The sequence below is a fragment of the Benincasa hispida genome, chromosome 1 (assembly GCF_009727055.1).
Source record: "Benincasa hispida cultivar B227 chromosome 1, ASM972705v1, whole genome shotgun sequence".
Classification (NCBI taxonomy): domain Eukaryota; kingdom Viridiplantae; phylum Streptophyta; class Magnoliopsida; order Cucurbitales; family Cucurbitaceae; genus Benincasa; species Benincasa hispida.
In genome coordinates, this window is record NC_052349.1 from 28,173,998 (window position 1) to 28,246,086 (window position 72,089).

Below are 72,089 nucleotides of genomic sequence, written 5' to 3' on the forward strand. Positions count from 1 at the left end.
GATCATAAAACTGACCACCTCTCGTTCCTTTAGGGTAAACCCCAAACAGACATAATTTTGAATGATGTTTCAATTTCTTATGACTTTGCACCAACACTAGTGTCGGGCAACACCAATTCCGAAATGACGTAAGCTAGCTTTACACCATGTCCAAAACTCATAAGGTGTTTCTGAAACACTCTTAGAGGGAATGTTATTCAAAATGTAAGCTGCAGTCTCTATTGCATACCCCCCAAAACGAGTGAGACAACTAAGGATAACTCATCATGGACCGAACCATGTATAATAAGGTTTTCTTTCTTCATTTAGATACATCGTTCTGCTGAGGAGTTCTCGGTGTAGAGAATTGTGACTGAATCCCGTTTTCTATCATATAAGCCTGGAATTTCAAGTCTAAATACTTCTCACCTCGATCTGATCGAAGTGACTTAATAGATTTATCTAATTGGTTTTTAACCTCGGTCTTAAATTCCTTGAAATTTTCAAGAGCTTCTAATTTATAATGAATTAGGTAAATATATCCGTACCTTAAATAATCATCAATAAATCTAATGAAATAATCATAACCTCCCTGTGGTTTAACATTCATTGGTCTACAGTGGTCCGAATGTACGAGCTCTAAGTTTTCTTTGGCTCGAAAACCTTTTCCAGAAAAAGAACTTTATGTCATTTTTCCTTCAAGACATGACTCACACGGTGGTAAAGATTTACCTTCTAACTTATTTAGAAGTCCACTTTTAACTAATCTCTCAAACCCATTGAGACTAATGTGACCAAGTCACAAGTGCCAAAGATAGGTACTTTGAGAAATGTGTTGCCTTTTTCTTTGAGTTTCAGTTGTTTTAAACATTTATGTGTTATATACAACTTCAACTTTAGACCTTTTTAACTTGTATAAGTTACTTTCTAAGTTTGCAGAAGATTTATACACCTCGTTTTGTAATGAACGCTTCATTATGACTAAAATTTATATTGTATAAACGTTCCAACAAACAAGAAGTATATATCAAATTTCTTTTACAAGAAGGTACATAAATAACATTTTCTAAATACAGATGTCGATTTCCAAAAGTTAACTTAACTGATCCTACTACTTTCGCTGAGATGCGCTCCTTTGATCCAACCCAAAAAGTAATCTCATCTATTTCAAGCTGCCTTCAGGAACTAGTTTCCTGAGTGGGACAACAAACATGATTAATGGCCCCTGAATCTAATATCCTGGTAGAATTTTCATTCTCCACTATACATGTTTCAATAACTAGTAAATCTAATTTACCTTATTTTTCTTTTCCAGTTTTCTTCTCGGCAAGATATTTAGGGAAATTTCTTTTCTAATACCCATTTTCGTTGCAATGGAAACATTTTTTTTTAGCAACTACCTTCTTCTTCTCTTTTTGTGCAGCTAGAGCCTTCATTTTCCCAGTTTCCTACTTCTTCTTTTGAATACCTTCATTCTTGAAAAAAGAAGGCCCAGATTTACTCCCAGAAGACGATTCTTTCTGGGGTTTCCTTTTTAAGGTGGAAGCAACATTTGCTTCTACCTTTGAACCTTTATTTTTCATTAAAGATTCGTAAATCTGGAGTTGTTAAGAAGAGTTGTCAGGTTATACTCTATCTTATTCATCATAGCATTTTCAGAAGAGACTGCATGATGAATCCAACTTGACTCTTCTCATTCATGATGGCTCGGTTCACTTCTACGATAATGAAGTGAAAGAATAGACAAAAAAAAAAAAAAAAAAAGATGGGCTAGCCTTGCAATCATCTGTGAATGAGGATCAAACTCTAAACAAAGAGAAAAATGGTGAAGAGAATCTTGCTGACACACTTTCTCTATTAACAAACAATTTAGCAAAGTTTAAAAGCGTTTGAACAAACGTCCTAGATAGTACAACCCTCATTATGTTAGAGACAATGGTGGTAACATCAATAATAATATGCATAAGAATGCTAAACCTTTTGATGGTAAACAGGACAGTGAATGTGGATATAATAGTAATCAAAGTGGCAAGGATCGAAATTTTAAATGCAGAGAATGTGAAGGATTTTGTCACTTCCAAGTTGAATTCCAAACTATTTGAGAAGACAGAATAAAGAACACTCAGCAACATTGTCAGATAATGAATCAAACACAAGTAATGAGTCAGAAGATAAGATTCGTGCCTTGATTAGTTGTGCAATTGTTGATGAATTTGTAGTAGCCAATAGTGAAAATTTGGAAGTGAATGAAACGTGTTTGGACTGAGTTAGATTGTTCCTTAGCTTAGGAATCTAACTATTGAAGAAGTTAATGAAAGATGGGAAGAAGATTTACTTTCTTTGGAACAGTAAAAATATCGTATTCAAAATATAATTGAAGATAATCATCAACTTTAGAGCACCATACCTGAATTAAAGAAGAAGTTAAAATTATCTTGACAATAACTGGATTCAAAAATTATCTTGACAATAACTGGATTCAATGTCTAAGCTTGTTTGCATGTTAAATCTGGTACAAATGACTAAACAAGGTTCTCACCTCAGGGAAACAAGCAGCGGATAGAAAGGGGGTATGTTTCAATAGTCGTGGGAAATCTGATGTAAAACAAAATCCTCTTCTAAAATTGTCTTTGTTCCTGCTCAAAATGCTCACATTTTGAATTAAAATCGGATGACACGAAACTCATGCCTTACTTTAAAATAAGTTGGCCTAGGAAGAAATGAGTGTGTTATTACTATGGGAAGGTAGGTCACATTCGTCCCTTTTGTTTTTACCTTCTTGGAAAAAGGAGTATAAAATATTAAGACATTCCTCCTCGAGATCGAGAACTATAAGTCATGAAAGTAGAAGAGTATTTTCAAAGAAACTTGAATGGCGTATCAAAGGAGAAAAATCTCAGGAGAGTACGTCCTAAATATGGCCTTTATCTCTCTATACACCTCAACCAAAGAAGATTAGTACTTTGACAATGGATGTTCTAGGCACATGACAAGTGAAAAATCTTTCTTATTTGATCTAAAGATATGTGGTTCTGGGCATGTAACCTTTAGTGATGGAGCTAAAGGAAAGGTGTTGGGTAAAGGAGACTTGTTGAGATTTGGACTTTCTGCCCTTCGTGATGCCATGCTTGTTGAAGGCCTAACGACTAATTTAATTAGTATCAATCAACTATGTGACCAAGGATATCAGATGAATTTCTCTAAAGACGTGTAGTAAAAGATGATAAAAACATATTAGTTATGATGGGTTCCTGTTCAACAGACAAATTCTATCACTGGATTTCTAATGTCTCCAGTGATGTTTGTCACTCTTCCAAAGTGAGTGAGGCTAAAGTGTGGCACAAACGGCTTGGTCACATAAGTCTACGATCAATAAGAAAAGCCATCACTATAGAAGCTATTCTTAGGATACCTTTTTTGCATCCAGAAGCTGATTCATTCTATAGAGAATGTGAAACTAGCAAACAAGTCAAGGCCTCTAGAGTTATTACACATGGACTTGATGGGTCCCATACAAGTTGAAAGTTTGGGAGGAAAGTGGTATGTTTTTGTTTGTATGGATGATTTTTCTCGCTTCAAGTGGGTGAGATTTATCAAAGAAAAATCCAACACCTTCAAGGTATTTCAGACATTGTGTCTTCAACTTCAATGCGAATAAGAGAAAAACATCATTTGTATTAGAAATGATCACGAAAGGAATTTGAAAATTTCCAATTTGCTGATTTTTGTGCTTCTGAGGGGTTTTTACATGAGTTTCTTTACTTCTATAACTCCTCAGCAGAATGAAGTTGTTGAAAGGAAAAACCACACACTCCAAGAAATGGGTCATGCCATGCTTCATGCTGAGAGGATGCCTTTCCACTTCTAGGCAAAAGGCTTGAATACAGCCTGTTATATTCTCAATCGAGTTTCACTTCCTCCAGGTATTGTCAGCATGAACTATGAACTTTTGAAAGGAAGAAAACTCAATGTGAGGTATTTCCATGTTTTTGGTAATACATGTTATATCCTAATTGATTGTGAAAATAGAAGGAAACAAGACTCTAAATCAGATGAGGAAATCTTCCTCGGGTACTCATCGAGCAGTAGATCCTACAGGGTTTTCAACAAGCGAACTCAAACCATGATGGAATCAACAAACATTGTGGTAAATGACTTAACACCAACTTTAGAAAGTAATGATTATGAAGAAGAACATATATTTCCAGAGACTGAAAATATTGTTAAAGATGAAACTCGGAATCATCTGGTCCTAATAAGGATGAGATTGACTTTGCTGATGCTCCTAACATTGTTAGTGACATTCAGAAACCTACAACTACATAGGTTGACGAGCTTGACAATAGTGATAAACCTGCTCCTTCCATTAGGATATAGAAGGCTCATCCTTTTAGTAGTATAATTGGGAACCTGAATTTAGGGATTACTACTTGAAAGAAGAACAAAGTTGACTACTTGAAAACGATTGGAAATGTATACTTTACATCACCAGTGGAACCCAAAAATGTAAATGAAGCTTTGAAAGATGAGTTCTAAATCAATGCAATGTAAGAAGAAGTAGAATGCTTGAAACGAAGTGTGGAATCTTACTCCATGCCCAGAGAATGTCAATGTAATTGGCATAAAGTGGATGTTAAAAAATAAATCTGATGAAAATAGAGTTGTGACTAGAAATAAAGCCAAGTTGGTTACCCAAGACTATACTTAAATCGCAGAAGTTGATTTCAATGAGACTTTTGCTCTAGTTGCATGGTTGAAAGCTATTCGTCTCCTTCTGGGAATCTCATGTTTGCTGAAGTTCAAATTGTTCCAAATGATTGTCAAGAGTGCGTTCTTGAATGGGTATTTAAATGAATAAGTATTTGATGAATAATCCAAAGGGTTTGTTGATCCAACATGTCCTCGACATGTGTACAGACTTCAGAAAGCACTCTATGGTCTAAAGAAAGCACTATGGGCCTAGTATGATAGATTGACTGTCTTCTTAACTAAGAATGGGTATACTTGTGGAGGAATAGACAATATTGTATTTATAAAAAAGGGTCGCTCAGAATTTCATTGTTGCTCAAATCTATGTGGATGACATCATTTTTTGGGGCATGCCTCTAAGTATGGTAGGTACCTTTGTTGATCAAATGATGGCTGAGTTCGAAATGATTATGTGGGAGAGTTGACATACTTTTTTGGTTTACAGATTAAGCAAATGGAAAAGGGGATTTTTCTATCTTAAGAGAAGTATGCTAGAAATATGGTGAGAAATTTTGGGCTTGATAAGGTTGAACCTGAACGTACTCCAGCTGCCACTCATGACAAAGTCACTAAAGACTCTAAAGCTGAACCTGTTGATGAGAGCCTTTATAGAAGTATAATAGGGAGCTTGCTATGTCTAACAGCTAATCGTACTGACATTGCTTTTGTTGTGGGTGTCTGTGCTCGGTATCAATACAACCAAGAACCAGTCATATGGCCAATTGAAGAGAATCCTAAAATATGTGCATGGTACAATTGACTATGGTCTTTTGTACACTTTCGATATAAATCATGTTCTAGTGGGGTATTGCGATGCTGATTGGACAGACTGTACCGAAGATAGAAAAAGTATATCAGGTGGATGCTTCTTCTTTGGGAATAATTTTATCTCATGGTTCAGTAAGAAGCAGAATTTCGTATCCTTATCTACTCCCAAAGGCAGAATATATTGCAGTGGGTAGTAGTTGTGCTCAATTACTCTGAATGAAACAAATGCTGGCTGAATATAATGTGTTCCAAGATGTTATGACTTTGTATGGCGATAACATGAGCGCTATAAACATTTCAAAAAATCTTGTGTTACATAGTCGAACAAAGCACATCAATATTAGACATCATTTTATCCACGAACTGGTTGAAAAAAAGAGTGATCTCTCTTGAACATATTAGAATAAATAAAAAGATTGTAGAATTTTCACTAAAACCCTAGATACCGTTACATTTGAATCCTTGAGGGCAACTCTTCGGTTGTGTAAGCTATCGTTATAGTCATTAATGTATGATATGATGTATTAAGAGATGTGAACCGACGGTTGGATTTCATAGCCTTCGATTGATGTCCCATTTATTGCGAGTATTAAAACGTTCGCACATCTCTATTTAAACCATTTAAAGTCTTCACAGGGTCTCAGACTTGTCTCTCTCGATTGCACTCTTCATTGTGATTTTGGGTCTTCTGCTTTGAACCCTGAGTGTAGTGCTCTGGTGTTGCGCTTTCAGTTTCTCTGTGTCTTCATCATGGTGGATACAAGGAGTCATGCTCGTAATATTCGCGCGTCTGTGGTAAACCCTTGCAACTCGACAAAGCGTCCTTGCAATGTTAAGTCTGATGGTTCGACTTCAGGGGTTAATGCTTTTGCGGTCCAAATGAAAGGTTCTATTTCCTCTGCCTCCAAATGGGGTCGTAGTTCTCCTCATTCTCCTAGTGGACTTGCATGCTGATCAAGGTATTGCTTCAGCTATTCATACTGAGAATCTCGTGCATGTATCTGATCCTATAGAAACTATTGAAATTGGCCCTCTTGCTATTGTGCCGTATGTTGGTTGTCGTGATTCTCTTCCTTTTTGAGGGTGTTAATGGTCCTTTAAATGTGAATTTGTTGTCGTCTGATTTACCTGAGCATTGTCTTGTCTCCTTCTCTTTGCATGTGTCATCTAGGCTTTATAATGTCTCCAAGAATCATGGTATGCCTTCTTCGGCTACTATTGACCTGTGTGTGAATATTTTTCTTGGTACTTATACTTCTGATAAGTTGAACAAAGTCCATCAAGTCATCTACAGATTGCAAATTATCGGGCATTAGCTTCAAAAGTGCATCCTCTATTGGGGCATATCGAATTTGTTTCACTAGACGACATTTTCCAGCCCTCCATAATCTAACCATCTTTTGAAAAAAAACCTCTTTTTGCCAATCTTCATCTACATTATACCTTGACTAAAGTTATGAATAGTTAGAAGTAAATCATAATGATATACGCGTTCAATTTGAATTATATAAATGAAATAAAGTAACTTTATACCTGGATAGATTTCCATAAGACTATTTTCAACCTCGTAGGTAATTTCTTCCAATTCTTTAAATTCACTAGTACAATCTCTCTCACTAGTGGACCAAGAAATGAAGCTAATCCTATCGATTCATCCCCAATGGGTTGTCCATATTCATTGAAAAAGAAGGTTCACTCTAGATTGTTTATCAACGACTATTGTCTTCATCTTTGTAGGGCCCCATGTTCTTTTTGGCAGAGCTGTTGTTTCAGATGTAAGTTCATTGACCATATGATCTTCATTTTCAAGTCTGTTTACATTAGAAGTTGTTGTTTGCCTACGAATTGCTAATCTTGTTTGAGCAGTCGGTGAGTCTAATGTAGGAATTGAAATAGGATTACATTTAGTTGTCTTCTCATTAGGATTGGTTGAGAAATATTCAGGGTGGTCATTCGGAAGAGGCAAACTATCATTATCATGGTTAGACGCATTTGATTTTTCCTCTAGACCCCTACCTCTTCTAGTTGGTGGTCATGCAACATTTCATCACTATAAATCTTTCTTTGTAGAGACCTTTTTTTACCTTTGACTTTTAGTTCCAAGGTATCTTGTATGTGTTGTATAGTCTGAGGTGGTAGCATGTTTCCCTTCATCTCAACCTAAAGCATCATTAATGAATAATCAATAGGGGTCATATTCTAAAAAAAATAATTGTTGGTCCAATGGACTAATTTTTCTTCCTTTGTAGGCCCAAATTGAACATTGGAGACAACCCAACTCTGTGTAAAACACCAACCTATGATTGCTAAGTTAGTGAAATTAGGAAAGATTTTACTTCAGCCTAATGATGACTTTCCTCTACCACGTACCAGCTGGGTCAGAGCACTCTATTCAGCTTGTCAATCACACTATGTGCAAAATCAGAGAGAAGTCTAAAGGCGATACGAGAGAGAAAACCAGTTCTTCCATGCTTATCTTGTTCTTGAGGGTTTTAGAAGGGAAGATGAAGTTCTTGAGCTTCAAATCTTAATGGTTCACCTGCATGTGTGCAAAATCATGTAGAAGATGCAAAGATGAACAAGAAGATAGTTGAGGAAGAAAGAACACAAAAAGTTTAAGTGGTTCGGCCAAGAGCCTATGTCCATTGTGCAAAAGGGAGGGTATATTTTTATTGCTTCTTCTTTTGAATTTTTCTTTACAGAATGAATTCACTCACTCTCTCCTTTTCTTTCTTCCCTTTTTATACATGTTCTTATTTATAAAAGGAAGAAGCTCATAGTGAGCTGGTGGTTACAACAAACAAAACAGAAAGAAGAAAAAAAGACAAGTTGTATACTAATCTCTTGTCTCAGTTCTTTCTGTTATAATCTCCACCTTTATAATCATCCAGTGAACCTTCCCTATTGCTTGTAAAGCTGTCTTTGAGCTAACCCTTTTAAGGTAACTCGAACCAAAGGAGGTTTAAACAACGACCAAGTTTGCTTTGAGGAACAGTCTTGGTCAACATGTCATCCACGTTGTCTGAGGTATGTATTTTGACTACTTCTATTTCCTCTTTCTAAATTTCTTGTCTGATAAAGTGATATTTAATATCTATGTGCATAGTTCTACTGTGAAATTTTTTATTCTTAGATAGATATATAGTGCTTTGATTATCATAGTATATTCTCACTTTAGGTTGTGTAATGCCGAAATTGTTTAGTAATCCTTTCAACCATAACCCTTCTTTAACTGCTCTCAGACAAGGCTATAAATGTAAGAACCACACCTTACTTTTCTCTTTTTAACTATGTTTACTGTTAAGTTAAGCACAATGTTGGGTTAAGTATCTAAGTTAGATTGGATTTGTACATCTCGACGTAAAATATGAGTTTGAAGATGGAGAAAATGGTTAAATAAGGAAGCTTATCACTCGTTCACATCATCCTGGCTTGATAAGGAAAATTTTAGCTAAGTGTTGATCGTACTGAAGGATGCTTGAACATCGAGTAAGCACAAGGCGACCATCGAGTATAAGTGAGCGAGGAAGGAGGCGAGCATCGAGTATAAATGACGAAAAGGGTCGAGCATCGAGTAGATGCTGCGGAGTGTCGAGTATATGTGAGCGAGGAAGGAGGCGAGTGTCGAGGGTGAGCGAGGAAGGCTTGCATGTCGAGCGAATTCCCAGTGTCGAGTTTTCCATTGAATAGCGAGTCCTCCCATCGAGTATTTAACAGAGAGTCATGGAAATATCTGTCGAGTAAAGACCACTCCGCATCGAGTTTCTTCAGCGAGAAACGAGTTGCTCGAAACACTCAGATTTAAACACTCAGTTTTAGACTCCTCTTTTAGTTATCTGGACATGTGGCTTAATCTCGACCCTTGATCTCCACAAATGGGTGAGGTGGTGGCTTAAGGAGATTTTAGGTGAAGGGCTAGATAGTAGTATAAAAAGGAAGAGAACTTCAAGGGTTCGTTTTGGACGTTTTGCTCGAGCAAACCAGGAGAACTTGGTACCATGAGAAAGCTCTTCGAGTCTAGTTGCTGAAATTGGGCCTTTTAAGGGAGATCTACTTGGAAAGAAGGCCAGAGAAGGAAGGAGAAGTCGGAGGTTCATTTTTGGGCATTTTGGCACTTGACGAAGAAACATAAATCTAGATCGAACCACTTAGATTTTCGAGCCGAAACTTTAAGGTAGTCTCGTAGACTCCTTTCCAAATAAGTTTGTAGAAGAAACCTTGGCGAGAAAAGGTTTATGGTTTGAGTTATATATTTTGGGAAATAACCCTAGAATCTTTACTCAAGTAGGAAGTTTTGGTTAGGGCTATCGGGAAAGACTCGAGGGTCTAGGTTAAACCACAATGGATTTCATGTAGAAACTTTGAGGTAACATTGGTAATGAAATTCTGAACATGTTTGTAGAAGGAACTTTCATGAAATGGCTTCTAGTTTTCAAGTTATTTATGCTAGAATTTGAATCTGGAAAATGTTGGACGATTGGGCTATCCATTGCCAAGTATGAGCTTAGCTAAAAGAGTAGTCTCAAAAGGGAGGCCAAGTAGCAACTAAACTCTTATTCTTGTATGTGTAGGAACTCCGTCCATTGGAGAGGCCTACAAAGCATAGGAAGAACCAAGCCCAAGAATTTGTGAGTGACTAAATGTTTTCAAATATGTCCATAAAAGGGACATGCAATTCAAATGAATTTCATGCTAACGTTCATGGTTTTCCAAGCAACTAAAGTTATATTTGTATTTTAAATGAGTTTTGTTAATCCTAAAGCAACTACATGTTATTAATTGTAAAGCATGCATGTGACTGATAATGATGCTTGAATTTCCCATGGATGTTATGTTTCTAATATACCGGGTACCAAAGGTATAGAAGGTATTCGAGGAAGTACCTAAAGTATTGACGGTACTTAGTATACTCCACGTGCATGTAGGTAGTTCTTTATGAGAGACCGAAGTATAGGTCTCTTGGCGACAATCTTCATTCAGGGACCGAAGTATGGGTCTCACGGCCTTGAATGGATGTTGGGAGCTTGAGCTATGAATGCTCGTTCTCAACTAAGGTTTCCTAGCATTATTGATTATAACACTATGATTAATGTAGGATACGATGCAAGTTTCTTGAGGTTATTTTCCAGCATGTTAATTATTTTACCTTAAAGCATATGAAAGGTTTGAGAAGAAATGTATTTCTATATGTCACTCACTAGGCAACCAGCTACCATCATATCCTCTTCTGGTTTTCAGAGGGTAAACTTGGAGGGGGTGTGACAAGTTGGTATTAGAGCATGAGGTTTTTGGAATGAGGGAGAGTTCATGCATATGTCCAAGTCTCAATGGTTAAAGTCCCTAATATATGTACTATCAATTATTCTAGTCGTGCGCCTTCGCGAAGCGGATTCGGTTCCATCCTATACTGAGAAGAGGTAGTAGGCGGAGTGGGAACATTGACCCTACCGACCGTGAACTTGAGGTTGAGAGGAACTCAGGAGTGAGCAAGAGAAAGACCCGAGAACCTGTAAATCAGGAGGCGACGTTTGAGGGAGAGTCGAGCACTCCCCCGATCAAAGTAGATCCTCAGCTAGAGGACAGGGTGTTCGAAAAAATCGCCTAAAGGTTGGCAGCTAGTGTAAGTGTGGTACAAGCTAACTAGGAAAAGAAGTACGACATTGAAAGGCTCCGAGCCCTTGGGGCTACGACCTTCGAGGGAATGGCTGATCCCGTAGAAGCGGAGGTATGGTTGGACCAAATAGAGAAGTGCTTCAATGTGATGAACTATCTGGAAGACCGCAAAGTCGGGTTGGGTATATTCGTATTTCGAGAAGGGGCAGAAAAGTGTTGAAAGGTAGTATTTGCTAGGCGGAATAGTATTACCCTAGCTCTTTTCGAGAGGCAAAAAGAGATGAGTTCCTCAGGTTGGTGCAAGGAACTTTGACCGTGGCTAAGTATGAGCATAAATTTACCGAACTATCTCAGTATGCTCTTCTCATTATAACAGAAGAGAAGGATCGATACAGGAGGTTTGAGAAAAGAGATTAGGTCTGCAGTGAATTCTATCGCCAACTTGCTGGATTTTAACCATCTAGTGGAGACCGACATCCGAGTGGAGCGGAGTTTGACGGAGGATGAGTAAGCGCAGAAGGACCAAGCATTCTCTGTGGGGGCTATGGATGGGAGCTTTCAACCCCCAACTTTAGGCCAGTCAGGTATGAGTAGGTCCAGAAGCGTGGATTGGCAGTAGTCTAAGAGAAGGAGACCTCAATCCACGGCTAGCGTGACTAGTCGACCTAGTGGAGCACGTTCCGGCGAACAGTACAGACTAGAAACCCTTGTGCTAGAGTTGTGGCAAAAAACATTTTGGGGCATGCTACAGTGGAAGTGGAGTTAGCTTTCAGTGCGAGCAAATGGGTCATTTTAAGAGAGAGTGCCTCCAGGTAACCCGAGGGGTCCAGTCAGTACAATAGGTGACCTCCCAAACAGTGAACCAGTCGAGGGGTGTTGAAAACAGGAGAGAGGGAACAAGTGGTGCAAAGCTGAAGAGTGTGGCAGAACGATCTCAGTAGCAAGGGCGTGTGTACGCAGTTACAAACCAAGAAGCCGCGGAAGCCCCAGATGTAGTGACTAGTAATGTGACCTTATGTAATCTGTCTGCTTATGTTTTAATTGATCCTGGTGCCACACATTCCTTGGTAACTAGCATGTTTGCACCGCATTTAGATAGGTAGCCTGAGGATATGTCAGAGGACTTATTTATCTCTACTCCTATGGGAAATTTAGTAGTAGTAAGTGAATGGTATAAAAGTTGTGACGTGTTGATTGAAGGTGATGATTTATATGTCAACCTCATTCCCTTAGACTTGGTAGAGTTTGACGCAATTTTGAGAATGGACTTCCTGGGTAAGTACCATGCTATTGTTGATTGTTATAAAAGGGAAGTGACCTTCAGGAGACCCGGGAAGCAGTAAGTAGATCTTGTGGGATATAAGGGGCTAACTTTAGGTAGCCTTGTCTCAGTAGTAAAGGCCAGGAAGTTGATGGGAAAAGGATGTGAAGCCTATCTAGCTCATGTGGTGGTCTCCCCAGATGAAAAATTGAAATCGGAAGACGTACCAATAGTTTGGGAGTTCATGGATGTTTTGTAAGAGTATATCAACATGCAGCAGAAGCAACAAGGATCAATAAGCATTCTAATTCATTAATTTTGGCAGAAACTAAAGCATGCTCATCTAATATAAGTGGGTTTGTAGTCATACCTTTGTAGAACTCTTCAGGATCTTGATCTTCAGTAGTTGTCTTCTCCAAAACTCATTGTGAACCACCTCAAGATCTTTACAACCTCTTGGAGCTTTAGAACGAGTTGTAGGACTCAAGAACAACTTGAACCGATGGAAAACAAGGGAGAAGTTCACTACACCAGTTTATTTAAAGAACCATTTCTTCAACACGAATTTTTCTCTAAAATCTCTTTGAATGCATGCCTCAATTCCGCTCCAATCTTCTTTATTTATTGCAGGTGAACATGCAAAGAAGATGGTTGCATGAGATGTAACTCATGCTTGGAGTAATTGAAGACAAAGTGAATGGTTTTTGTGTGAGCATGTTGAAGATGGTAATGGAAAAACCTCTTTTTCTATTTTGTGCTATTTTTGTAATTTTTCAATTTTTCCCAAAAATCAAATGATTTCAATAAATCAAATTTGATTTCAAAAGTGAAAATATTATTAATTTTATAAAATTAAATTTCTAATAAATTAATAAATACTTATTTAAATAATTTAAATAATTCTAATTAATTTAATATCAAATATTAAATTAATTTTTACACAAATCCACCTTCATATATTTAGATGATATTTAAATATAAATTCTCATATTCCGTTTAATTTTAATTTGAATGTTTCAAATTAACTTATCAAGCTACTTTAAAGTTTATCCATTTACGAGCTAGTAAGGGGACCTCGCGGACCTACAGATCATGGGCTCCAACGATACGAGATTAATCGACTAAAATCATTAGAACGAATTAACCCCCATTTGTTAACTAATGGGTCACTCCACTATATTAGGTTCACTTGATATAACCATAATCAGTAAGTCGATCCTTCATAGGTTGTTCGTAATCACAGCTGGGTCAAGATAACCGATTTACCTTTGTGAATACATCTTGTTCCTTAAGGTCTTACTGACCCTCTAATGAACAATTTTGATTCATAATACCTATGAATCAAGTCCTTTCTCTATCATGAGAAGATGAGGCCCCGATTGTTCAAGACTTGGAATCAATACTTAAGAGAACAACCTATTAGGTAACCCTAAATCGGGTAGGAGTGAATTCCATCTTGCAGGGCTATGTCCCTAGCTATTCATCTGGTCTTATCTCCAAAATGGGAGGCTTATTGAGCAGTGCTATTGGAATACTCTCATCGTTTGTAGATCAAAGGATAATTCCAAACAAACAGAAGTTCATAGCTAGCTCAGGATTAAGATCGAGTTAACCTAGGTTACTTAATAAATGAAATAGTCAGTTTTAACAATAAACGGTCGTTATAAAGAAAAGTGACTATTTTCGTGGTCCAATCTATATGCCAACTCATTGCATAGGATGCCCCCACTCACATGTCTCAACATGAACAATTTGTGGATCACATCGTTTGTAGCACTTTACAACTCCTTGTAACAACTATAGAGTGGGCCGCATCCAATAGTGTTACCAGGATGAGATACCCAATTTCACCCATATACTTATTAGACCATTTAGGCTATATACTGTTATCTTGATCCTGTTTCTGTCACCAAATAAAGTTAAAGTATTCAAACTATAGCCATGGATTTTCATAATAGAATGCAAAATCAACAACTTATTATTATTGATAAATAGAATGTTTAACACGAACTGTGAGTTCTAGGATATTCCCAACGATTTCCCACTTGGACTAAAACTCCAGTGAGAACAAATATATACAATATAATGTTGAGAAACATAAAGGGAAAATACAATAAACTAGGGCATCTCTAATACCATAGATATTCTCCCACTTGCCCTTGATTACACTACTCGGAGTCCTAGTCCAACTAGGTGGCCCTCGAACACTTTAGCTGAGAGGGCCTTTGTAAATGGATCAGTAAGGTTGTCTTCAGAGGTAATCTTTGTGACGATCACATCTTTTTGGTGAGGAGATGGTACTTTCTTTCAATATATTTTCCACGTTTGTGACTCCTTGGTACTTTCGAGTTAGCAACAACACCGCTATTATCGCAATACAGTGTGATAGGCAGGTGCATATCTGGAATTACTTCCAAATCAGCCAACAATTTGCGAAGCCATACTACTTCTTTAGCAGCTTCACATGCAGCCACGTATTCCGCTTCCATTGTGGAGTCAATTATACAACTTTACTTAATGCTTCTCCAAACTATAGCTCCTCCATTGAAAGTGAAAACTGATTCTGAAGTAGATTTCCTAGAATCAACGTTAGTCTGGAAATCAGAATCAGTGTATCCTGTAAGGATCAAATCCTTAGATCTATACACAAGCATATAGTCCCTTGTTCTCCTTAGATACTTGAGGATGTTATTAACAGCAGTCTAATGACTGTGTCCCGGATTGGATTGGAACCTGCTGACGATTCCAACTGCAAAGCATATGTCAGGGCATGTACATAACATTGCATACATCAAACTCCCAACTGCAGATGCGTATGGAATTCTTATCATTTCCTCAAAATCTTGAGGTGTCTTAGGACGCTGTTCCTTCGACAAATGAATTCCCTTTTGAAAACAATCCTTCTCCTCCTTGTTGATCTTTCTTACTCATTTGTAGTTCAAGCTCTCTAACTCTAACAGCTGAAAAAATAGCTTTTATGGTAATCATTTCTCTACCATACTTCATTGCTATTTTAACATCCTTAAATGAATATGGTAGTGAATTTAATAGGATAAAAGCCTCATTCTCTTCTCCAATATTGTCTCCCATAAACCTCAATTCAGATGACAGCCTCTTGAATTCATTCAAATTTTCTATGAGGGATTTTGCAACATGCATTCTGCATGTAAAGAATATTTCCCTCAAGAAAGCTTTATTAGGAAGATCTTTATTGAGATAGATTTCATTTAATTTGTTTCAAAGATCAAAAGCAGTTTGTTAATAAACAATTTGCCTTAAAACACTATCAGTAACATTTAAAACAATAGTTCCATAGGCATTTACCTCCATTGTTTCTTTTCCTACATCTGTGAGTGTTTCTGGAAGCCTTGTTAGGTCTGTGATGGCCAAGAGTGCCTTTTGTTGTCCCAATACTTCTTTGATCTTAGCTTTCCATAATTCAAAATCTATCTTTTCATCAAAATTTTCATTTTCAAACCTAGTTGTAGCTATCCTTTAATTTCAAGATTGACTTTGTCTGAATCTTTCTCTGCAAGAATTCAAATCTTGGACTAGAATTAGGATGTTTCTTGGCTCTGATACCACTTGTTGGTCTAATGGACTAATTTTTCTTCCTTTGCATGCCCAAGTTTAATGTTGGAGACAACCCAACTCTGTGTAAAACACCAGCCCACAATTGCTAAGTTAGTGGAATCAGGAAAGATTTTACTTCAACTTGATAATGACTCTCCTCTGCCACGTACCAGCTGGGTCAGAGCATTCTATTTAGATTTTCAATTACACTGAGTGCAGAATCAGAGAGAAGTCTAAAGGCTATATATTGAAATGCCTTGAATCTATTTGCTGGCGCTTCGAACAACCAAGTACGGGGGTTTGATATTCAACATATTTATTTATTTGTAGTTATTTATAATTTTAACCCTAGGGTTTAAAGTAGTGTGCTATATAAACTCTCTAACCCTAGAGGCACCATTTTGATGTAATTTCTGAAAACATTTTCTCAAATAATATTGTTCTCCCTCTGCCTGTGGACGTAGCTAACACACTGTTAGTGAACCACGTATATCTGTGTGTCGATCTTCTCTATCTCTACGTTTCTTTTTGTGTTCTTTAATTGTCGATTTCGTAACAAACTGGTATAAGAGCGTTGTTAAAGGTTTTTTTCGAAATTCCATATTTGTTCGAAAATTGAAGATGTCTGGCATGAACGTAAAGATCGACAAATTTACCGGGAGGAACAATTTTGGTTTATGGCAAATCAAGATGCGATCCCTGCTAAAGCAGTAGGGGCTGTAGGCGCCGCTAATGGGTAAGTCAAAGAAGGCTGCCATGGATGATGAAGAGTGGCAGACTCTTGAGGAGAAGGCTCATTCAACGATCATGCTATGTTTGGCTGATGACGTCATCATCGAGGTCGCAGATGAAGAAACTGCCACTGGCCTTTGGTTGAAGTTGGAAAGTCTTTATATGACGAAATCTTTAACCAAGAAGTTATTTCTAAAAAAAACGTTTGTATCATCTATGTATGTAGGAAGGTATGTCTCTACGAGACCATCTTGATCAATTAAATAAAATTTTATTAGATCTGCGTAATGTAGAGGTTAAGGTTGATGATGAGGTTGCTGCCCTAATTTTGTTGACATCTTTTCCCCCGTCGTATGAGACTTTCATTGACTCATATATTGAAGGGAAGGAAACTCTGACCTTGGAAGATACAAAGTCCACGTTGCTTATGAGAGAGGACCGTCAGAATGCAGGAAGTTCAGTTACAGAAAGTCGGGCATCTAGGTTAACTGCTACAGGAAGCAAGTGACATAGGAATTCTGGTAAGCAGAAGTCGAACCAAAATAAAAAGTCTTCGAAGTCAAAGGGTTCTAGGTCAGATGATATTTGTAACTACTATAAAGAAAAGGGGCATTGAAAAACCGAATGTCCTAAGATAAAAAGAAATTAGGAAAAGAAGGAAAAAAGTGACAAAAGGGAAGCATCCACCTCTGTTGCACAAGTTGAGATTGATTCTAAAGAAGTCGAGATCGATTCTGAAGGAGATCTAGCTTTAGTTGTGAATGAACATTCACATTTTGATGATGTGTGGGTTCTTGATTGTGGGGAATCTTATCATATGTGCCTAAATAGAGAGTGGTTCTCAACTATTAGCAAATAGATGGAGGGAATGTTAGCATGGCTAATGGTGCTGTGTGCAAGATAGTTGGAATCGGCTCAGTCAAGATACAAACACATAATGATGCCTTCTACACTTTAAAAGAGGTTAGGCATGTTCTACTAATGAAGAAGAGTTTGATATCCTTTAGTGTACTCGATAGCAAGGGTTACAGTTTTGAAGGTAAAGGTGGAGCAATGTATGTCTATAAGGGTTCTGAGCTAGTTCTGAAAGGCATAAAGCGTGGAACACTGTATTTTCTATTAGGTTCCACGATAACAGGTTATGTTGTTGTTGCATCGCCGGTCGTTCACAAGGATGATATGAGTAAGTTATGGCATATGAGACTTGGTCATATGAGTGAAAAAGGGATGCAAATTCTATAAAAAAGAGATCTTCTTTGTGGGCACAAGGTGTAGGATTTTGAATTTTGTGAACATTGTGTATTTGGGAAGCTTCATTGCAGCAAGTTTCCAAGAGGTGTTCATCGTACAAAAGAGACACTTGATTATATTCATTCAGACTGTAGGGACCTTCCAAAGTTGAATCTATTGGAGGCAGTAGGTATTTTTTGTCGATAATTGATGATTACTCAAGAATGACTTGGGTTTTTTTTTTATGAAACATAAAAGTGAAGCCTTCAAGAATTTCAAGCAATGGAAGATATTGATTGAAAATCAAACTGGGAAGAAGATCAAAAGGCTGTGAATTGATAATGGTCTGGAATTCTGTGGATCTGAATTAATTAGTTCTGTAAAGCTGAGGGGATTGTTCGCCATCATACTGTTAGGAATACTCCACAGCAAAATGGGGTTGCAGAACATATGAATTAGACGTTGTTGGAGAGAGCAAGATGCATGCTCTTTAATGCAGGGTTGGCTAGAAAGTTTTGGGCAGAAGTAGTAAGTACATCATGTTATCTGATCAATCGTAGACCTCACACAACTATTGATTGTAAAACACCTTACAAGGTATGGTCTGGTAAGCCTGCAGATTATTCTTTATTAAAAGTTTTTGGTTATACTGTCTACTATCATATTAATGAGGGTAAATTAGAAACCAGAGCTAAAAAAGGTATATCTGTGGGTTTTGGGAAAGAGTTAAGGGATATAAAGTCTGGTCACTTTTGAGAATAGAGTCATACTTAGTAGGACTGTGATATTTGATGAAAATTCCATGCTTAACTCAACTGTAAAGCCTTTTTTGACGTCTACTTATGTGGGAGAAAGTAGTAGTGTTGATAAACATGTGGAGATGCAATTCAATTCAGCTGTGAATGAATTACAACATCAAGGTGGAGAAGATCAACACGTTACTACAGAAACTGATGTGCAACCAGAAATTAATGTGCCTTAAACGTCAGAAGTTGCTTTGCCTGAAAATTGTAGATCACAAGTAGATCAACCAAGCATAGCTCGTGATAGAGCTAGAAGAGTTGGTGTTGGACCTCCTGTGAGGTATGGTTTTGAAGATATGGTTACTTTTAAGTTGCAGGTTGCTGAAGAGGTGGATCCTCATGAGCCATCCACCTATAGAGAAGCTGTGTCATGTGGTGAGTCTGCCTTGCTGCTATGGGAGATGAGATGGAATCTCTTGACAAAAATCAGACTTGGGAATTAGTTAAACGACCTAAGGAGAGAAAAATTGTCACTTGTAAATGGGTCTTCAAGAAAAAAGAGGGAATATCACCTTTAGAGGGCATTAAATATAAAGCTCCAGTTGTTGCTAGAGGGTTCACACAAAGGAAAGGAGTTGATTATAATGAGATCTTCTCACCAGTAGTCAGACATACTTCTATCAGGGTGTTACTAGCTATAGTAGCACATCAGAATTTGGAACTTGAACAACTAGATGTGAAGACAGCTTTCTTACATGGAGAGTTGGAGGAAGAGATTTATATGACCCAACCAGATGGGTTCCAATGTCCAGGTAAAGAAGATTATGTTTGCAAGTTGAAGAAATCTTTGTATGGGTTAAAGCAGTCTCTAAGGCAGTGGTACAAACGATTTGACAACTATATGATTGGACTTGGCTATAACAGGAGTCCGTATGATTGTTGTGTATATCATAACAAAGCTGATGATAGTTTGATGATTTATCTACTTTTATATGTAGATGATATACTCATAGCTGCAAAGTCCAAGTCTGATATTCTAAAATTGAAGAATCTTTTCAGTGCTGAGTTTGATATGAAGGATTTGGGTGCTACTAAGAAAATTCTAGGTATGGAGATTTATAGGGACAGAGATAAGAATAAGCTCTTCTTATCCCAAAAAGGATATATTTAGAAAATATTGTCTAGGTTTGGTATGTCATCAACTAAGCCTATAGATACTTCTAGTGCTGTAAATGCTCGTTTGTCATCTGTGTTTTCACCACAGTCTGAAGCTGAGAAGGAGTACATGTCTTGAGTTCCTTATGCTAGTGCAGTGGGAAGTTTGATGTATGCTATGGTCTGTACTAGGCCTGATCTTGCCCATGCTGTTAGTGTTGTCAGTAGGTTCATGGGTCAATCTGGGAAGGAGCATTGGCAAGCCTTTAAAAAGGATTTTTCATTACCGTAGAGGTACATCTGATGTTGGTCTTGTTTATGGATTTGCACAGAGTGTTTGGTGACCGGTTGCTCTGATTCTAACTATGCTGGAGATGTTGACAGTAGGAGGTCTATGACTAGCTATGTGTTCACTTTGGGTGGTTCTATTGTTATTTGGAAGGAAAACTTACAGCCTACAGTTACTTTGTCTACTACTGAAGCAGAGGACATGGCCTTGACAGAAGCTGCTAAAAAAGGAATATGGCTGAGGGGGTTAGTTAGTGATCTTGGTTTGCATCATGACCAAGCTATTGTATATTATGATAGTTTGAGTGCAATATGTCTAGCCAAGGATCAAGTTCATCATGGAGATTTATTGAAATTCCTTGAATCTATTTGCTGGTGCTTCGAAAAACCAAGTACGGGGGTCTCGCTTTTGACCCTAGTGTTTAGAGTAGTGTGCTATATAAACTTTCTAACCTTAGAGGCGCTGTTTTGATGTAATTTCTAAAAACATTCTCTCAAATAATATTGTTCTCCCTCTACCCGTGGACGTAGCTAATATACTGTTAGTGAACCACATATATCTGTGTGTCGATCTTTTTTATCTCTACGTTCCTTTTTGTGTTCTTTAATTGTCGATTTCGTAACACTATACGAGAGAGAAAACCAGTTCTTCCATGCTCATCTTATTCTTGAGGGTTTTAGAAGGGAAGATGAAGTTCTTGAGTTTCAAATCTCAGTGATTCACCTGCATGTGAGCAAAATCGTGTAGGAGATGCAAAGATGAACAAGAAGATAGTTGAGGAAGAAATAACACAAGGAGTTTAAGTGGTTCGGCCAAGGGCCTACGTCCACTGTGCAAAAGGGAGGGTGTATTTTTATTGTTTCTTCATTTAAATTTTTCTTTACAGAATGAATTCACTCACTTACTCTCTTTTTTTTTCTTCCCCTTTTATACAGGTTCTTATTTATAAAAGGAAGAAGCTCATAGTGAGCTGGTGGTTACAACAAACAAAACAGAAAGAAGAAATAAAGGTAAGCTGTCTACTAATCTCTTTTCTCGGTTCTTTCTGTTACAATAATGAACTCTTTTTACAATATAAATATTTACAATCATTCGTGATCTAACTATAGTGGAGGTGGCTTATCCAATGACATATACATCGATATTGATACAAAGTTATGAATAAGTATTTATAAAGAAAGTTAATTGATAGTAAATAACTTACATCAATATATCATGTTTGCCAAAGTGATTAAACAGTCTTTACAGAATAAAGGTTAGATCATGTAATCAAAGCACCTTTACAAAATAAATATTATAAAGTATAACAATCACAAATAAGCATTTAGACAATGCATCAAACTGCTCCTCAAATGAAAACCCTCCTTGTCTTGCATAAGTAAGCTCATCACTTTCATCAACGTCAATCTCCACACGACGAATTTGTTCATTACTAACCACAATACATCATAATTCTCATCATACACCTTCAAGTCATGAAATCCTCGTGGTGGTGCTTTTAATATGACATACCAACTTGAGGTGTCATATTCTCTAATATAAAACACCTGTTTTGCTTGCGAGGCAAAGATGAAAGGCTCCCATACAAATATGCTTTGGCTTTGATGTAAACTAATAAGAGTGGATCTTTCCTCGACTTTTAATCCATTACGAACATTTGCTCAATCGCATCGAAAGATTGGAAGTTGGTAGATATAATAATCTAATAAGATGATTTCTTGTAACACCCCATAATAAGGAACTAGTTTCACAACTTGATATTGATCTTTTGCATTAGATGTACATAATGTTCTAACATGTACAAAAACACCACTAGTTTGGGTTGATTTTTCAACACTCTTTATGTGAAATCGTTGCCCATTTATGATGTATTCAGTGTAAGACATAGTATTTTTTCTGGGCCTATTTGCAAGCCATTTTAACAAGTTAGAGTAACCTTCAACAGACGAATCTAATTCAATCTGGTAAGAATAAACATACCAACTTGTTAGTGAAAGTATATTATGGTTTTAAATATTCGTTTGTTATTAAATAGTTAGTATTACCTTGGATTTCAACCATTATGGAAATTGTTCTGTATGAACCTTCCAAATAGATTAGAATCTTTTGTCAGTCTTTTATCTAAGATCATGAGTTCATTCATATGCATTTTGCCTAAATAAGTTATCATTAAATAATAATCTTAAATTAAACTAAGTAATATTGTTACACAAAATAACTCACTCGATAAATGGTTCCACATCTGCTATATTGAATAGGACATATCAGTGTGCATTCTTAAGTACATAATAAGATAATACAAATATTAAAATACTTGTTTGAAAAGTCAACACATCTATCAGCTAAGTAACATACTACAATACACCCTTCTGGTCATGCTTTGTTCCGTACAAAACCTTTAAATATCTTCATATATCTAGGTTAATTGTTATTAGTATAAGGAAGACCAAAATTATCAATATATCAAAAGTAAAACAGTTACCTTTCAAATGGGTACATCCAATGGAATTGAACAGGTTCGCATATACAAGCTTCACGACCCAAATGAATAACCAAATATGTCATTATATAAAAAAAATGAAGGTGGAAAGTACCTTTCAAGAAGACATAAAATGTCCACCATTTCTTTTTCAAGCTCTAACATAACCTCTCTATCAATTATACGTTGCCAAAGTCTATTGAAATATGAACATAGCCTGTATATTGCATGTCTTGGACCTTTCGGAAGCAAACCTCTAAGCACCACAGATAAAAGTTGTTGCATCAACAAATGATAATCATGAGACTTCAACCCCATCACTTTGCATTCATCTAATGATACACACTTTGAAATGTTTGAGTTGTATCCATTAGGCAACCTTGACCAAAATAATTTCTTCTTAGATTTCGATAATGTGTGTAGAGTAGGAGGTAGGTAAGTTCCTCCTCGTTCTTGAGGATGTAGGTCAGGGCATATTTTCAAAAGTTGTAAATCTTTTCTTGCATTAATTCCATCTTTTTTCTTTCCATTTATATCTAATAATGTACCTATAATATTCTCACACACATTCTTCTCCACATGCATGATATCCAAGTTGTGGCATATTGGTAATTCCTACACAATCAAAGTTTCAAATCGTTAATGGTCTAATTTGAACCTCAATAATTTGAAACTCAATAAAATACACCATAAACTTAGATTTCGTTAACTTTCCAATATGGTAGATCGAAGAAAATTGATCGCTTCTTCCACCTTTGACAATTCTTTATGACTCTTGCTCTTTATCTTATCACCTTTCCCCTAACAATTATCAAAATCTTCAAGTTGGGCATAAATTGCACTACTTGTTGCAATTTTGGGAGGTAACTATTCTTCTATTTTCCCACCAAACCATGCCTTTTTTTCTCTGATATGGATGAGCCATTGATAAGAATTGTCTATGACCTATATATGCAAATTTTTTACTATTTTTCAACCAATAAGAATGAGTATTATCTCCACAAGTTGGGCATACATATTTACCTTTTGTGGTGCATCCGGCAAGATTTCCATATGCTGGAAAATCATTTATAGTCCACATAAGAATTGATCTCAATTTGAAATGTGTTTTACTTACAATATCATAAACTTGTACTCCTTTCTATAGTTGTTGTAAATCTTCTCCAAGAGGTTGTAGATAAACATCAATATCATTTCCTGGTTGTCTAGGGCTAGGAATCAACAATGTCAATATTATATTTTTTTTTTCATGCATAACCAAGGAGGAAAGTTGTAAGTAACAAGCATGACTAGTCAACAACTGTACTGACTACTCAAATTGGAGAATGGGTTAAACCCATCTGTAGCAAGGTCTAACCTTAGATTGCGTGGATCCATAGAAAACTCAGACTACTTTTTATCAATTGTTTCCCATGCAACAGAGTCAACTGGATGTCGAATTTTTCCATCAATACTTTTATGGTTCCAATGCCAACGTAAATTTTTACTAAGTTCATTTATTTTAAACATCTGTTTAAGTCATGGAATGATAGGAAAGTATCTCAATACCTTCGCAAGAACACCTTGTTTAATTTGGTTTGTTTGTTCATCAATCTTCCATATTGAAGTCGCACAATGAGGACAACTTTCTAACTTTTCATTCTTATTTTTAAATACGCAATAATCCTTAACACATGCATGAATTTTTTGTTAGCCTAAATCAAATTCCTTGAATAATTTTCTAACTTCATAAATAGATCTTGGAATAACATTGTCCATTGGGAACATCTCATGCAAAAGCCCTAAAAGGCTGGTGAAGCTTATATCTAACCAACCATTAAAAGTTTTTAGTTTATACAATGCTACAACTGCTAACATTTTCGTATACTTTGTACAACTTGCATACAATGGAGTATTTGCCTTTTGAACCTTTTAAGAAAAATTGTTTTCCTTTCTTGATGCAAATTGGTCATTAATGTTGTCCTCTTCTCCAATATATGTGCTCTCATAGAAGTTTGTTGCTTCAAGCATAAAACTATCATCAATTTCATTCTGGACTTCATCCCCTTCACATACTACTCTACGATGATACCAAATATTATATGTAAGGTCAATTCCCTTAATGACCAAGTGCTCATATATGATTTGAAAATCACAATGTCTCATATTCCTACATTCTTTACATGTGCATAAAAGTTTATTGGCATTTGACTTCCTTTTCTTCATTTCTTGTAAAAGATTCCATGCTCCTTCCGTATATTCATTACTAGCACTATTGGACAAAGTCAATTTTGTTAAGTATGCATCAAAAGATTAACTCAGAACTAATAGTTAGTTACTTTTATACAGATTTAGATGCACCTAATCTTTGTTGAACATTTTCAAAGTGTTGGTAATCTCTTTGAATGATCAGTTCAATCGCCAATGACTTGGTCACCAAGCACTATTTGAGAAAAGATAATATCAATTTTCAATGAGCTAACTTGATGAAATTCATAGGCCTTGCATCTTAAAATGGGATGGTGAAGTAACAAAGAATTAAACGTTCAAAGATTGTGACAGAATCCAAATATATTGATTATAAAAGACAAAGGTGGACCTAGTTAATGTAATCAAATTCTTTGTTTGATAAATGTTTCACGGGATGATGAACACTCCTAACTGTTTATAAAAGTGCTTGCCTATAGAACACTCATAAAATATACATAACAAAACCAAGAAACCAATAGGTGGAAATAGTATATATAGGCTTTTCAAAACTCGACTTGGATCTTCAAAATGTTACCAAACTACATATTTAAGAAGTATGTTATTCATAAGAATCAGAGAAAGAATAATTACTAGATTATTTTGAAATTATTATACTCTTGAGCCACAAAAATCCAAAAGGAAGCAATGATCTTTAGCCAAGGTTCAAACCTCTTCTTAAGAGCCCTTTTTACCTTTTAGACCCTTTCTATTTCTCTCAAGTTAGATATTCCATAGACAGTATAAAAGGAAAATATTTTCAAGAACTTTATTGTATGAACAATTGTGTGGAAGTCAAATGATCACAATGAGAACATGTCCTGATGACTTTTTATTCTTTTAATTATCTAGAAAATTTTTTAATTCGGACAACTTATATATACAATTTTCTTCCTTGTGATGACCTAAAAATTCTTTTCATCAAGCAACAATATTATTAACAAAAATTAAACATAATTAAGGTCAATATATTCAATCATAATATCGTTACAAATTTGTCATCCTACACTTGGTAAACTATTATTATATAATAATATTGGACAAATATTATTATATAATATTTGTTTTTTTTTTTTTTGTATTTGATTTGTGTTATAGTATGTTAAATCTTTCAAACTTGAATCAATCCCAAATCTCAAATCAATAATAGGAGTTTTTTTGGGGCAATAGCAAGAGCTTTTATTCACAAATCCCAAAACAAAACCACTATACAATAAAGGCTTCAAAGACTAAAATTAGAAAACCCCATAAATTAGAATGAAAAAGGTATGGCAGTGGGCATTTATTCCCTCACACCCATAACTCGAAATTCCCCAATGAAATCTTCGAACCAAACTCATACATAACTGTGGCAAAACAGGGTAACAGACTCAAACTCTATGTGCAACCTTCTGAGATACAACACCTAATTCCATAAAAATTAATGGCCAACTAAAAAGTTCTTACCTTTTTCTTCTTTTCATTCCTTTTAAATTCTCTTAACAATTATAACTTTGAGTAGTACTTTTGTGGCAATAAATGGCAAAATGGGTATGTCTGTGTTACATAAAATTTCCTCTATATGCAGCAATAATGCCTTTGCTCTTTGGATTTCTAATCCCCTCTCTCTATGAGATCAACTCATATAACTCAAAATAGATTGAAATTAGACATAAAGGAAACAAAGGAGGACAAAAATTTCCAAATTAATAAAAGAGAAGAGTATGTGAAAGGTGTTCACCTTACAACTCTCAAATATGTTGTGTCTCTAAAGAATGTGAGAATGTGAAATCAACGGCTACTTTGCTCTTATGTCTAATTTTTTAATGAACTTTTTTATGGCATACTTCCAGAAAATAAATATGAAAAGAGACATACAAAGAAAAGAGTAAAGAGAAAGGAAATCAGTGAAAATGATAGATAGAAAGCAAAATGAGAAAAAAAAAAAAAAAAACAAAACTTAATATAGCCACAACCTTCTAAATCAAACTCTCACATATGTACTAGTTTTATAGTCACAAGACATTTTTGGAAGCAAAATCTAACAATAACAGTAACCACAATAACTCAGGTGATATATACCTCCCCCCCTACAATCCAAAACTAGGAATGAAAAATTCATTTATTAAGATGTCAAATGTATAACCAATGCTACAAAAAGAGAGAACACAAATCCTCATATTACAATTAAATCAAAGTTCACAAAATAGAGTTACAAATGTGGAATATGTTAGAAACTTGAGACTACAAAAACATTTAACCTTCACTAAAAAGAAACACAATATGCTAAACATAGTATATGAGATGAGAAAAGTCAAAAAAGAAAATTTGTATATGAACATAATTATGGATAATGAGATTCATAAATGATATTAATCAAACCCACGCAATACAACATACAAGTAAGTCTTGGAAGTCACTAACAAGCAAGAAATGACTTTATTTTGCTTTTACAAATTCGAGTTACAAATAGACTTAACATCGTCTTAAGTGACACAAAGCTCAAATCAATAAAAATACATGTAATTAATAAATTAATCAAGATTCCAATATACCATTAATTTTAATGTTCAAATCATGAAAGAGTTCAAGTCATATGATCAAGAACAAAACTAAAATCAAAACTCACTCAAAAGGTGTTAGTGGCAGGAAATCCTCAAGAGCTATCTCACATATATAGAATCATCAAGAGTTATCTCACAACATTCAAAAGAAAAAGAAATAATACAAAATCCCCAAAAAAGGAAGAAGTAATTGAAATTCACCTTTGGTAATTCCGATAAGAAATGAGAGCTCACATTCTTTCGTTTGGAGAGCTCTAAAGAATGAAAAATTGAAGAGAAAAAGTCGAATAAGATGGAGATTTCAACGTCGAGGAGAATCTGCGAGGAGAAGTCGAAGTTGAGTGCAAACAGTCAAGAAGTCGATTGATGAGAATCTGAGCGAGAAGAACTCGATGTCGATCGAGGAGAGTTTGAGCGAGGAGAACTTGATGGAAGTCGATCGAGGAGAGTCTGAGCAAGGAGAACTCGATGAAAGTCGATCGAGGAGAGTCTGAGTGAGGAGAACTCGATGTCAATCGAGAAGAGTCTGAGCAAGGAGAACTCAATCGAGGAGAGTCTGAGCGAGGAGAACTCGATCGAGGAGAGTCTGAGTGAGGAGAACTCGATCGAGGAGAGTTTGAGTAAAAAGAACTCGATGTCTGAGCGAGGAGACCTTGATCGAAGTCCATTGAGGAGAGTCTGAGTAAGAAGAACTCTAAATAAATCGAGAAGAGTCTTAGCGAGGAGAACTCGAAGTCGATCGTGGAGAGTCTAGGTGAGGAGAAGTCGAAGTTGATCGAGGAGAGAGTCTGCACGAGGAGAAGTTGATGTCGAATAGGATTTCGAACGAAGGCAAAAAGACAAAGTTGATTGAGAGGGAAAAAGGGATTTCTAGCGAATTTTCCATACAGATTTTGAACGCGCCTTTTTTTCATTTTTATTCCCGCTTTTCTTCCAATTTTCATAGTTATTTTATTAAATGGCTCTCTATAAAAAGTTATTAAATGTAATATTTGTTGTAGTGATTCGTGCCTCTTCTATTTTGATCTCTCAGCCTATTAAAGATTCGAAAGTAAATGAAAATGATGACTCTGTTTCTACTGATGATAATGTCGTGTTGGGGTTGATGCCCTAAAGTCTCGTGTCCTATAGTTTGTAAACAGTTTGTACGAACGCTTGTGTTGATAATATATGATATTTTACTTCACATCTTGTTTTTTTGCTCAATTGCATGTTTTATTTGCTTTACCACAAACCAATAAACATAAAATCTCTGATTATCTGTATGTGACTCATGCATGTATGTGATGACATACAATTGGATCATGTCTTGAGTAATAACCAAAATGGTCTATAGTTATGGATATAGAAGGGAAACCTTATCCTGATAATGCTACGGATGCGACCCGCTTTGTGGAATAGTCATAAGGGTTGTGACTTGTCACAGATGGTCTGATCCTAATTATTAGTGTTAGGGACATGCGAGCGGGGGGCATCCTATACAAAGAGTTTGTATAAGACCTGACCACGAAGTGTTAACGTCTCATTATATAACACCGTTCGTGACAGAGACTTCATTTCACTAGGATGACCATAGGTAACATGACCTCAATCTTGAGTGAGTTGCGAACTCTTGCCATTGAGGGCGGTCCTTTGATTTGTATGGGTGCAAGTGGCTAGGTCGCCGATTTAAACCTACCATTTTGGGGATTCGTCTGATTTGGAAGCTGGGAACTCAGCTACACAAGATGAAATTCACTCCTTCCCCGAGGCAGGGGTAAGTAAATAGATAGCTCCCTTAAAGACTGATTCCGGGACTTGAACGGTGTGGCACCACATACCTTCTCTTGGCCCGAGAGGTGTTCACACATAGTTGGACTATGTTGTATTGTTCATTAGAGGAATCAGTGGTACTTAAGGAGTGAGATGTAACTATAGGGGCAAAACGGTAATTTGACCCAGCATACTTACGAGCATTTGTGAAGGGTCATCGTACTCATGATTGGTTATATCCGATGGACACAGAAATATATATGTGGTAAGAAGAATTCAACTGTTGGTCTTTAGTGAAATGTCTGACAGTTAATGGATGGTGGATCTCATGGTTAAAGAGTTTAGTCAGCTAGTCACGAACCGTTGGAGGTTCATGCCACAGGTCCATTAGGTCCCCTGGGTAGCTTGGATAAAGTCGAGAATCAGTGTTTGGGTTAATTTCAAATGTTCAAATTGACAAGAGAAAGTTCGATTATATATGATATAATTGGACTAGTTAATTATATATGATATAATTGGATAAATTTATGAGATACATTATTTTAGAGGAAATTAGATATAAATATGATTTATATCAAGTAGAGGAGAAATTACTATAGTAGATATGTGATATCAAACTATAAATTAAAAAATAATATGATTATATTTATTAATATTTTAATTGATTAATTATATGATATTATCCCCCAAAAAAAAAAAAATCACGTTCAGACGTGCTTTAGTGGGAACTGCGTCGGTTATTGTAACCGATGAATTAAAATGAAATTTGTTTTTTTGAATTGTTAGTCTAGAAAAGGATTGTAGGCGCACGTTGGTGTGAAAAGTAATCGATCGCTTAAAATCGAGAACCTATACGTTAGTCGCTTAACACCTAAACAATCGTCTACCTAGCGCCTAAACGATCGCATACTAAGTCCTAAACGATCGGTTAGCTTACCTAAATGATCGTATAGTGTGTCGTGTTTGCTAAACGATCGCCTTCTGTTTTCTAAATGATCGTTCAGTAAAATCTACACGATCGTGTATTTTTTCCTAAACGATAAGCATCTTGCCATACGATAGCTTCTTATTCCCTCCCACTTGCTTATCGCCTACACGATTTGTTCTTCCTCCTACCTCTACCAAATTCACCAAATACCACGCTTTGGGTTCTCACTCCAAAGTTTGAAGACCGTCTTCAACTAGTATGAGAACTCTTTCCCTTGTTTTTTCTTGTTTAAAGCATGTCGTTAATTATTGTTTGTTTGCATAACTGTGCGTTTGAATGTATCTGCTGTATTTCGGTCACTGTGAAATTGGAGAAATCTGAACGCGCTCATGGAACTCTTAGTTAAGGGATCCTTCATGTTGAGTATAACGATGCCATCCCTACTAATAATGTTATTGGTGCTCCCTCTCTCACTGGAGAAACTGCCTCTCAAAACTCTAACACTGATGCTAGTCAGCATGTGTTTAACAAATAGATTTCCTTTGATTCTTCTGATGATCATGTTGTGCTTGCTGAACTGGGAAACCATAAAAACAAGAAAACGGTCACATTGTCACAGAACCCTGGTCCCTCATGCAGAACTCACTCGATACTTCCTCTTTCCTCAGAGAAACCTTCTGATTATGTATCTAGTGTTCACTCACACTCATCTTCTGATACAGTAAATGTTATTATGGCCTTTAAAAGAGTGACTACCAAAACTGGTCTAAGAAAGATTCTTCCAAATGTCCCTTCGATTCCCATTGATGAACTTTTCTTCCACTGTGAAAAGAATGTTTGCAATGGGAAGTATGTTGTTCGAAGAAGAAATGCGAATGAACAGACTGTCTCTGACAAGACTCGGTTCTGTTTGGTCATCATGGAGCTTATTAATCAAGCGGATTATTGAAGACGATTACTTAGATTGAGCCATTAGCTTATTCATGAGTTTTCCGTTAATCTTCCAAATTTGTTTGATGATCTGAATAGTACTGAATACATAAAAGTGCATGTTAGAGGTGTCTCCTTCAATATATCTCCTAAAGCTATCGATGAATTTCCTTATTGTGATGATAGTCTTACTCTTGGTGGTCCACATCCTTCAACTGAATCCTTGGTGTCTGAGATAACTGGAGGAAACTACACTGCTTGACCTTCATCTGGTCAATTGTTTGTTGTCGCATTGAATGTAAAATATGTTATTCTTTATAAAATGGGTATAGCAAATTGGTGACCCTCCATACATGGTTATGGGGTGTCTCCACCTCTTGTCAGCTTGCTTTATCAAATTGGAACCAGTTCTCAGTTTAATTTTGGTGTTTTTGTCTACAATCAAATGTTACAACATGTTGAATCCTTCACTATCAAACTACCTATTTGCTTCTCACGTCTTCTACGTAGTATTATGCTTACTCAGTGTCCCACCATTCTTACTTTATCCAATGCTCTTGGTCTTTTTCTCAAGTGTATCAACTTAAGCTACAAATTCTTTCAAGGCTACCATGTGCCTAACATTATGCATAACATTCGTCCACCCAAGTCTATGACATACCGATGCCTGATGAGCTTCATGCTCTTGAAGGTGGTTTCTTGATTCCCACTGATCTTGGAACTCGCATTTTACAAGTGCTGACCTCTAAATCATAGACCTTGAGTGGCATAATTTGATCGCTTACTGATCGTCGGGCGACTGTGGATACTTTGATTCAATTGTTGAGTTTATCTTTGCCTCCGGATGAAGCTCTTTATACTTCACTCATCCTTCATCTCTGCCTGTTTAATTTTCCTCTTATGGCAATCAAGGGGGAGTGCTGTTATGCGGGGTTGGTTTGTGTGTTAGTGTACTGTTGGTTTTGTTGTACGGGTTTGGTTTGGTTTGTTTGGTTGATGTTGTTGGTTGGTTTGCAATTTTTTTGTGTTATTGGTTGGTCTGCAAATTTTTGTTTGGCTGTTTACTATTAGTCCAACATGAATACATAGCCAAATAATTAAAGCTGCTACTCTAGTTTTTCTTAAAGGTAATTGATATCAAGGTTCACATTCCTATCTCTACATTTTGTTGTACTAGAAGGAAAAGAAAGATCCTCTTATGGTTAATACATACATACATTATACGATGTATTTGGTAACATTTCTTTATGATTTCTTTTCATATTAATGTTACTAATTCTAAAAATTGATGCTCCTAAATTATATTTTACTTTTTGTCATAAAAAACTTTAAAATTGTTAAATATAGCATAGGTTGTTAGATAAAATTCCATGGTAAGATTGATATTAACTATAAGATGACTATTGTCCTACGTATGCCCTAAGTGGGATCTCTTCAATTTTAGAAATACTGGGTGCAAATTATTTTTGGTATCTTGGGAATCATAACCTAGTCTCTTAATATACTAATTCATTAGAGCTTCTATTAAACCCTAATTAACTAGGAATGAACTTCTTGTCCATTAAGTACATAATTAATAATCTAAGGTCTTGATTAAATAGATCACATAATAGAACTCAAACTAATAAAACAACTCAATATGATAAAGTACCAACCAACATACATAGTTCATACTTTAATTATTCGTGTTAAAATAAACACGACTAACCTAGATATCATAAATATACATTACAGTTTTCTTGTATTACGGATTAAATTATGTGTTCTCGTTTATATTTATTTAGCAGTTATCCATCATGTGTTCTCGTTTATATTTATTTAGCAGTTATCCATCAAAATGAAAAAGTTTAAAAAAAAAAAAAACGTTGTTTAACTTAAATTATTCATAAAATTAAATAATTCAAAAAATGCAAAACCAGTAAAAATTATCATCAAGCATATTCCTATTATTATTTTTCTGAAGACAAAATATATTACTAAATCTTATTTGTTATAAGATATAATAAGAAACAAAAATGGTTGTCACTAAAAGTAGATTGGATTTATTTTTCTAAATAGATTAGAAAGAGAAATGAGTAATAAAAAAGTATGTATCTACAAGTATTATGAAAACCCTAGGGTCAGATTTTACGTCAAATCAAAGTATTAACCCAAACAAAATATACTAAGCAAAGTAATTAATTTAAACCTAATTGACCATAATCTAATGCTCGTTAAATCCTCAGAATTTAAATAAAATGGATTCATTCAAAAGAAATTCCAGGTCCAACGTTTGCATTAGAAGCATTAGTTTATTTAAGGAGAAAAAAAAAAAAACTGGAAATTAGGAATAGTGTAAATTGATGAAATGCACACTCATCGATAGAACGAAGATATAGGGAGCGATGTGATCTAAAAAAGCGTGAAAAAATAAAATTAATAAAAAAAAAATACTGTTGAACTTACACATCAGTCCTGAAAATTGGCTGATTTGATCTGATTAAACTAAACGGGAAGGATCAGAAACAGCCGCCATTTTTCGAAGCTTGAGCTGAAAGACCTGAATTACTAGAAACCCACTTCCTCTTTCAGTCACCTTTTTCGTTTCTTAAAAAAATTTTAAGGTAAAAATTTTTAGATTCTCTCAACAAACAAACCCATCAAAATCCAACGACAAAAAAGTAAAAACGTTTCGATCTTTAATAACTTTAACACACACCTACTCAGTCACATCAAACCACCTCCTCCACCGGCTGCTCCGGTTGTAGTTGACAGCGACGACTGCAGCTGCAGCAGGTGGTGGTAACAGTCGGCGGCGGTTGGCCGGTGCTCTGGATTCTGATCCATACACCGATTTTGAAGCTCCATTAACATCTTTGGAATCCCAATTAACCCACAAGTTTTTATCAAAAATCCCACTCCCCACATATCCACTTTCACCCCATGCAAACCCCTTTCCATCTCCGGCGCGTGTCTTTCACTCGCCGCCGCGTACGGGTATATCTGCGGTGCTCCTACCGCCTCTTCAAACCCACATAAAATCCATTCTCCCTTTACCCTTCTTGTTTCATCTTCTTCTTCATTAATTTCCTCATCTTGAATATCGCTTCTTTTCTTCATCACCTTGTCCCAACAAATATCTCTATGCATGAAACACAAATCATGTAATGCCACAAGCGCTTTGGTCACATTCTTTAATGCTTCAATTAATTGTTCATAGCTTGTTGGTCTCAATTTGCAAACCCTTGGCTTGAAAACCAATGCTAAATCTTTCTCTAATGATCCAATTATATACTCCGAATGTGGGATTCTTTGATCCAAGAAATCATAAATCTCTTTCACTGCCGTCCATTTTCTTCTACAAGAGAAAATTTTAGTGACTAAATTTGGTGTCATTTCCATTATAACACCATTTCCCATATCAGTTCTCTCAAAATCACTTGAAATTCCCAATTTCTGGCATTGCTCAGCCAACAAAGATAGAATTCCACCAATTCTATGACATGGGACTAAAGCCTTGAGTCTTTCACTAGGCGATGATAAATCTAATGAATATAAATCAGTTCGAATGATTCTATAATCTTGGCCACGACTTAAAGCACAAAATGTTACCAAATACCCTATTGCATAGTATCCCAATACATAAGGAATCTCTAAATAACTCCAAAGAAGCTTATCCACTAGAGAGTTAGAAGGGTTGAGACCATTATCTTTGATTTGATCGGTTTCTTCACCTCTCCATAAACAAAAATTTCTGATGAAACCCGTTACATTTGGCCATTCATCTTGCAAATTATCTGTGGTGGTGGAAGATGGGGAATAATTATTGGGTTTACGAATTATTTGCATTTCCATGCAACAAAACTCGGAAACAAGGCGGTTGATGCAATCATCCCAAAGGCTTATGAATGAGTCTCGACTTGAAGGGAGGCTAATACAAGGGTTGGTGCGTATGATAGGGCATATCATCTCGTTAATGAAAGATTTGCAATCTAACATTTCGGTTGTGGTTGTAAACATCACCTCTTTCCCTTGTGGTAAGTAAGCGTATACGTCTTTTCTAACGGGAAATCGATGCTCCTCCGATGGTGGGTCTTGTATGTGCCATGAGAGCTCCGTTAAGCTCGGAAGAGATGTTGGTGGGATTCGTAGACACCCGACATAGTATTCGGTTGGATCCTCATAATCCCATGAAGTATTTGCTGCATAAAAACCAAATTAGCATCCTAAAATTAGCCACATTCAACAACTATCTCTAATCAAAACTAGAACGAAACAAATTAACTCATCCTTAGTCGGTATTTAGAGCATAGCCTATCGACTTTAAGACCAACATAGCATAATTGTTGTATGTTAAGCACTTAGAAAGTCATTCCATACAGGTTCCAAGACTATGAAGTCATGGTCGTAAATTCTTATCTATGTCTTGTGATGATTTGTAAGCCCTTCATAAGAGGAATCTATATTCAAATTATGGAATTAAATAACTGAATTTAGAGGACTTACATCTTGAAGGCTCATTGGAGTGAGGAAGAGGGAGTCTATGAGGAGGAGCTGACAATTGAAAAGGATAAGGCAATGTGTTAGATCAATAAGATATGGAATCAAAGATGATTTGAAAGAGTAGAAAATAAAAAGAGAATAAAAATATTTATGATGATGCAAACTACCAGTGGAAGTGTAAAAAGGAGAAGCAGTAGAAGGGGATTTTCTTCTGCCAAACACTTTGATTTGCTGTCCTGAAACGAATCTATCAACAGAATAGCCTTTAAGAGGACCATGGTCATAAGATTCCATTGTGCAAGCAACCATTGATTCGTCAAAAAAAGTTAGCTCTTCTGCATTTAGAAACCCACATCCTTCAACTCTAATCCTCCCTCCTGATCTAACCTCTTCACCTACTCCTTCTTCACCCCACAAACTCACTGATTCCTCCCATACCATCCGGACTTTCCCAATTCGTCGAATCTCCTTCGAACCATATGAATGACAACTCGGATTGCCACTTGCATCAACCGAAGCATAATCAACCCCAAATACTTGTTTCGCTCGACCTACATATCCAAAAGTATAAATAAAAGATTAAAATTAAAAGTTATATGCTCGAACTCCTATAATGTCATTTAGTTAATTAAATCACTTACTCGAGAGAGGGAGGTGATGATCTCGAAAAGGAGGGGGAGGGGGGAGGTATGTAGTTAAAGGAAGAAGTGGGGTTGGTTTGTTTCTCATTTTGGAGCCCATGAATTGAGATAGCTCTTCAAAAACTTGTTCATCAAAAGAGGCAGGAAGTCTATGAAGTTTCCTCTCATAAGGTGAAAGACGAAAGTAACTTTTACCAACTAATTGCTCTCTCTCTCCTCCTCTTTCCCATTCATAAACCTTCCTAAATTCACCCAACATGTTATCCCATTTTGTTCCTGCCGTTTTAGCATCTCTATTAACCCCATGTTTTTGGAGATACTCGGCCACCTCCCTATCTTTATCCGCCCTTGTTTTTCCACTTCCTCTTCCTCCTTGACCTCCTCCTACAATCCCACCACCAATTTCATCTGATGATCCACCACCTGCATAATACAACAAAATAAACACCTATAAATCAACAATAATAATCAAAACACTTCAAATGCACAAAATCATTTCATGGGGTTTAATAAAAACAAGTTTTATGACGGACCCATGTGTTGGATCTTCAGAATAATTAAAAAAGTTTGAAACTTTAGATGAAATGAGAGAAATTTATACAAAAGGATAATTATCAAACACTTCAAAATTACAAGATCATTTGATGGGTTTTAATAAAATCATGTTTTATGACAGACCCATGTGTTGGATCTCAAGTATAATTAAAATGTTTGAAACTTCAGATGAAATGAGAGAAATTTATTTAAGAAAAAAAAAAAAAAAGGAACCTAATTTAACAGTAGTTGATTTGTGCCACCTTGATATTGGACTCTCCAAGCCCTAGCTAACCACAACATCTCATTAGGTTTCCAAACTGGGCTAACATACTTTCCCTTTCTGTATTGTGGCTGATTTTGAGATTCCCCTTCTCCTTTACTCCTCGCCGGCAGTGGTGAATGAGAAGGAGATGATGTTGTATCGGAAGACGACGCAGCGGCGATAGTGGAAGTGCCAGCCGGACGCTGCGACGGAGATGGGCTAGAGTCACTCCCAACGACGGGTATCGACGGTTGAGAGGTGGTCGGAGATGGGAGAAGCTTCCATTGGCCAGCCGTGTACCGGGTCCGCTTTGGATTCACAGCCTCAAACGGCGTCGTATTTGGAGTTGTAGTGGGAAGATAGAGTGGTGTTGAGATAAAAGGAGTAGCAACGATGAGAGAGGAATCATGATGTTGGTGGTGGTGATGGTGGTGGTGGCGGCGATGGAGGTGGTGGTGGTGGCGGCCACCGCCGTGAGGCCTTGTTTCTAAAGAATCATCAAGTGGGTCTTTAGGAGAAGAGGAATCATAGTCTTGTTGCTGTGGAGTCGTCTCACCCTTTTCACCCATAATAATAAGCAAGAAAAAGAAAAAAAGAAAAAAAAAAAAAAAAAGGAATGTTGAAGTTATGGGCCCAAAGGGAAAAAGAGTAAGAGACCAAAGTGTTTAAAGAAGAACAAGAGGCAGCACCATTGGAATTGAAGGGAGAAGAGAAGAGTTGTTATTAGTTAAAAATAAAACATAAAAATGGGATTGAATCATTTTTCTTCTTGTAGCTGTCTTGGGGTTTGCAGTCGCCTATTTTTGCTATATTACGGCCAAGTCGTAGAAATCCATTATTAAAGTGCTGAGAAGAGGAGGGGGGCACCAATAGGCATGCTAAGTAAAAACATGTAATAAGTAATAACTCACAACTAAATCAAACCAAACAATAATAATAAATGCAATATTAAAAAAAAAAAGTGAAAGAAAAGGAGGTTGTTATCTGCATCTGCGGGGGAGCTGGCATGGATGATAAGACCAGTCATAAGTAATAAAACAGACTTTAATTTTACTAATGAATTGTTAAGAAATAAAACAATGTGAGCAAAATTAAGAGACAACTATGTGATGTATATTTGAAAATTTGTGTTTGTTTTTTAAAGAAATATGAAATACGAAATACAAATTAAAAAAAAATAACAATTATATTGTGGCAATTTCATCGAACAAAGGAGAGAAAAGATAAAGAAATAGGGTGAGTTGTAAGTTTATTTATTTTGTAGTTTGTTAAGAGTTAAAAGAGAGATGAGAAGGTAGAATCAGCGTAGAGTGAGGGAGTGAGTGGAGACTCGAAAAGAAATAGAGAGAGAGAGAGAGCCAGAGAGAGAAATGTGTGTTTCTTTTGTTAATATATTTGTGGGAGGTGGCTAACTAAGATGTGGACTGTTCGAATCGATGGCCTCTGCTCCAATGACTTGCTCTTGGCACTTTATGGCCACGTCTTGGCATATTTCAGTCACTATCAAACACACCTTCCCTTCTCCCTCTCTCTTTCTTTCTCTTGCCAATACACACTTCACAAAATCATACTACATTATTCAATATTTATTCATAATCTTACTCGTCTAAACAAATTCTCATATTTGTTACTAAAAGATGTCTGTAGTATTCAACATGTGAAGATAATTATCTTTATTATATGCCGTCTTTTGGGTGATTAAAAAAGCAAATGACGAAGGTTTATATTCAAAATAGACAATATTAATAGATATGAATTTTATTGTACTTATCTATAAAATATATATAAAAAATAATTAATGGTTTGTCATTAATATGAATATAATATAAATAATTGGCATTTTCACTTGTTTAAAAAGCCTAAAATATTTATTTATTAATTTAATTACTTTTTTATATTTTCTTTACAAGTATCTTTTAATATCGATATTCCCATCAATATTTTCATAACATTGACACTCGATATTTATGTTGGCATCACATTTTAAATCTTGATTATTCACGACTTTGGCATTATTTTAAACCTTCTTCTTATTCACTTTCAAGAGTAATGTAGATGTTTATTTGGTGAGTACGTTTTATATCACATGCTAGGATGGACAAAAACAAAATAGCTTTGTTTCAAAATTATTCGTACGAATATGATAAATTTTGAAATTCTAACATAAATTTTATCTATCATACATCTTGTAAATAAGAGATGATTTTTTAAGTTGTCTTGCAAAGATAATCTTGTTTTTTTCTTTTTCCTCCCTTTTTAGTTTAGTATCATGCAAATTTGAATGAGATTCAATTCAACCCTCACTCAAATTAGAGTGGAAATTGTTTAGAGTACAAAAATTGAAATAAAATTAAAAAAAATCAAAATAGCTAAAGATGAGAGACGAATAGATTATAAATGATTATAAATGATGGTAATTAACTTCCATTGGTACGAGTTTTTTTAAGTAAAATAAAAAGCAAAAAAAAAAAAAAAAACCATCAAGGGCATGTATGACTAAACCGAACAATTCTATATTATTGTGGAGATATGTGGAGGATTCGTTATCCTTGACAATTTATCATAAGAGCAATGGTCTTGACCTAGTTGTGTGTTGAACAAATTTTAAGATTTTGAATAAAGAGAATTAGTGAGTGTTAGGAGTGCAAACAAAGTTCCACGTCGATTAGGAAGTGGTCATGAGTATATAAGTGTGGATAGTTATCTTCATTGATATGAAACATTTTGGGTGGTTTTAAAAGCAGAGTCATAAATATTTATGTCCGAAGTGAACAATATAATATCATTGCGAAAATAAATTGGATGTTCTATTGTCCTTATCAATAAATCTATCTGAGAACTAGCTAGAGTGTGATATCGTACCATTGTAAGGATATGTAGTTAATTTGTTATCTTAATAAAATCTTTGACTTAGACTCGACTACAAATGACGGATGCATCCCCAACTAGCAAGGAGATTATTTGTCTAAAACACAGTTTATCATAGTTTACTCGCAATATTATCATTATTACTAGTTCTCTCAAGAACAAATAGTAACGACTTTGTCTTTTACTTTTATTATTGTTATTTGGCATCTTCTTAAAGTCCCATGGATAAATTAAAAAGACCCCTCTTTCTATATTGAAAAAATAGCTCCTCTATTTTGCAATTAAAGGCATCTACATTTGTAGCTAGCAATATCTTCCAAACTTCCTTGAAAACATACGCTAACTTTTATGCTGGCATTTCTGTGACACATGAACACATTTCCACATACCTCTAGGTTGTGATCAACCTCATGTTTCCCAAAGGGTAATAATTTTATTTATTGAGCAATCAAGGAAGCAATAAATTTTCATAAATTCATATTTTTACTTTTTATACAATAAAAGATTTCAATAATAAAAGTTTAGAGGTGAAAACTATAGTGAAAATATCCAAATTTAAACTTATATACACACTTCAATTTAAAATCATGAATTACCTTTTTCCTTTTTTTTTGCTACGTCTCTCCTTGAACTTGATTGACCATAAGAGGTATCTTCTTTATTACTTGACAGGGAGAGATTACAAAGATGTTAAGAAAAGAAAAAAAAAAGAAACTTTCTCAATTCACCTGCTTTCCTTAAATTATTTATTATCGTTAGAAGTGTGATGAAAAGCTCTAATAAAAAAATACAATGGACTTACTAGAAGAGACAACACTTAATTAGTAGAATAAGACATTTTATTTGAAGTCAAACTTAGGTAGATTTAGGTACAAATTGATGAAGGGTACGAAATTAGCCTATTTGTTCTAACAAAGTGCAAAGGAACAAATCTCACATAAGAGAGTGGAAGCCAACTGTGAATGATATCCTTAATAATGAATAAAAATCCCTACAAGAATAGTACCATTTCTAACCTCACTTCACTTGGCCCTCATGAGTTTACGAATACTAGGAACTTAGGCTTTGCTGTTTCAACTACCTTTGTATGTGTCAATTTGCCCCATTTCTTGCTTTCTAGCATATGTCAATGCATATATTGTCTTTCAATTATGTTAACCCATTATATGTTATATGCTTTACCTCCCACACCCTCTTCTTCTTTCCATGGTCAACCATTTCCATTATACTGACTTTCTTAACAAGTTGCTGTCTATATTGCACACGGTCAATTTATAGTCAATTTTTAGCTTAGGCATAGGTCAATGTTTCAAGTTGTATTATTATATAGATGACTTCAATAAAAGATGTGTGATCTGTTTAGAATGACTCTCGAAATGACACGTTTGTATGGTCTTGGTAGTTGGTATCATAAGGGGACTTCAAAATGTAAGTATCCACAACATCCTTTCACCACTTGTTAGTGCTATTGTCAATTATAATTGACACAATTGACATCTTGATTCAATCTTTTACCTAAAGCATTTCTTTTTTTCTTTTTCTTTTTTTTTTTTTCAATTATAACGTATCTTGGAAAGGAGAAGGATTAATTATGAATTTAGGATGGAAGTTCAGATTTTTCAAGGTACGTAAAATGGTAAATTAGAAGAATGAGATAATTGTTGAAAAAGATTAGGCAAAAAGGGTATATTTCAAACTATGAAAAATAGGGTATTTTTATTGTCTTTTAGTAAAATGCGTTGGTTCAAAAAATACACTTATCTTGACAATTGTGCCACATTCAAAAATCATTTAAAGAAAGAATGGAAGGTTGATTGGGAGTTTAAAATTTAAGGGCTCGGTTTATATAAATATTAAAGACTCTGCGGCTACATCACATGCTCTACCATCTAATGCACTCAACCACACAGAATTTATGTAAATTAAATAAATATCCATTAAATTTAAATTCCCAGTCAATCTTCCATTACCTTTTTAAATGCCTTTTCAACGTGACAAATTTCCAAATGCGTTTTTTTTTTTAACAAATGCATTCTATTAAAAGACAAAAAAAAAAAAAAAGGTCTTATTTTGCTAAATAGTTTGAAATGTACCCCTTTTATCTAATATTTTGAAAATTTACCTTATTCTTCTAATTAACCCTAAGCAAAACAAAGATTTTGAAGATATATGTTATGAAATTGACAACAAAAAAATATAACAGGTAAATAGTAAAAAAATCGACATAGAGATTTACATGATTTATTAACAGTAGACGGATAAAAGACGAGAGCAATTTTATTATTAGAGAAATATAATATTATAGATTGCAATCATGTCTCTAGAGTTAGAGAATTTATATATGTGCACATTCATTTAAAGCGTCATATAACAGATTTAAGATATTCCATTCCAAGAAGTAAGGAGAAGAAAAAGCAAAACACAAAACTAACCTATAAAGAAAAGTAGAAGAGATTTTAGTATGATGAATTCATAAGTATTGATTGTATAATGCTTTGGTATAATGTGTTGGGCACCATAAGCAAGGACTCTTTTGTCTAGTTTCCTAATGGGTGTTATGGCTACTTTTGAAACAATTCCTCTCGAGATATTGTTTTCAAAGTTTTAGGCCCACAAATCCATGTCCTTCCATAAGGAAAAATAAAGTGCCTTTTCTCTTATACCTTTTCCATTTCATTTTATGGAAAAAAAGGCTAGATATGACTTCCTTGCAACACTACAAAAGCTTTACCTTTAAATCATTTATGCATATCAGAACGGCTAGAAAGGTCTTGTAAGGTAACTCAAGAATATCATGTTTCTATGCTCAAAGCATAATTGTGGAAAAGAATTGTCAATCTTTAATACTCATTTCTCTATCCAACAGTAATGGTGAATGTGTATATGAAATTATTTGCTTCATAAAATATTCTTTTATATTTTTCAAAATTGAACTACTTGAATAGTATTTATTGTAATTTCCACCCCCCTCCCCTCTGATCTGCCGTTAAAGTACAATTATTAATGTATTTGGCCTAGAGACTACATTATTGTGCCTACATATATAACCTTTTCCGGCCTTCTGAATAACATTATATTATAACCTTTAATTCAGTAAGTACAAATAGTGGTAGGTTAAAAAATTACATGAGATTAATATATGGCACTCCTGTTGCACCAATGGTAGCTTAGTAGAGAAGGGTGCTATATAATCAATTCGAATAACTAAAAAAAAAGTCATCGGTGGTTTAATCTTCAATTGTTCAACAAATAAAAGTAACTAACATGAATTGGAATAGATGGACAACTTTTCTTTTTCCCAATTTAGGAGAGAACTAAGAAATTTTCCACCAACGGTGACTTTTGGATGTAGAGATCTTAGCCAAGAAGGTTAAAGCTTGGCTAAAACCACGTGGACACATTTTCATGTCCTAATCAAGATAGACCAATTAAACATGTTGGATGTGGAAAACTCACGCGAGTTTGTCATCGTTGCAGGACTCTTATGAGTTTGTCTATCCGCTCACTTCTTCTGGTCTAATCTCTCTTTTTGATCTAACCTATATGAGAGTTACTTGCACCAGTGTGGTGCCGAACCTACCACACTCCAAGACCTAATTATAGTGAGTGTAGAGTAGCTAAACACATGAAAGTAAGTTCAAGCCTTTCTTTAGAGATTACATATTCTTTTCTTTAGGGGTCGTTGGATGGGGCTATTTATAATGTTCTTCTTCTATACACATGCCTATGGTTTCGTGTAACTCTTACAATGTTAGGGTAGCTTGCGATACTCAAGGCTATAGCGTGCTAGATCGAGTATGAGTTAGTTATATTTTTATTGGTATATATTCATCGACTCAACTGGTCAACCAAAACTTGAAGCTCTATCTTTTTTTTTTGGGATGCGCATTTTCCATATCAACCTACATCTGAGGGGTAGTGTACCCATTGGAAAGAAACTTCACTAATGAAGAAAGTTCAACAATTACACTGTAGTACTTCTGTAAGAAATTCTCTATAGTGACTCACAAATAGCCAACTCCCTAGTTTTAAATTAGGTTTCCCCTAAGTTTGAGATCCCCTCACTTCCATGAATGCTCTTCACATGGCAAGAGTTTGAGATCCCCTAAAACTAGCTTACTTAGGCTCCTCTTAAGTATATTCTCTTCTCAACTTCTCTCAAGTAAGAATGAAAGAAATAATATAACTTAGGTCCACCTAAGTACTAATTGAAAGAATGAAATTCCATAATAGAAGCGTGTGAATGCACGTGCCATTGTTATTCATTTTGAAAACTCGAAAAACAGAGAAAAGATACAACATGTACAAGATAAACATATATACAATATGCTTTTAGGGGAAAGAGAAGAATACCTCTTGAAGACCTTCTTCAATGCAATTCTCCTCCTTTTCATGAATTCACGAACATCGAAACTTCTTTCCAAACTTAAGAGTGAACACGAACCTGTAGCACACACCACCACTCGATTTTCTAGCTATTCTCTAGACAAGGATCAAGGATTGTAGAATCCTTAATTTGGTAGGAAGAGTTCTTGTGAGAGAGTTATTTTTATTATTATTATTATTTTTTTTGTGAGGCAGAAGAATAACTTTTTTTAGTTGAGAGAACCCTTTCTCCTCTCCTGTGACATGTACCAATAAACCAATATCACACACAAAAAAAAAAAGAAAACAAGAAAAAAAAGAAAAAAAAACTCCTCTTTTCATGAGTGAAGATGAAATGGTTGAAGAGGGAGTTATAACTCCCTTCCACACTTCACAAATTTTCCTTAAATTCAAATTTAATTTAAATAATTTATATATTAAATCAAATTTAGTATATATAATTAAATAAATATTAATTAATTAATTAATTATTATATATTTAATTTAATTTGAATCATATTCAAATAACAACATCTCATATAACCTATAGGTTTAATATGAATCTCATTCATATTAATTATAACCTATAATCTAAATATGAATTTCATTTATATTAATTATAACCTATAATATTATAGGAATCCTATTCATATAATTAATATTTGAATCTTATTCAAATATTTATCTATCACATATTATAAAGTATAATTTTGAATCTTATTCAAAATCAACTTTAAATTATAATGTATCTATATACATTATATTAACTTCTCTTATACAATTAATTCCCTTATTTAATTTGAAGAATTCAAATTAATAAAAAAAATAATTGATTATTATTTTATCCTTAGTTAGCTCGCAAGAGGATATTGTGGACCTACAAATTAGAAGCTCCAATGATATGAGATTAATGACTTAAACTCATTAATTAAATTAATCAACATTCATTAACTGCAGATCACTCTACTAAAGACCCATAGTTACACTCTTCGCACTATAGATATATTTTTGCATCCATGGATATAACCAATCAATAGTAAGTTGATCCTTCACATATCACTCGTAACTACAGCTAGATCAAATTATCATTTTACTCCTATAGTTACATCTAATTCCATATGTACAACTAATCCCTCTAATGAACAAACAGTTTATAGTCCAATTATAAACTAATCCCTTTCATGCAAGTGAGAGGGTGAGATCTCTTTGTTCAAAACCCGTAATCAGCCCATAAGAGAGAAATTCATCTATTTACCCTAAAGATGAGAAGTAGTGAATTCTATCTTGTGTAGCCATGTTCCCAGCTCTCTACTCCAAAAAATTTCAAAATGGTAGGCATATTGAGTCGATGAATCTGGTCACTCTCATATATACATATCAAATGATTGCCTTTATAGTCAAAAGTTCATAACTCACTCAAAATTAAAGTTAAGTCACCTATGGTCATCCTATGAAATGATAATCTCCTCAATTAATGGCTTTATAAAGAAAGACTAATCATTTTGTGGTCCGACCTTATACAAACTCTTGGTATAGGATACCTCCACTCTCATGTCTCCACATGAACAATTAGGATCACATCGTCTCTAATATTTTACAACTCTTGTAACAATTACAAGGTGGGTCATATCCGTAGTGTCACTAGGACAAGGCAGCTAACCTTATCCATATACTATAGTCCATTTAGGTTATTACTTAAACTTGATCCGCTTGCATGTCAACCACATATATGTTTAAGTTTCATAAAATAACCTTGGATTTTAGTTTATTTGATTGAGTTAATGCACAAATAAAATCACTCTTTATTTTATAATCAATTCATATAGAGTTTACAAATTACAAGAACCATGAGATTTAGGACACTAATCTTAACAATCTTCAACTTGTCCTGAAGCTAGTGGGGTGTACAATACAAGTAAAGTACACAATACAATAAATTAGGCATACATTATACTCGATAACGTCTCCTATCCCATAGACAGACTTTCTAGATGACCCTCGAATACTTTAGTTGTGAGAGTCTTTGTAAACGGATCAACAACATAGTGCTCTTAAGCAATCTTTGTGATGATCACACCACCTCGTTGCACAATCTCTTGAATCAAGTGATATTTCCTTTTAGTGTGTTTGTCTCTCTTATGACTCATGGGTTCCTTTGAATTTTCCAAAGCACCACTGTTATCAAATAAAATGTAATGGGCAAAGAAATGTTTGGAACGACTTCCAAATTAATCAGGAACTTCCTCAGCCAAACAACATTCTTAGAAGCTTCACAAGTAGCTACATATTCAACTTCCATTGTAGAGTCCACGATGCATCTTTGCTTGATGCTTCACCACACTATAGCTACTCCATTAAGAGTGAACACTGATCGTGATGTAGATTTTCTAGAATCCTTGTTAGTCTAAAAATCAAAGTCCGTATATCCTATAAGGATCAAATATGTAGCCTCATACACAAGCATATATTCCCTTCTCCATAGATACGTGAGGATTGTTTTCACCACTGTCTAGTGATTAAATCCTAGATATCGTTTCCTCTATCTTTTGAGGAGTCTTAGGACATTATTCCTTAGACAATATAATTCCATGTCTGGAAGGTAATAAACCTTTCATTGAATTGTGCATTGAATACCTGACAAACATTTTGATAATATATGATACCTGAGACAAGGCTAGCGTTTTGTACTTACGATCCCTAATGATCTAGATCCCTAGAATAAACTATGCCTCACACAAATATTTCATTTAGAGCTAGGTAGCTAGCCATTTCTTTTCATCCATCAATAAACCTACATCATTCATATTGAGTAGGATATCATCCATATATAACACTAAGAAAACTATTGAACTGTTGATGATCTTCTTGTAGACACAAGGTTCATCAACATTCTAGTCAAAGTCATAAGACTTGATCGCAGTATAAAATCTTATATTCCAAGATTGAGATGCTTGTTTTAATCCATAAATAGATCAATTAAACTTGCAAACCATTTTTTCTTAACCTTGTCTAAAGAATTCTTTTAATTGCTACATATAAATGATCTCTTCAAGATTACCATTAAAAAAGATAGACTTGACATCCATTTTCCATATCCCATAGTCATAATATGTGGCAATGGCCAAGAGAATCCAAATAAACTTAAGCATGGAAACAGGTGAGAAAGTTTCTTTATAGTCTATTTCCTCAATTTGGGTATAACCCTTTACCACTAGTCTAGCCTTAAAGGTTTGCACCTTACCATCTACACCCATTTTCCTTTTGTATATCTATTTGCAACCTATAGGTTTTACCTCATCATATTGATTTATAAGATCCCAAATAGAATTGAAGTATGTGGACTCCAATTCTAGATCTATGGCTTTAACTCATTCATCTTTGTCCACATCATTCATTGCCTAGTTATAGGTCAATGGATCCTCAATATCATCATCTGATATGATAGCTTGGGCTTTTATTAAACCCATATACCGAGTAGCTTGATGTGTAACCCTCCCACTACGCTGAGGCATTCTCAACTCTTAAGATGGATGTACTTGACTAGATGAACCAACATCGACAAATTTTATTGATGTACAAGCCTTTTCAACAACTCTTGTTGAAATTCTAATAGTTTCATAGGAAAGCTCATTTTTTCACTATTTTACTCCGTGGTTTGTGGTCCCTCATGTGGTCTTCTTTCAAAAAGGCAGTATTTGCCGATACAAATACTTTATTCTCTTTAGGATCAAAGAAGTATCCACCTTTCGTTTCGTTGATATAACCTACAAATAAGAACACTTTTGAACGAGGTTCCAACTTCTTTGGATTTATCATTAGCATATGTGTCAGTCATCCTCAAATCTTAAAGTGACATAAACTACCTTTACAGCCTCTCCAAAGTTTAAAAGGTGTTTCAAAGGCACTCTTGGATGGAATGTTATTCAAAATGTAAACTGCAGTTTCTACTCCATATCACCAAAACAAGTCAAGCAGTTGAGCAAAGCTCATCATAGACCTAATTATATCTAACAGAGTTCTGTTTCTCCTTTCTAATATACCATTTTGCTGAGGTGTATCAGGTGCTGAGAGTTGTGACGTTATTTCATGTTCTATCACAGTCTTGGAATCTCAAGTCCATATACTCTCCACATCGATCTGATTGAAGTGTTTTTATCTTTTTACCTAACAAGTTTTCAACTTCAGTCTTATACATCTTGAACTTTCAAGAGCTTCAAACTTATGTTGCATTAGGTAAAAAAAAAACCCATACCTTGAATAATCATCTATAAAATATATGAAATATTTGTACCCCTTTTCTCGCTTTTACATTCATCGAACCACAATCTGAATGTATAAGCTCTAAGGGCTCTTTGGCTCTTAACCTTTTCCATTAAAATGTTGTTTTGTCATCTTGCCATCAAGGCACGTATTTTCTTCTAAGCCATTTAGAAGTCCAATCTTAACCAATCTCTCAATATTATTGGAATTAATGTGATCTAACCTTAGATGCCAAAAGTGGGCATTCTCTTTGGGGGGGGGTGTTTGACAACCAAGGAGAGTTGGATTGAGTTGGTATTTTTTACCAACTCAATATTTGATAACTAACTTTAAATGTTGGTGGGGTTGAGTTGGTAACCAACTCACCCCAACTCACCTCAATTCTCCCCAATTTTCTCTCTATCCAATGTTTTTAATGATTCCACCCATCAGTCTCCATTGGCGATTACTGTTACCACACTCCGGCGACATACTCCGATGACCACCTTCAGGTGGCAAACTCTGATGACAAACTTTGAGCTCCGGCAACCACCTCCGACAACACTCCAGCAACCAATTCCAACAACCACCTTGGTAAAGAAAACTCTGACTTCCACATTCACATGACCAACTTCAACGAACAACTCTAGGCTCCACCAACACCTCTGACGACAACTCTAGAGATTTACTCCAACGACTACCTTCGCACAAGTAACCTCAGTGACATACTCTGCCTACCACCTTCGTGTGCCCAACTTCAACGTCCACTAATAAAAATAAAATGGTGGGTTTAGTTACCCACCATTTTAGCACTCTCACTCTTACCCGTTTTCCCACGTGTTTTCATTACTCTCCCAACTCCCTCAATTACTTGTCGTTCCTCTCTCTCTCATGCTCACTTTACATTTACTCCCCTTCTCTCATCTTTGCTCTTCTTTCACCATCTGGTTCGTTCTCATTTTCTCTCTTCTTTCTATGTTTGGCTCGTATGAGTTTTATTTTCTCTTTTCTTTCTCAACTCCTCCTTTATCTTTTTTGATTTTCTTTCTATGGCTATTTATTTAGATTTAATTATTCTTCTTCTATTTCATTTTTTTCTTAGATCTAAAAAAATAATACATACGACGTCCTATTATTATTTCACTAAACAAAAGTTCAATGATATGTTTTAAACAACGTATCCCTTGATGTTTTTAAATATTAAATAATTCTAATGAAATAGTGGAATTTAAAATTATGGCTCAAGGGTTTTTTTTAAAATTTATTTATTTGTATTTATTTTTTTATTTTTATTAAAAAAAAGATAGTTTATACACTGATGCAACATAATAGTAGAAAAAATAGACATCGATAATTCTAGAATCATTTCACCAGTTTTTGAAAAAAGCTAAATCCATATTCCACAAATTGGTAAAGAAACACTATCTAATAATTGATTTTATGATTTAAATTGTAAGATTTTGGTTTTTTTTTTTTTTTTTTATGATTAACATTTAAGTGTCATCCCTTCTATTTAAAACAATGTCAATAGTTTCATTTAATGACACTAATCCTTTCAGTTCCTTTTAATTTTTATGGTAATTAATGATTAAGTTAGGTTTTTGAATGGAATAACCACTTCTATTTGAGTGTTTAAAAAATTGAATTAAAAAATTTTGTATTATGTATGTGAATACTTTGTAGAGAATTTGTTATATCTTGTGAATGGAAAAAAAATTGAAAGTTTTTTTTTGTTTTTATCTCAGAAAAGTTAGAAAAATATGTGTATAGTTGAAAATTAAAATTAAAAAAAAAAAAGATAATCGATTTCATTTACAAAAACAACACCAGATACCCCAACTCAACTTAAATCAGCTCTGCATCCAAACACAAATAATAATTACCAATTCAACTCAACTCTGCACACCAAACACAAACAATATAACTCTCCAGATAATTTAACTCTCTAGTTAATAATTACCAACTTAACTCAACTCAATTGTCTGCTTTTATCGTGCGTCAAACGCCTCTAGAAGAAACTCTTTGTCTTTTAACTAGTGTTGTCATTCTGAACATTTCAGTATTTAAGACAACCTTTGTAACTAATGAGCTTAATATATAAGTTATGTTCTATTAAAGTAGAACAAATCTCAACCTCATTCTTAAAACTAAATACTTAAGGAAAGAGAATACATATGTTCAATCAAACAAGAAACTAAAATTAACTTCCTCTTAATTTTAGGAACAACGTATATGCCATCTAATAATATATTTTATTTCTTGTTCAAAAATAAATTGAGGCTACTTATGACAACATTAAAAATGACCTCTCTAGTGCCAATTCAAAGAGTCAACTCTCTAACTTCCAACTGCCTCTGGGAACTAATTTCTTGTGAGGAAGAATAAACATGATTAGTAGCCCTTGGATCATGCAGAACCATCATTCTCCACTAAACATGTTTCCAAGACAAGAAAATCACATTTACCATATTTGAAATTCTTCCTTTTATGGAGAATAGTGAGATTAGTTTTAATTCTTTTATCTGAAACTCCATATTTTATCCTACAGGTCGAACTTTTGTGACAAACTAATAACTGGTAGAAATACAAGTTATTACAGTTCAAATAAGTAAAACAATGAGAGAATGCAATAGTAAAATAAGCAATATCATGTCCAAAAGCACTAAACTGAAAGAAATTGTGATCGTAAGGGCCCATCACATAAAAGTAGTTAATTTACTTATGTTGTGCAAGAAAAATGCGATGACACAAGTGAAATTGCGATTGCAAGTCATGTGATCGTATGCGATCATTAGAATTTTTTTAAAAAGGTGGCCGCATAAAGACTGCGCATCAAGGTGATAGCATAATAAATCATGATGGGATGGAAAACTGATGACGATCGAATCCGAATTTAGTTGACAAGCCATTAAAAGCCACACTATAGCAAGTACACTCAACTTTCGGTAACCCTTAATCGGCGCATCAGAGCAGGGAAATTAATGCCGCCCATCATTGCAATCATTAGAAAGAAAGGCTGTTTCACCTTGAGCTCTATAAATACCGAAGGCTACCATTGTAAAAGGGTCAACAAGAGGGAGGGAAACAATTAGCCTGTTCACGTACATACTCATACATCTACAGAGAGGATGGAGACGAAAAAAGAGACGAGAAAGCCGAGAGATCATTCCCGGACAGATCGAGAGACTGCGGGAAAGATAATTGAATGTGGGACAGATGACAGCCATGATGGTGACTCTTCAGCTTGCAGACAGGTCCCTAGTTCACCCTAAAGGAAAGTTGAAGGATATTTTGGTCACAATCGATAAATTCATTCTACCAGCAGACTTCATTATTCTAGATTATGAGGCAGACAAGGATATGCCAATCATATTGGGACAACCATTCTTGTCAACTCGATGTGCTCAAATTGATGTGCACAAAGGAGAGATCACGATGAGCATTAATGGGAAAAAGCTTGGGTTTAACATCATCAAAGCGATGAAGTATCCAGAAGATGAAAACCTATCAGAATCTAACAATGAACATAGTTGCGATGAAGAATTGGAGTCCGATGAAGAAGATGATGCGACAACATCCATAGAAACTTGCCATGTAATCACGGAGATAGTAAACAATGAAGAAAAGTTGAATTTGAATGAAGAGAGAAAAACACAGAAACCTTCCTTAGAACAACCACCTACCTTGGAGCTGAAAACGTTGCCAAGTCATTTGAAATATGTTTTTCTTGGGCAAAATGAAACCTTGCCGATAATAATATCCTCTGCGCTACCAGAAGAATAAAAAAATGCACTACTCAGCATTTTGAAGAAGTATATAAAAGCAATCGGGTGGACGTTAGCAGATATAAGAGAAATTAGCCTAACATATTGCATGCATAGAATTCGACTTGAAGAAAACCAGAAAGGCTCGGTCGAACATCAACGCAGACTGAACCTTGCGATGAAAGAGGTTGTAAAAAAGGAGATCATTAAATGGTTAGACGTCGACATCATATACCCAATCGCCGATAGCACGTGGGTTAGCCCCGTGCAATGCGTTCCCAAAAAGGGCAGAATGACAGTAGTCACGAATGCAAACAACGAGTTAATACCCATGAAGACCGCCACTAGCTGGCGAATTTGTATAGACTACCGAAAGCTCAATGCGGTGACGAAGAAGAACCATTTCCATTTGCCTTTTATTGATCAAATGCTAGATAGACTAGCAGAAAATGACTACTTCTGTTTTCTTGATGGGTATGCGAGCTACAACCAGATAATGATCGCACCAGAAGACCAAGAAAAGACCACATTCACATGCCCAAATGGTACGTTTACTTTTTGTTGCTTGTCGTTCAGATTATGAAATGCGCCGAGCATGTTTCAGAGGTGCATGATGGCAATCTTCTCCGAGTATCTCAAGGACTCAGCGGAAATCTTTATGGACGATTTCTCAATTTATAGGCAAACGTACAAAGTCTATCTGAAAATCTTAGAGAGGATACTAAAAAGATGTGACGAGACCAAGCTAGTGCTGAATTGAAAGGAATTCCATTTCATTGTTAACAAAGGAATTGTGCTCGGGCACAAGGTTTCGAAGGAGGGGCTAGAGGTGGATAAAGCAAAAATTGAGGCCATTGAAAAACTTCCACCTCCAGCAAATGTGAAGGCTGTAAGGAGTTTCATGGGACATGCAGGATTCTACCAACGATTTGTGAAGGACTTCTCTAAGATAGCTCAACCGTTGACTGCGTTGCTAGAGGCTGATAGAACTTTTGACTTTGATTCACAATGCCTCAACGCATTCGAAGTACTGAAGAACACATTAATTACAACGCCTATTTTGATCGCACCCGACTGGACAAAGCCATTCGAGCTAATGTGCGATGCCAACGGTTATTTGATGGGGGTAGTGTTAGCACAAAAGGAAAAGACAATGTTACACGCCATCGCATATGCGAGCAAAACATCGAACTCCACCCAGGCAAACTATACTACCACAGAGAAGGAGCTTCTTGCGGTAATCTTTGTGCTTGAAAAATTTAGACCGTACTTATTGGGATCCAAAGTTATAGTTCACACCGACCTGTCAGCAATAAAATATTTAATGACCAAAAAAGATGCAAAGCCGAGGCTAATCCGATGGGTTATCCTCCTCCAAGAATTTAACATAGAGATAATTGACCGCAAGGGTATGGAGAACCAGGTCGCTGACCACCTATCGAGATTAGAGAATCCAGAAGTAGACCGCATTTAGTCAGAGGTGAACGCATCCTTTCTAGATGAGCAGCTGTTCAGACTTGAAGAATTACCATGGTACACAGATGTTGTCGATTTCCTGTCTGTGAGCAATTTTCGAAAAATTACATAGCCCACAAAAAGAAGTGGCTCATGCATGAATGTAAATCCTACTACTGTGACGAGTCGAATCTTTACAGAAAGGGACCAGACCAGGTCTTGTAACTCTGTGTGCCAGAGACTGCTTTTCAGTGCATACTTTTTCAATGACATGACTTACCCTATGGCGGACATTTCGGGGGACAACGCACAACAACAAAAGTGTTACAAAGCGAGTATTATTGGCCAACTCTATTCAAGGATGTGCGAGACTATTCTATGAAATGCAAAAAGTGCCAACGCACGGGAAATATTTCAGGGAAGAATGCGATGCCGATGAACATTATATTGGAATTGAAACTCTTCGATGTGTGGGTTATAGACTTTATGGGACCATTTCCACCATCAAATGGTCACAAGTACATTCTGTTGGCCATCGATTATGTATCCAAGTGGATTAAAGCAGTATCATGCGTCGCAAACGATGCGGCGACATTCTCCAGATTCTTACAGAGAAACATCTTCACTCGTTTTGGCATCCCACGTGCCATAATAAGTGATGAAGGCTCCAACTTCTTCAATGGCATCATTAACAAACTGCTGCTGAAGTACAATGTCCGTCATAAGATCGCCAGCGCATATCACCCCCAAACAAATGGCAAATTCGAGATGTTTAATAGAGAATTCAAGCTGATTTTAGAAAATGTGGTGAATCCTTCACGAAAGGATTGGGCCATGAAGCTTGACGATGCCTTGTGGGCATACAGGACTGCCTATAAAACACCTATAGGCATGTCCTCGTATACGTTGATGTTTGGGAAGGCATGTCATCTACCACTGGAATTAGAGCATAAGGCGTTGTGGGCAGTGAAAAAGCTTAACTTTGATTTGAGAACTGCAGGGGAGGAGAGAAAACTTTAGTTACTCGAGCTAGACGAATGGAAACTTCAAGCGTATGAAAATGCCAAGATCTACAAACAACATACAAAGCGTTGGCATGGCAAATGACTGTGTGAGAAGAATCTCCAAGTTGGTCAGAAGGTCTTGCTATTCAATTCTAGGCTACGACTCTTTCCGGGAAAATTGAAATCACGCTGGTCCGGACCATTCATAGTTAAAGAAGTATTCCCGCACGATGTGGTCGAGTTAACAAATGAAGAAGGGACTAGCGCATTTAAGGTCAATAGACAAAGAATTAAGATATATCATGGAGGAGACTTTCATCGCGAGAAAACCTCCGTGGACCTGAGGAATCCAAAATGAAGAAGAAACGAGTAGTCCCTACGTTGATTTACGACACAAACTCATTAGGGACGAATCTTTTTTAGTATCCTTTTGATATTTTTCTTTCATGAACTTATCTTACTTTTTGCATAACCACTACCCTTTAGAATTACCAACTCTATCTTTCATACTTTGTATCCTCTTGATATGTAGCAATGATCGTAGTGAACGATTGCGGTGGAGCTAAACCTCAAATACGCAACCAGTTCGATCAGCTCATCGCAATCAAGGAATCAACCCATTGCAAGAAAGGATGCGATCAAAGATGATACGGACAATGGAGCAAATTTGGGGGTTGTGTATTTCCTTGACTCATTTTATTTCAATTTGACATTTCTCGCATTTCAAGTTAATATTGCTAAATTCTACATCTTCTCTAGTTGACTCAATCTTGAAATTTTGCTTACATTATTTAATCACCGCATTCGCCCCATACCAATTATGATTTCAATGATGAAATTCATGCCTTTATTTCTTACCGCATGTACTAGAGTCAACTTAATTTCAGGTCAATCAATTCATGAAACATTTCTAAAATTAGCGATCTACCAGTTTTCCTTCAAACTATTTTTATGAAATTTCCTAAGTCCATCGCATGAGTTATCTCGTCTATCAGCAATGAGGACATTGCTGTGTGTAAATTTGGGGGTGCTAGTATTTTTATTTTAAACCTTGCTACTTTTAGAAATTTCAATCTAAAAAAAATAAATTATAACATTGAGATTGGATCCTACTCGTAATTGGATGTCTGCTTGACACCCGTGGAGGCAAGCCAAAACGAAGATGGGAATCGTGATCAATGCATAAACCAAGTGATCGCAACTCCTCTGCCAAATAAAGAAATGGGCATGAGTTTTGACTGAGAAAGAGCGCCTTGCTCATAGTTGGATGCTTACATGACACCCATGGAGGCAAGCAAAAACGAAAGCTAGGCAGTTGGATCAGCGCAAAACACGAAAAGAATATCTAAATTGCGCAAGGGTAAAAATCACTTGGAACACCCCGGTTGGAGAAAGTTTTGAAATAAATCATGCGATGTCCTGGAAACGAGTAATATTTTTTTTAAGGTTAAACTTGAGGTCCCTAAAGATTAGAAATATTTTAAGAAGAGATTAGGATAGAAATTAAGAAGGCATTGGTTCATGAAATTTGAATAAAGCACTTTGAGAAATCTAGGTAGGGTAAAAGCGGTTGACATTTTAAAGAAAATCTTTAGTTTATGCTTGAGGACAAGCATTGTTTTAAATTTGGAGGAATGATAACTGGTAGAAATACAAGTTATTACAGCTCAAATAAGTAAAACAATGAGAGAATGTGATGGTAAAATAAGCAATATCATGTCCAAAAGTGCTAAACTGAAAGGAATCTCAATCGCAAGCGCCCATCGTATAAAAGTAGTTAATTTACTTATTTTGTTCAGGAAAAATGCGATGGCGCAAGTAAAATTGCGATCCAAAGGGGCAAGACGTCAGCGCACTTGAAGATTGCGATCGTATGCAATCATTAGAAGTTTCTTAAAAAGGTGGCCGTATAAAGACGTCACATCAAGGTGACAACATAATAAATCATGATGGGACGGAAAGCTGATAACAGTCGAATCCGAATTTAGTTGACAAGCCATTAAAAGCCACATTATAGCAAGTACACTCAACTTTCGGTGATCATTAATCGGTGCATCAGAGCAGGGGAATTAATGTCGCCTATCATTGTAATCATTAGAAAGAAAGGCTACTTCACCTTGAGCTCTATAAATACCGAAGGCCACCATTGTAAAAGGGTCAACAAGAGAGAGGGAAGCAGTTAGCCTGTTCACATACATACTCATACATCTACTGAGAGGACGGAGATGAACAAGGAGACGAGGAAGTCGGGAGATCATTCCTAGACTGATCGAGAGACTGTCGGAAAGCGTTACAAAGGAGAGAAGGCCAACACTTGCAAGAGCAAGAATACATATCTAGAACAGAGTTTGAGTGAAAAAGAACAGTATAAAAGGCCACGGGAAGCAACACATTGCTTACCGGGCTTCTTATCTCTCAATTTTATTTGTTATTTTGTATTCAGTACTTTATTTACAGAAAATGGAAATCTCATTTCGATCTATGTTCGATCTCTCCATACTTCGCATGAGTAGCTAAATTTCTGAATGGGTTGAGAAGTACTTAGCTAGCATGACTTAAGATTTACATTTTATGCGATCATCTTGTCTTATGTATGCATCATTCACCCTTTAGATATACTTGAGAGAGTAGTCTAAAAATAGAGTCTAGACTTGAGAGAGTCAGATTAGAATCTAGGCTTGAGAGAGTCAGATTAGAATCGCATAAGCAAGAAATAGAAACTTATACATAAATTCTATTGCTATTTACACATCGCATGCACCCTAGAAATAGGAATGATTATATGCAATCACCTTGTTTTATGTGTGCATCATTCATCATCAAATAGACAAGAATACAGGCTTAGACATAAGTCCTATCGACTTTTTCGTATACACGTCGCATGCGTCCTAGAAATAGAAATTATGGCATTTTGCATTGAGAAATGACGTGCTGTTATGTGTGTGTAGCATGATTGCATAACTTGTGCACAATCTTAGGAAATGTTAGCTAAACCCCTTCTAAACCCCTTCTCAACCCCTTCATCGCATACTCATTGTAACTCTATGCTTTTATCAACTCTGTGTTCAACTCTGTCACATAGGAAAAATTCTTACTCAAACACTATCCACTTCATTTGTTTTTACAACCATAAAAGAATCAAAGTGTCTGTCGCATATTTACTTAGTAGTCCCTGTGTTCGACCCTGTACTTACCAGGAAACCTAAGAAGACTTATACTTGGGTCTTATTAGGGAAACTTGCATGTTCACCCCATTAACCTACTTAACAATTTCTTGTAAGTGTGACCCTCTATTTTAGATCCTAAAGTCCTGCCTCAATTAACCGACCAAAGTGAAAAAAAATTGGGGCAAAAACTAAAGCGATCCTATACATTTCTAGAGTTCGCCCTGATATTAATGCACAAACAATCTGAAAGAGAATGCTCCTAAGGCAGTTTAAGGTTGTGCAAAAAGATCTCCAATGAAGGATACCGTAGGATATGTTGACACACATCTTTCTCTCACTTACTATAAATACTTTCTCCATTCACATTGATATTGACCCATGCAAATGTTGGATTTGGTGTCTTAAATCTCATATATCTTGTAAGTTGTAAAAACAAATCCCATATTTAATAAAATAAGAGATATTTTGTTAAAATTTAAACTGCATTAATTCAATCCAATAAACTAAGATCCAAGGTTATTTTCTATAACTTAAAACATATATGTAGTTGACATATAGGTGGATCATATTTAAGTAATAACCTAATAGACTGTGGTAGATAGATAAGGTTCGGTACCTTATGTTGGTGAGACTACAAATACGTATCGTTTAGTAGTTGTTACAATTGTTGTAAGGTGCTACAAACGATCTGATTCTGATAGTTCATGTGGAGACACGTAAGTGGTGGTATTCTATACAAAGAGTTTGTATAAGACCGGACCACGAAATGCATAGACTCTCTATATAACACCATTACTAGAAGAGACTTACATTTCACTAGGATGACCATATGTGACTTGACCTTAATCTTGAGTGAGTTGTGAACTCCTATTTATGAGGGCAGTCCTTTGATCTGTATGGATGAGAATGGCTATGTTAGCTTACTCAATAAGTCTACCATTTTTTAATTTGTCCGAATAGGGAGTTAGGAACACAACTACACAAGATGGAATTCACTTCTTCTCAACCTTAAGAAAAGTAGATAAATTGCTTCCTTAATAGCTAATTCTGGGTCTTGAATATTGAGGCCTCAACCTCTCACTGACCCGAGAGGTGTCAGTTTCTAGTTGGACTGTAGATAGTTTGTTCATTAGAGGAATCAGTGGTATTGAAAGAGTTAGATGTAACTACAGGGGTAAAACGATAATTTGACCTAGCTGTAGTTATGAGCGATTTATGCAGGGTCAACTCATTGTTGATTGGTTATATCCATAGACACAAAAATATATCTTCAGTGCAAAGAGTGCAACTATCTATTGGGTTGTTGTCCTAAAACTTGCAATTTGTAAGATTAAACATATTCTATTTGCAATAAAGATGTTATTGAGATTTTGTTTAATAAAACTGTTATTGAATATATAAATTGCTCTAAATTGAATAAACTAATATCCATGTTTATTACATGAGTACTTAGAATTTATATGGAGACATAAAAATGGATCAAGTTTGAGTAGATAGCCAAAACGGTCTATAGTATATGGATAAGGTTGGGTACCTTATTATTGAAACATTATCAGATGCAGTCCACTTTGTAATTAGTATAAATGAGGTCATCATGAATCGTTCATGTGGAGAAATGCGAGTGGGGGCATCCTATGCAAAGAGTTTGTATAAGAATCGACCAAGAAATAGTCACTCTTACTTTATAATGTTGTTTACTATTTAAGACTGACTATTTCAAAGCGATGATCTAGGTAACTTGACCTTAATCTTGAGCTAACTATGAAATCCTGTTTATTCGAATTATCATTATATTTGCATGGGTGAGGGTTGGCTCAACAACGTCGACTCAATAAGTCTCCCATTTCAGGGGTAAGACTGGGTAGATAACTGAGAACATGGGTGCAAGACGGAATTCACTCTTACTCGTTTTTATGGATAGTAGAGAGGTTGTTCCTGTTAGGATGTACTAGCATAACGGAAGCAAACAGAATCAATAAGCACTCTAATTATATGTAATTTATGTTCTAAAAGCATGCTTAAACAAAAACTTCAGAAGAGGGTTTCTAAACTACATACCTTTGATGAATTCTCCCAAATCCAAGCCGCTCTTCACGTGATTCTAGCTCCAATTCAACAGTTAACCACCAAGAGATCTTCTCTACTATTCTTAACCTTGAATTTGAGTGGTGGAACTCAAATTGGAGTGAATTTGTGAAGGGAATTGGATGAGTTTTCAGGTGAAGATGATAGTTGCAGCAAAAACCAATTTCCAGCACCTTAACCATTCTTCAGTAAAAATGGAGAGCTTTTTATAAACTTCCTATAAGCAAGCATTAATGGAGCATCTGAATGACAACACTAAAGTTGATTGTTCAAGTGGATAGGTGGTGTGATTAGGAGAAAACAGCTTCTCCAAAGTGATTTTGTGGGAAAATCCCACTAAACCATAAATTTCTAATTTTGTTTTTCAAAAACAAATTTTAATAAATTCAAAATTTAACTAAAATTTAATGTAATTAATTAAATTTAGAATATCAAAATTCAATTTCTCAAATTGAATTGAAATTGAAAATTAATTTGATTTTTTAATTAATTAAACATATTTAATTAATTAAATAACAATTTAATATTAAATATTAAATTAATTACACACCTAATTTTAAACAAAAATCCTATTCATGTAATTAATATTTAAATCAGTATTTAAATATTATAAACTCTCCAATTTCATTGAATTTCAATAAATTAAACATTAATTAATTATTCAAATATAATTATACAAACCCTAATTTGAATTTGAACTTATTCGAATTCAAACCCTAATTTCAATTTGAACATTTCAATTTGAAATTCAATTTAAACACTTCAAATTGATATCATTCCAAATTCACTTAATTTATTAATTCAAGGTGTTCATGTTTTACGAGCTAGTAGATGAAGGAAATCTAAATAGAGATCTCCATGAGCGGCGGAAGTGATTCGTTCTAAGTCCCATTCAGAATGAACACAAAAATTATAGCATGCTACAAGAAGATATAAGGGATAGAGTACCTTTGAAGAACTCTTTTTCAAGTATCCCTCGATCGGTTTCCAATGTGTCCAAAGCAGCACTCGAATGCAACGAACAGAACACAACTTCCACAAACATCTGAATGAGCCTTGATCCCAATCAAGTCCAACTCTATCCACGAACTAAACAGGAACACCACCACAATGGTTACCTTGGTATTCTCGGTGTGAGAAGCAAAGAGTTGTGGGCTATGTATGATCTTGGATTGGGGAAGATATGAGGTATATGATAACGGGCAGAAATGTACATTATTACAATACTAAGTTAGTAAACAACGAAGGTTTGCGTTGATAAAATATATAAAATTGCATCCAAAAAGCATTAAGTCCATAATATTACGGTCACATGCGTTTATTGCATGAAAACAGTTAACTATTGTATTTTTGTGCAGAATATGTATTGACGCAAAACGTAAAATGCGATCACAAGAAAGCAACGGCCAAACGCAGCGTTACCGCAAGGTTTTGCGGTGATTTGTGCTCGCAAATATTTGCTCAGAAGGATTGTCGCATAGAGCCATCGTAACTTGGTGGATACATCCGGGTGAAGGCATAATAAATCACGATGGGACAAAAAGCTGATGACGGTTGAGTCTGAATTAAGTTGACAAGCCGCTAACGAACTATTGTAGTGAGTACACTCAGCTTTTCGGTGACAAATATTCGTTGCATCAGACAGAGAACTAATGTCATTCCATTAGTGCAATCATAAGAGAGAAGACGCCTTTGACTCCGAAGCTCTATAAATACCGAAGGAAACTTTTAGTAAAGGAGTTTGGACAGTTAGAGAATTTTTCCCTCAGAAAGAAACAACCTTGTTCATAATTTTTCTTTTTATTTTGAAGGCGGAGCGAGAGAAGGGAAGAGACGTCGGAAGATCGCTCTTGTCAGCTCGAGAGAGAATCCAGAGGCGTGAAAAGCAGAGAGAGGGACGACTCTCACGAGAGTGAGACTATCTTTTGAATAGAGTAGAAAAGATAGTGTAAAAGCCTTGGGAAGCAAGAGATTGCTACCAGGCTCTTTATTCTCATCTTGCATTGTTATTTTGTATTTCAACTCTATATCTATAAAATGGAACTTGCTTATCTGCATTTGTTCACTCTCTTAAAAGCACGCATGAGTAGCTAACTTTATCGAATGGGTTGAGAAGAACTAAGCTAACATGACCTAGGATCTTCAGTGCATGCGATTATCTCGTCTTATGCTGTGCCCAACATCCTTTTAGAGCTACTTGAGAGAGAGTCTAAAGAAAGAACCTAAGACTTGAGAGAGTTAGGTTAGAATCTAGACTCAAGAGAGTGAGATTAGATCTGCATAAGCGAGAGATAGGGACTTAGAGATAAGCTTTGTTTACTATCATGCATCGCATGCATCCTAGAGATAGGTTATGATATTAAATGGTCACCTTATTTGTGTGTGTGTCATTTGTCATCGCACAAGTAAGAATAGAGGCTTATGTGTAGGCCCTATAGACTTATCGCATATATCGCATGCGTTCTAGTACTAGAAGCTGTAGCATTTGCGTTGAGAGATGATTTTCTATTGTATATGTGTTGCATGATCGCATAACATGAACGCATCCTAGGAAGTGTTAGCTAAACCCCTTCTTAACCCGTTCCCTGCATATTCATCGCATCTTCCGTATTATCAACTTTTTTCGTTAGTCCTCCGCATACATTTATTTCATACCGCAAACAACAACCAAAAATAACTATTTGATTTATTGGTTACCGCAAAATATTCTTGAAAATTATCACCGCATATCGTTTTCCTTAGTCTCTGAGTTCGACCCTGGACTTGCCAGAAATCTCAGTAGGGTTTACATTGGATTTTGCTGAGAAAACTTATTGCTCAACACATTTCCTTCACCATATTTCATTCCATTATTTCATCACATAAAACAACGCATCAGTATACGATCGAGTACATATGAGATGAAGACTATCTATCATACAGACGATGTACTCGATCGTTTAGAAAATGGAAGCTTATCGTATAGACTTTACTACTCGATCGTGTAGCAACGATCAGCGAGTAACTATCGTATAGTCAATTCCTATCTCGATCGTGTATACTCTCGATGCTATCGCTTAGTAAAAACACTTTTTACTTGATAGACTTTTTCGTGAGATTTTTCAAGTGAATCAATAACTAATTTTGGAAAATAATTTTTCTTTTATCTCGCGGTTACCATAAACTTCCAATAACCTCCCACTCAATTCGGTTATTAGAGAAAAAAAATAATTAATTATCATATAATTAATATGTAATAAATATTATATTTATATTTATAATAACCAACTTATCATATTATATTTATAACTTATAGTTTTAATATTTCATCATATGAAACATATAAACCATAATTTTTTTTTCTATTTTATGATATTTAATATAAATCATATTTATATTAATTCCTCTAATTAATGTATCTAATACATCATATCAATTATATCACATATAATTGAATTTCCTCTTGTTAATTTGAACACTTTAAATCAACCTAAAATCTGATTCTCAACTTGAATCCATTGAGCTACCAAGGGGACCTCATGGACCTGTAGCTTGAAGCTCCAACGGTAGATGAATAACTGACTAAACTATTTAGTCACGAGATCCACCATGTGTTAACTAGGTCACTCTACTAAAGACAGACAACTGCAATCTTCTCACTGTAGATATATTTTTGTGTCCATATAACCAATCAACAGTGTGATGACTCTTCACAAATCGCTCGTAAGTACAGTTGGGCCAATTTACCGTTTTGCACCTGTAGTTACATCTAACTCTTTAAGTACCACTGGTGCCTCTAATGAACAATAAGTCATAGTCCTACTATGACCGAGTCCTATTTTCCAAAGAGACGGTGTGACCACTATGTTCAAGACCCGGAATCAGCCCTTAAAGGAGTAATTTATCTACTTGTCACTACTTTGGAAAATGATTGAATTCTGTCTTGTATAGCTGAGTTCCCAGCTCCCCAATCAGATGAATTCCCAATAAGGTAGGCTTGTTAAGTTCGCAATCTAGCCACTCTCACACATACTAATCAAAGGACTTCCTTCATAGACAGGAATTCCCAACTCACTCAAGATTAAGGTCATGTCACCTATGGTCATTTTAGTGAAATGTAAGTCTCAATTATGAACGGCATTGTATAAAGAGACTAATCATCTCGTGGTCCGGTCTTATATAAACTCTTTGTATAGGATACCCCCACTCACATGTCTCTACATGAATGGCAAGGATCAGACCATTTGTAGCACTTTACAACACTTATAACATCTACAAAGTGGGTCGTATCCGTAGTGTCACCAAGATAGAGTATCCCTTCTTTATCCTTATACTACAGACCATTTAAGTTATTACTTAAGGCATGATCACTTGTATGTCTCACATACATGCTTAAGTTACATAAAATAACCACGGATCTTAGTTTATTGGATTGAGTAAATGCTTATAAAATAACACTTATTTTATTAATAACAATGTGTACAAAAAGTTTAAAAATCCTTATCTTTATACACAAGCATATAGTCTCTCGTTCTTCGAAGATACTTGAGAATTGTTTTGACCGCCATCCAGTGATCTAGTCTTGGATTGGATTGATATCGACTGACAATCCCTACTGCATAACAAATGTCAGGTCTAGTACATAACATTGCATACATGAGGCTTCCAACAGCAGAAGCATAGAGAATCCGTCTCATTTCCTCAACCTCTTGAGGTGTCTTAGGACACTGTTCCTTAGACAAAATAATTCCATGCCTGAAGGGTAATAAACCACTCTTAGAATTCTTCATCGAGTACTTGATCAACATCTTTTCAATATACGATGCCTGAGACAAGGCCAAACTTTTGTTCTTACGATCCTGAATGATCTGGATCCTTAGAACAGACTGCGTCTCTCCCAAATATTTCATTTGGTAGGAGGCAAGCCATTTCTTAATGTGAGTCAAAAAACCTACGTCATTCCCAATGAGTAGGATATCATCCACATACAGCACTAGGAAAGCTACTGAGCTATTGATGATTTTCTTGTAAACACAAGGCTCATCAACATTCTAATCAAAGCAAAATGATTTGATGGCACTATCAAATCTAATGTTCCACGATCTAGATGCTTGTTTTAGCCCATAAATGGACCTATTAAGCTTGCAAACTCTTTACTCTTGATTTGGAACAACTCTGGTTGAGCCATGTAAATGGTTTCCTCAAGATTACCATTCAGAATGGCAGTCTTGATGTCCATTTTCCATATCTTAAAAAGATAGTCTTCAATCAAACCCATGTAGTGTTTTGGTGGATTTGAAACCCTCCTACTACGTTGAGGTAGTATCAACTCTTGAGATGGTTGATTAGATGAACCGATGTCATTAACTCTTGTTGACTATCAGTCTGTTCAACAACTCTTGTTGAACTTTCAGTAGTCTCACAAGAAATCTCATTTAAAATAAGCTTACTTCGTGACTTATGATCTTTGATGTGGTCTTCTTCCAAGAAGATAGAATTTGTCGACACAAACACCTTATTCTCACTCGAATCATAGAAATATATGCAGGATAAATGAGCATGCAGTGGAAGTTGATTCGATCAATTTTCACTCTAAGATGCTCAATTTAGAGGATTAAACATGCAATTAAAAAAGGAAAAACAAAGTTTTAAGAACACTTACCCTTGAAGCTCCAAATTCGCCTTCAATTCTTGATGAATTTCAGCACAACTTGGTTGTAGACCACCACAAGAGTCTTCTCTACTATTCTCTAGACTTAGATTGGATGGTGGGATCCAAATTTGTGGTGAATTTGAGAAGGAATAAAGGTTGGGAAGAAGATGAATAATGGATTGAATTTTGCAAAATTAACCTTTTATTTCACAAAATTCTTAACCATTTTATGCCAAAATCATCTCTATTTATTAAAGAATAACATGCAATCCAATTGCATCAAAATTTGACAACACAAAATGGTTATTTTGTTGGTTAATTGTGAAAAAGACAACCAAGCTCCTAGCTTAGTTAGTGGGAAAATTAGTGGGAAAATCCAATCTTCAAAAATCAATTTTTCAATGAATTTCCAAAAATTGAATTAAAATTGATTTTTAATTTAAAAAATAATTAATTAAATAATTAAATAAATACAAATAATTTAATATTTAATTAATTTAATTAAATATAATATTTTTTTAATATAAAATAATATTATTTTTTCCCACTTGTCTCGATTTTTCTAAAAAAAGATATGAATCCCTATTCATATAATTAATATTTAAATCATATTTAAATATTATAATTAACTCTATTTGTCTGTTAAATTCGTAATTAAACGTCGATATATCATACATATCTTACTTTCATTCCTTAAGCCAAGATTTGAAAGATTCAAACTCATTCACCACACTATCTAAGATTTTAGTCCATTTATGAGCTAGTAGAGAGACCTAACGGACCTACAGATTATGAGCTCCAACGATCCGAGATTATCGGCCAAACTCTTTAACCTAGTTAACCAACATTCGTTAACTAACGGGATACTCAACTAAAGCCCGTAGCTGCATTCTCCTCACTATAGATATATTTGTATCCATTTGATATAACCGTCATCGATAAGTCAATCCTTCACAGGTTTTTCATAACTTCAGCTAGGTCAATTATCGATTTACCTCTGAGTTACATCTTTTCTCCTTAAGTACCACTGTCCCTCTAATGAACAATTGATTTAGGATCCAATCACTAAATCCATTCCCTCTTAGGCCAGTGAGAGGATAGGGCCCCTTGTTCAAGACCCGGGAACAACACTTAAGAGAACAACCTTTCTACTATCCCTAAGTTAGGTAGGAGTGAATTCCGTCTTACAAATTCTATGTCCCCAGCTATCTACCTGGTCTTATCCCTGAAATGGGAGAAATATTGAGCAGTACTATTGAGCTTACTCTCACCTATGTAGATCAAGGGATAATTCTGAATAAATAGGAGTTCATAGATAGCTCAAGATTCAGATTAAGTTATCTAGGTCATCGTTAAGTGAAATTAATCAGTGTTAATTGTAAACGGTGTTAATACGTAATAGTGATTATTTATGAACAAATCGTTAAGGGACAATCTTATTATGGAGAATACCCCAACTCACATGTATCTACATGAACAAATCAGGATCACTTCATTTATGACACCTTACAACATTTGTAACAATTATGAAGCGGGCTGTATTTAATAGTGTCTCCAGGAAGAGGTACCCAACCTGATCCATGTACTATAGACTATTTAGGCTACTTAATCACGAGTTTTAGGACATACAACCTAACAATATCCACCCCTCGTTTCTTTGGGGTAGCCTATAAAGAGGCAAACTTTCGAACGCGGTTCCAACTTTTTAAGGTTAGCCACAAGCACGTGGATGGGACATTCTTAAATCCTAAAGTGGCATAAACTACCTTTACGGCCTCTCCACAACTGAAAAGGTGTTTCAGAAACACTCTTTGAGGGAACGTTGTTCAAAATATAACATGCAGCCTCCTCTGCAAATCCCCAAAATGACTCTGGAAGATGAGCATAACTCATCATAGACCGAACTATGTCCAACAAGGTTCTGTTTCTCCTCTCTAATACACTATTCTGTTGAGGTGTACCTGGGGCCGAGAGTTGGGACGTGATTCCATGTTCTATCATATAATTCTTGAATTTTAAGTCCATATACGCTCCACCACGATCAGATCGTAGTGTTTTTATCTTCTTACCTTGTAACTTCAGCCTCATACTCCTTGAACTTGTCAAGGGCGTCAAACTTATGTTGATTTGGTATAGATACTCGTATCTTAAATAATCATCTATGAAAGAGATGAAATATTCATACCCACGTTTAGCTCTAAAACTCATCGGACCATAGAGGTTTGAATGTATAAGCTCCAAGGTTTCCTTGGCTTTATAATCTTTTCTAGTAAAAGGTTGTTTGGTCATCTTACCTTCAAGGCATGATTCACATACCTGCAAGGAGTTTTCTTCTAAATCTTTTAGAAGTCCACATTTCACCAACTTCTCAATCCTATTGAGGTTGATATGACCTAAGCTTAGATGCCAAAGATGGGCATTTTCCTTAGGAGAAACTTTTGGTCTTTTTGTAGTTGTTGCTATTTTGAACATTTTAGTATTAAGAAAAATTTTTATGACTAACGGCCTTAGTACATACAAGTTATTTTCCATTGAACCAAAACCAATCTCCATACCATTCTTGAAAATAAATACTTTATTCTCAGAAAAAGAGACGATATAACCTTGGTCAATCAAACAAGAAACTAAGATTATGTTCATCTTGATATGAGGAACTACAAAATATTATCCATTAATAGATAATGTTTCTTGTCCAAAAATAGCTTCAGCTTGCCTATAGTGACAGCCGAAACAAGCTCACTAGTACCAACTCGAAGAGTTCTCTTTTTCTTCCAATATTTTCTAGGAACTAAATTCTTGGTAGGAAGAACTTACATGATAAGTAGTACCTGAATCAAGTATCCAGGTAAAATCATCATTCTCTACCAAACACGTCTCCTAGATAAATAAATCACATTTACTGTCTTTAGACTTCTTCCTCTTCTGGAGAGTAGTGGGATCAATGTCAGAAACTATATAAGCTCTAAGTTCCATTTCAGAGAACAATTCTCGTCGATGAACTTCATCTGAGTCAACAATAATTGCTTTCTTTTTTAGTCCTTTGACATTCAAGAAAGACTGGAGACTATTTTTGAAACTGACACTACTGGTTTCTTTGTCATCCATCTCTTTTTGCTAAAAAAATGAGAACTAATATTCGAATAATTCTCAATGAGTCTATGATCTGACGTGCAATGACCATGTTTTCAACCCTTTTGGCTAATGCATCTGATATGCTAGCCAAAATATGAAGTCAAACCATTGAATTAGCCTTCATCCACACCTCAAATGCATTACAAACATTTCGTGGTGTATCAAAGGTCGGGACTTGAGGACACTCCTTAACCATGAAAAACTCGAGGTCTTTTACCACGAAATATGTTTTAAGAGACTCTTTCCAATGTATGTAATCGGTCAAATTAAAAAAGACCACTAATGGTAAATTATACATGTTACTAAAAAAACAAACACATTGATCTACATTAGATTTTAGCAAATACTCTTTAAAAAAAAATCCAATCTGGTTTAGCAAAATCTAAATGAATCCCGTGTGACATCTAGTTTTGCAATGATGGTTCAGTGGTTTAGGACAAAAGCCACCGAAGGGTACTCAATTTATTCCTCCTCTGAATTGAGACACTCTCAACCAGTAATTAACACCAGAACAACTCTTGTTCCTATAATGACTAGCCATCATTGATTTGTTCAATAAATCATTAACTTGCTTAACAGTTTCCGTAAGTGTGACCCTTCATTTTAGATCCTAGAGTTCCACCCCAAACAGCCAATTCGAAAGGAAAAAATCCGATTGGGGCACAAACTAATTTATGGAGTTCACCTTGATATTGACCAACCATACAAACCATCTGAAGGGGGACGCTCCCAGGGTGCCACGAGGCTTTGCAAGAAGATCTCATAGTGCAAACCAATGAAGGAGACTGCAGGACATGATGACACATATCCTTCACCCACTTAGGGGTGAATCAATTTAGTTCGGTTCGGTTCGGTTTGATGGCCAAACCGAATCGATTCTATTCGGTTCGGTTTTCATGAATCGATTTTAGTTTTTTTTTTTTGCCTTTTTTTTTTGCCTTTTTTTTGTTTTTTCTTCCTTTTATTTTCCTTCTTCCTTCCAAGTTCCACTCTCTTTTATTTTCCTTCTTCATTTTTTTGAAATTTGTATATTCTCTTTTTTTATTTTACCAATTTTTCACATAATTTAAATTACCTTTTATTTTCCTTGTTCCTTTTTTTGAAATTTATATATTCTCTTTTTTTTATACTCTAAACATAATTTAAATATCAATCCAGTAATCCATAATAAAAATATGTCCAAAGTACACAATACACAAATTTCTTAAATATCAATCCACAATAATTCATAAAACATATCAATCCAAATGACTACAATAAAAGTTTAAAACTAAAAGTTCTCCAAAGTACACATAGTACAAATTTCTTAAATATCAATCCACATTCACAATAACTCATAAAAATATATCAATCCACGATAACTCATAAAAACATATCAATCCACAATAACTCATAAAAACATATCAATCCAAATGACTACAATAAAAAGTTAAAAACTAAAAAGTTCTCCAAAGTAGAAGTACACAATACAGAGGTCACATAAAAGCAAATAACAAGCTAAAACACTAGTGCTGAATTCCAAAAATCCAATCAATACAAACAAATTTGTTCGCTTGTCAATCTTGATTCTCCTTCTCCTTGTTTTTTGCATTTGTCGCTCCGTTCAATCCTATTATGAAAACTAAGAAACAAATCATAAACTTTGTTAGTAGTTACTATAATAAATATATGAATAAATATGATTATATATATATATATATATATATATATATATATATATAAATATGTTTAGAATACACGAACCTTCCTCTTCATCTTCAATTTCCTCCAAGTATTGTTGTAAACCAGTGCTAATTTGTTCAGAACGTAACCAATTTTGTGCACATACAATTTTATGACATGCATACACCATACCACAATAGTTATATTTAGCATGCGGATCATCATCACTATACTTTTGAAATTTTAAACTAGTCGTTAGATACAAACAAAATATAATATTAAATTCATTTTCTTTTGAAATTCATTTTCTTTTTCAAATTAATCTAAAAAATAAAAAAACATACCATGTGTCAAAAACTAGCCGTTAGACATAAACATAAAAATAATATTAAATTCATTTTTCTTTTAATTCATTTTCTTTTTAAATTCATTCTTTTTAAAGTCAATCCAAAAATAGAAAACATACCATGTGTAAAAAACTAGCCATTAGACACAGACATAAAATAATATTAAACTTATTTTCCTTTTAATTCATTTTCTTTTTAAATTCATTCTTTTTAAAGTCAATCTAAAAATAAAAAGTCCATCATATGTTAATCTCTTAATGATCCACCATTCAACCAATATGTTGCCACATGTCTACATGCAAATGGTCTGGTTATGCCACATCATCCATCACGGAATTTTCTCTATAGACTTGTTTCAGTCATATCATCTTCGTTTTAGCTCCGATTTGAGTGATACAAGAGGTGTTTGAATCATTGTTCCGAGCTCTACGCTATGGACATATTAAAACACTACGATTTTCAGTAATTAAAAATTGAGTTTGTTATCATCAAAACATTGATTAATTAATTATAATTAATTAATTTAGGATTAAGGGCCAAAAAGCCAACAATCTCCCCCTTTTTTATGATGACAAACCATTCAAGAAAAATAGCTTTAAATATATGTAAACCATATGTAGCACATAATAAAATTCAACATATCACCATAAAGATCATTCTTGAAAAAACTCAAAAAAAAAAAAAAAAAAAAAAATTTCTCCCCCTAATTAATACATAAAAAACATAACAAATCTATAACATATTTTTCTTAAACTTCTCCCCCTTTGGAATCATCAAAAGAATAATTAAGAAAAATTTAGAACTACATAAAATGTTCCCTTAAAAACATGAACATAAATTTAGCACAACTCCCTAAGAATATTAACACATGTTTTTCCATATCTCCCTAAATGTCTTCTAAAAGATTTAACAAGTACAATTATAAAATCAAGAGGCATCACAACGAATAATACCGAGCTCAAGCCTAATTTTGTCAAATTAATAGCACTAGTATTATCACAAAATATAGGCATATTATCAAACTTTAATCCAAAATCACAAAGAGTTTGTTTCATCCAAAGAATTTGAGCACAAACAACTAGCAATTGTAATATATTCTGCTTCCAGTAGTGGATAAGGCAACCGAATTTTGCTTTTTACTAAACCAAGAAACTAAGGAACTACCAAGAAATTGACAAGTCCCACTAGTACTCTTACGGTCAAGTAAACTACCCGCAAAATCTACATCGAATATTCTACCAAATTAAATTCAACATTTCTAGGATATCATAAGCCTAAATCAATAGTACCAAGCAAATATTTAAAAAATCTTTAAACGGCATGTAAATGTGATTCCTTAGGACAAGATTGAAATCTAGTACAAAGACTATATATAACATAATATCGGGTTTTACTAGCAGTTAAATAAAGTAAAGATCCAATCATACCTCTATAAGTTTTTATATCCACACACTTACCTTTTTCATCCTTGTCAAGCTTAGTGGATGTGCTCATAGG

The 72,089-nt window shown here is 35.2% G+C and overlaps 1 protein-coding gene across 1 annotated transcript; it reads right to left on the bottom strand.

Moving 5' to 3' along the window:
• Nucleotides 1-33,245: 33,245 nt before the first annotated feature.
• Nucleotides 33,246-38,018, bottom strand: LOC120074408. Its single transcript, XM_039027529.1, has 5 exons — nucleotides 36,871-38,018; nucleotides 36,074-36,496; nucleotides 35,600-35,983; nucleotides 35,436-35,483; nucleotides 33,246-35,131 (listed from the first exon to the last, which is right to left on the bottom strand). The coding sequence occupies exons 1-5, from the start codon at nucleotides 37,439-37,441 to the stop codon at nucleotides 33,657-33,659; spliced, it is 2,901 nt and encodes a 966-aa protein (XP_038883457.1). The 5' UTR covers nucleotides 37,442-38,018; the 3' UTR covers nucleotides 33,246-33,656.
• Nucleotides 38,019-72,089: the final 34,071 nt, after the last annotated feature.

What these genes read in the sequence shown, in the direction of transcription:
- LOC120074408 (XM_039027529.1), bottom strand. Translation starts at nt 37,441, where the DNA reads ATGGGTGAAAAGGGTGAGACGACTCCACAGCAACAAGACTATGATTCC. An exon ending in TTGGAGAGTCCAATATCAAG is followed by an intron (nt 36,497 to 36,870) that starts GTGGCACAAATC and finishes TGTATTATGCAG; the next exon opens with GTGGTGGATCATCAGATGAA. An exon ending in TCCTTTTTACACTTCCACTG is followed by an intron (nt 35,484 to 35,599) that starts GTAGTTTGCATC and finishes TTCAATTGTCAG; the next exon opens with CTCCTCCTCATAGACTCCCT.